General features: G+C 43.5%; 2 protein-coding genes across 2 annotated transcripts in view; one reads left to right on the top strand and one right to left on the bottom strand.

Annotated features, from left to right (window-relative positions):
* The window catches only part of lancl2 (LanC lantibiotic synthetase component C-like 2 (bacterial)), a 40,033-nt gene extending 36,051 nt beyond the window's left edge, over positions 1 to 3,982 (top strand). The window contains exons 9-10 of the mRNA XM_062521546.1: positions 1,745 to 1,817; positions 2,917 to 3,982. Of these exons, the coding sequence (XP_062377530.1) occupies positions 1,745 to 1,817; positions 2,917 to 2,993 (150 nt within the window). The 3' untranslated portion in view covers positions 2,994 to 3,982. The remainder of the gene's footprint in view (positions 1 to 1,744; positions 1,818 to 2,916) is intronic.
* Positions 3,983 to 6,515: 2,533 nt separating this feature from the next.
* vopp1b (VOPP1 WW domain binding protein b) lies at positions 6,516 to 46,802 on the bottom strand. The gene is made up of 5 exons (XM_062521794.1): positions 46,458 to 46,802; positions 34,051 to 34,109; positions 16,112 to 16,189; positions 14,789 to 14,922; positions 6,516 to 9,436 (listed from the first exon to the last, which is right to left on the bottom strand). Exons 1-5 carry the CDS (start codon positions 46,506 to 46,508, stop codon positions 9,252 to 9,254), a joined length of 507 nt encoding a protein of 168 aa, XP_062377778.1. The 5' UTR covers positions 46,509 to 46,802; the 3' UTR covers positions 6,516 to 9,251.
* Positions 46,803 to 66,969: the final 20,167 nt, after the last annotated feature.

The raw sequence follows: 66,969 nt of genomic DNA, 5'->3' as shown, positions 1-66,969 counted from the left end.
ACACACACACACACACACACACACACACACACACACACACACTACTGGTCTAATCCAGACTCCCATATGTCACCACTCACATCAGGCTGTCTGCCTCATGGGCACACACATTCACATAGACATACTCTTCACACACACATTCACACAGAATACACTCTTCACACACACACACATGCACACACACACACACTCTTCTTCACACACATAAACTATTCTTAAATGACTTTATCGCCACACACCAGAGTCAGAGGTTGACGTCCATCACTTCTTCAAAGCCCTGAACTGAGAGTTATGCATGAAGGACACTCTATCTGTGTGTGTGTGTGTGTGTGTGTGTGTGTGTGTGTGTGTGTGTGTGTGTGTGTGTGTGTGTGTGTGAGAGAGAGAGAAAAAGACACACACACACACACACTCTCTCTCTTACACACACAAACTCACTCACCACCCACGCAAACTCACTACAGGCACACACACAGTTTTATTTTATTCCCATCACTTCCCCTGATCTCTGAACCAGTAGCTCCTGTGAATCGGAAACTGCCATCATGTTCATTCACACAGTGCTTGAGTTATGTATGAAGACTGCAAGAGACAGACACGCACAGACACACACAGACACACACAATCACATACACACACATACTAAATCACCTCACCCCATCTCCCTGATTTCCCGTTGAGGGGGAGACACTGCGGCATCTGAATACTCTCCCAGCCGTACCATCAGCAGGCTGAGGCTGTGTGTTGGACGGGTGGGCTTGTCCTTCCTCAGACTACCTCAGATGAGCCGTGTCCACAATAGGTCATTTGAGGTCATTTTGGTTTGTCCTAGTCAGACTGGCATCAGTATGTCCAGAGCCTGGCAGGCAGGAAGAGGGTGGGGGAGCTTCTCTGGCACGCTGGCTCTGGAAATAAAATGTCCTGAAGTGTGATCCAGGTTTGCAGAGTGAGCCCAGTGTGTGTTTAATAAACACTGTTCAGTGAGAGAGGAGCTCATTTCCTAAATTGCGACTACTTGCGCATTTCCTTTTCATTTCATTTGTTTCTTTTCTTTCCATTTTTCCAGCCACAGCCGTCATTTAAAGCAGACATGGAACACAAAATCGTTGTTTTACCTTGGCTTTGTTGAATAAGGAGAGTTTGATGCATAGCCACAAAGCTACTTGAACCGGAAACAACGTTATTTCCTCCTTTTAATCAAATCTCAGACTTTGTGACCGCTAAACAGCCCCTACAAAAGAGCGAGTGTGATACTGAACACAGAGTGTGATGCGGAATATCCCTCTGGTCACCTCCCGCCCTCCATGTTACGTTACCACTTTGAGTCGGAGATTCAGGTAGAAGTTGCTCAGGCCTGTTATAAGCGGCCCCTGGCTGATAAGGTAGCCAATCAGCGCAAAGCTCACTTCATTATTCACATGGGTGCCACATAAGCATGAAGGGCGCTATATATCTGTTCAAATGGACCATTTAATGGTCAGCTTAATTATAAGCTTGTAAAAAAAGCATTTTAGCATGTGTTTTGACAGACCAAAGTTGCATGCCTTCTATGTCAACATCTGAAAACGAAGTAAAATAGTCCGTTGATCCATTTGATGTCATCTTTAATCTGTGATCTGTGCTTTGCCTGACAGGCCCTTAGTCTGAGGTCGCTCTGGATGAAATCTTATAAATGACTAGATGTCAGTTTGAGTGCATGTCCATGAATGCCCCATGAATGTCAATTCCTGTCTGTGTTTTGCAGTTTGCCGAGTGGTGCCTGGACTATGGGACGCATGGGTGCCGCATCCCTGACCGGCCGTATTCGCTGTTTGAAGGTAAACAAGCGTCCAGACTCAGCCCAGATGGCCGTAGCGTTCGCTCGTCTGGCTGCACCCCTGTCTGTCTGATCAATGTAATCGCCTCCCTACAAACGAGGCCCTCACTGTCTGGGGCCTTAAAGCCTGCTGCTCACTAAGGCCAATTACTCAGAGAGACTCCATATGCAACCGCTCACCCCCTCCCACCTCGGCCCGCCTTCTCTCTGGAATAAAGCGATGGGCTCATTTTGTTGGACACACACACACACTGACTCACATCTCAATGATTCCTTTTGAGATATAGGCAATGTAGAGTTCCTGGGTTTATGACAGGAACTGTAATTTTTTTGGGTGTGCCTGAGTGAAAGAAGTAAAGTCAAAAATCCCAAACAGTAGGTTAGTATCACTGGTCTTACACCATAGGAAATATAATGCGGAGTTGGTTTCTCACCTGGTGAGATCTCCCCTGAGCCATCTTACTGTACCTTTTCTTTCTGTCCTGCTGTGCCACGTTCGCCAACCCAAGTTGGCATGGCTCAGGCTCAGCCCTACCTTGCCGTCGTTGCCATAGCAACTTGAAAGCACAGGCCAACTGGTGTTAATATGCGTGATTGTGTGTATTCCCTCCTGTGGTGTCTGCGATGCCCAGTGTGTGGAGGGTATCACGACTCACCTCCCAGCACTGCACCTGTGCCATGTTTTATGGATGAGACCGCGAGAGACAGGTTGCCCGAGGTTACCTGAGTCTACCGACTACCGTAGGACTTGAGAGGAAGAATATGGTTTTACAATGAGGCTGAGGCCAAGGCTGCTCCTTAATTAGATCGTTTTTTACCGACTGCACTTCAAGGTGCAGCTGTTGTGGATCCACTGAACTTCCCATAGATCTTTTGAAATGTTGAGCTGGTCTTATTAATTCTGCAGCGAGATTGACTGTGTGGGGTCCGTGTGTTGCACCTGGTGGTGAATTTCAAACAGGTCTTACTTTCTTCTCTAAACTTTACTGTTTTATTTTTCTTTAACTCTGCATTGTTGTATTATTGTTTTCTCGCCTAAACTCTGTTGTGTTTGTGTGTGTGTGTGTGTGTGTGTGTGTGTGCGTATGTGTGTCTGATAGGTATGGCAGGAGCTATCCACTTCCTCTCTGACATCAGCCAGCCTGAGGCCTCCTGCTTCCCCGCATTTGAACTTTGACCCCTGGGAGGGCGAGAATTTGGAGAGATGCACCTGGAGAAGGACTGACCTGGAGCTCATGAGACCGCGGTGGCGCTCTGGAGCGGGAGGGGGGTCTGGCTCAGGGGGATGGCATGATTCCTCAGGTTTTCCATATGGGGGGGTGGGGGTTCAGGGTGAGTTCTGGGAAGGGGGCTCCTTGTTGCTTCTGACAACCCACCTAGTGTCTTGCCGCAGGCACTGATGCAAAAAATGAAACCTTGAACGAGTCCCAAACCTTCAGCCTTTAATGTCCAACGCCTACAAGTGGCCACCTCCAGTTCTGTATGTGTTGCTTGAAGTCTTTGGCCCTGATGAAGATGTTAACTGTTTGTTCGTTCGAGGAGCAGGTGGTGAATAGTCTTTTGTCGTGTGAGACTGTTGTTGTTGTTGTTTTTTTAATAAGGATAAGACTTTTTCTCTTCCTGTACTTTGCCTATGGATGATATAGTTTCAGTAAATGGCGAACAAAGGGATCCTGTGGCTTCCTTATAATATGGATCTTTGCTTCTGCATGTCCGTACCCTCATAGGCTAACTGTGCCTCTGTCCTTGTTCGTGTTTGTCCCTCGTTATCCGTCTATGTTCTTTGGTCATCTCCATTCTGCCCCCCCCCCCAGCCCAATTCTCAGTCCCGTTGCTGTCATCTGCTGCATGGAACAGCAGCGCGTATTGCCGGAATGTTCTCCCTGCACGGCTCAAAATCAAACTCGTGGTGTCCCTGTAACGGTGGTCATGTATCTTGAGCGTCCTGGTCGTGTCGTGTCTGTCTGTACTGTTATGTCAGTTATGTGTGTCAGTATGTCGTGACCCCAAGTTGGTGAACGTAACTTTCATGAAATAAGTACTGTTGGAGCAGAGCCAAAAGAATGACCTTTTTTTTTTGTTATTGCTTTTCCAGTAAGTATTGTTTCCTCGGGCAAACAGTGTTACTTCTGAATGTTGCAATAAACTGGGCTTCTTTCTTCTTGACTCCTTCTTGACTAATGATTTATTTGTTTATTGTTTGTGTCCCCTCATCTGTACCATCTGTATAGCTAGTCACACATACCTGTCTGAAAATGTCAACAATAGCAATGTTACCTTAGTTACTATAAATACCAGTGCTGATTATCTTTTCTTTGAACACAGTCATATTTGCCTTATTTTACTTTCATTTACAGGGTTCAGAAATTCCTGTTTTATTTTAGAGAATTTCTTTTGTTTTTTCCTTTGCAAATCTTGACCATACATAATTAGTAAGAAACAAAATCCAATGTAATGCAAAAGGAAGGTTAATAATGGCACTGTGAATGAGTCGACTCTGGCTTTGTTCTTTTCCATGAGCCTTCTGGGTTGAGGAGGGGCGGAAAGCAGGACTTCATTTAGCTGCATCATTAACCTCTCAGATCTGCTGCTCCCATCTAATGAAGTGGACCCTGTTGGCTCTGAACACAGCAGGAACCCAGCAAATAAGTCCAACTAAAGGCAATTTCAAAGCCACTGGGAGTCCACTGAGCCAGAACCATGCGGTCTTGAAGGAGGAAATGTGCTTAATAAAGGAAGCATAATGGAGATGTGGTCTCTGCTGGCCCAGTGGACTAGGCCTGTTTCCTTATCAACGTCTCGGAGAATAATTGTGCATTACAAAAAAAAATCTGGCAGTGTTTTTGCCTATTCTGCGTTCTAGTTATATAGACACCAGGATGGCAATATGTGTGTTTCAACAGTTGACACCGTTATTGCTCAGTTGAGAATAACAGGATGTTAAAATCATACTTTCATATTCAAGGTTGCTGATTATGGATCAATAACTGTAGAACTGTAGAAATGTTTAAGTTAAAATGGATGGCAGCAAAATGCTGGTGAATGCTGTCCCACTGGGTTAATTAAAGAACATCAAACCCTACTGCTTAGCATGAGAATTGCACTGATTTAGACCATGACCTGAGGTACCTTTCTCTTGGTGGATTTTTATTTTTATCATAGCAAGTAATGTGGATTGCCAAGTCTTGATTAGCTGCATGCACGTGTCCATCCGCAGTGACTCAATAGAAGACCCATAACATGTTGGAAGCCTGCGTAATTCGATAGACAAAATGACTTGTGCCTCCTGTCATTTTCTACTTAATAGTCTTTTCAGCGCTGATTTTATTCTGTCTTTCCTTGCGTGTCAACCACCCGAAACGTCCATTAGGCTTCCTGTCGCCGGTCTTCCTACGCAAGGACGCTCCATTTGTTTCAGACAAAGCCCTCTTCGAATAAAGATAGCCGTACCACCTCATACCTGCGTCTCCCACCTGACCTTAGACCAAACCTCGGAATTCTTCCGCACGTGGGAGGACGCCAGCACGAGGATTATGTCACTTTCTTTCAGTTTTCAAGAGACGAGACTTTGTGCGACAGCAACCTAATTGCACCCACGCTGAATAGGCGCATTAAAAGTACCAACTATGTGTACAAGTTCTATGTGAAGCGCGTTAACACCCGAGTAATGAGCAGTTATGAGTCATCTCAGGATGTTTAGTCCACGGAGAGCACTGCGCGGAACGAGCGAACTGAGAGCTTTTGTTCCGGTGATTAGTGCTTATCTCACCAGGAAATGAAACGAAATGTCTGCATTATTTGAAGAATTGTAGCAATGTGTTTCTAGGAAGACTCAAAGTTATTCATGCAATTAATGGAATAATCACAGGGTGTGGCTGCTACCTTTAACAGGCATTTGACCTGCATCCCGTTGACCCGTTTGACCTGCATTCATTCAACCAGTGCCCTTTTAAGTGACATTGACAGACAAACACTTTAACACAGACACAGGTAAGCTTTACCTTGATCAGGCGGAAGCGTGCCTTTGTTCCCACATGTTTCCACAGCCTTAGCCTATGTTCCCACGGCCCTCTGTGCCATTATTTCCAAGGGCTTTATCGTCAATTTGCATCAGATTCCTCATTTCTCCCAATTTGGTAGTCATTTACACCCCTAACCCTTAACCTAACCCAAAACCTAATCCTATCTGTGAAATTAGAAAAATCTTGAGAGAACACAGTAGGGCCTACTGTGGGAACATAGTTGTGGGAACATAGGGCCTAATTTTCACAATTTTCAGTAACAAAAAAACAACAAAAAAAATCATACATAGGAAACTTAGGGCTGTGGGAAAATAGGGCTGACACTTATCAGGCAGTTTACATCAATGTTCACACACAAATGAGCACCACAGAGAGAGAGAGAGAGTAACACACTACCTAATAACATGAGTTACTGTAGAATCGACAGCATCTTAGCAATTTTTGGATCATGCACAAAAACACACATCCTGCCACATCCCTGGTCGCATAGCAGGAAATCTGTCACTGACTGGGTGTAAAATAAGAATAAGCTTTGAGTCACCTTTCTGATCGCCAAAATAGGGCGATTTATGTTCCAATAGGCTAGCCTACTTGTATCTGATTCTTTACGGGATAAAGTGTTCTATTCCTTCTGGTAGCAGTTTGGATGAGCCACCTGGCCAAGAGCAAGAGGCATATTTTATGGAGGAAAGCTTTATTGTTTTTGTTACTTAGCAACTGTTTTAAACTGAATTCATTGTAACAGTAGAAACAAATTATGGCTGTGGTAAACATATTAAGCAAACAAGTAGCTATACAAATACGTCTGTCTGTTGCATAGATAAAAAATGACAAAAAAAGAGAGAAACATATTAGCAAAACACAAGCACAACATTACACAGCATAAAACATTTATTTCCTCATAAATTTGACGCCTCAAACTGAATTCTGGCATTTATTGGGTACAATTCTGGCACTGCAGAAAAAAAAAGAACACAAGCTTGCGTTTGACATCCAGTCGTTTGCAATGCTGCATCACATTTGTTTAGCTGTTGCTCTGGAGGTTTCCATATTGGACTCACCTGACCCCTACACACAATGTAGAAACAATTCAGTTGCACAGCTTCCATTAGTCCATAATACAGCAATAATCTCCTCATAGCTGCAATGTCAAAACAGAATCCAATAAGGCTGCTCAACCATCACGCAGTTAGTTTAAAAAAGAAAAACATATACACCAACAATGAGCCAATATCTGAAATTAAATGGGCTTTTCATTCACCAGAGATGGCTGTTTACATTATGCAGGTTTAAAAAGTGCAGATCGTATTACTGTTAACAGGCAAGGGAGAGAAATTATAATGACGATAAGTGTGCTGTATTACACGACGTGACATTATCTTCAGTGTCAGGTAAATAAAACATTTTTCTAGATCAATGCCATCACCAGTCAGTTAGTTCCATGGGTGATGAAGCTACTAACATTGGTTACAACTACTATGTTTAATTCCAGGGTTATTGCACCACCACATCGCATTGTCTTTTTGAAAACATCAGTATCAAGCACCTTCAAAACAGACATTTCACTTGTATTGATCCTTGTTACTGTATGTGTATTTGTGTTTCCAGAGGTGGAGAGTCAGTCACAGTCATCGAATCGACTGTGACCAAAACACAGAGGGTCAGACATGTTGCTGTCCTACGGTCGTGTTTCAAGTTTCAATGTTCCATCTTATCAGCAGTCCATAATATGGCTGGATTAAACAGAATATTTCCGTTTTTATGAATGACAGATGTCTGTTATTGTGATCCACCATTATCTGGGAAAGAATATCACTTGACTTTTACGAGTGCAGTGTCTTAATCTGTCCTCTCCCCTTGGTTGGCATCCGGAGGTCATTGATCGTCACAAACAAGCAAGTCTCTGAAATCTCCCTTCCTCTCTTCTCTTCATGGAAAACATGGCACAGGGACAAACACGATGGCTTAGATAACTCTGCCGTTATTCTCCCGCATATTCCAGCACGAGATAGGAACCAATATCGACTCTGGACCGAATCTGGCGCGTATCTGGCTGTACATCGGCACCACAGCTGGTGCAGAGTCGCGTCCAGAGAGCTCTGATGGGCGCCGTTTGGAGGAGAGTGATTTGGTGCGGGCCACCAGGCACCCTGTGGAGCGTGGCTCCTAATCTCTACAGAACATCTCCATAAAGCGTCATCTGGAACAGCCAGGCCGCCAGCACATCGCTCGACAGCAGCTGATCGCCTGACGCTTCGACGGAAGCAATTAACAGTAGGCTTTGAACTGCGTAAACCGTACAGCTGCTTCTGCACAGCAGGCCTTTCCAAGATTATAGTACTGGGGGCCACTGACTTCTGTTGTTTTGGAGAGGGGGGTCACAAGCCTCTAGCACTTGGAGCTAGGGGCTGAGAACACCGCACTTAGAGGTGTGATACACACACTGAGGGAAGAGCATGTCTTCTCTACACTTAGTGTGGTGTGAAATAAAAGCATGGCCTGAATGCATACATGTAAAAGTACAAGACTGGGCCTCTGCTGGCTGTTCTCAGAGATCTGGTTGCTAGACGTGCCCCAGGAATGATGATGCTGAAGGACTGAACAGCAAACAGATGATGAATCAGTGCCTTGTGTTTCTGAACCAACATGGGGGAATATCCATTTGATAACAGAAGGGATAATAGGCTTGCGTGTTTGCAAATGAAGGCATTGTTTTGTGAGAAATGCACGGCTTAGAGGCCCTGTCATGCCAACTGGCGACGCTCCCATGGCACCTACTCGGTTACCGTGGGAACCCACTCCTTCCCATCTGCCTCAAGGAAGCCTGGCACCCACCTGTGTATCTGGTTAATGATTCCTCAGCAGAACAATGCCTTTCACATGCACGCACGCACGCACACACACACACACTCACACACACACACACACACACACGCAAACACACACACACTCACACACGCACAAGCACAACACAAGCACAGTTTATAAAGGAAGACAGTAAAGATTAAAATGTTCTGTTAATTTGCTACAGAGTTCTCCAACAATTCAGTAAGTGTGTTCCAAGTTCCATGTGTCCTGTTCTGGTCCATCACTAGTTCAGAGCAGGCTGTCATTTGGCCTCAGGAACATCAATAAGTGAAGAAGATCCTGAGGACAGTGCACTGATCACACACAAACACACACACACACACATACAGTAGGATCTGTTTCTGAGCATTTCGCGAGCACACACACACACACACACACACACACACACACACACACACACACACACACACACAAACACACAAATCTGACTTCTCCTCCTCTTAGGTGTGGATCTGTTTGATCAGAGTTTCAGAGGGAGTGCCGCGCCTAGAGCGCCCCCTACATGTTGAGCAAGGAGCTGTGAGTGGCCATCAGTCCCACTTCTTCTACTTCTTCTCTGTGTTGTTGACCACCTGGTCGTAGGAGGGGGGCGGGTGGTTGCAGTAGGATGGAGGAGGCGGGTACGAGCTGAAGATGTGGGGGCCAGGCGTGGCAGAGTAGGCGGGGACTATTGGCGTTGTAGCAGAACCTCCAGGGTCACCAAACATCTGAGCTCCTGGTTGCTGGGATACTGCAAGAAAGAGAAAGAGAAAGAGAACGAGAGTTTTAAAGACCTGAGGAGATATGAGTGGAGTGCAGTGAGATAACGTTAAGCTTAAGCTAATCATCGAGGGTAAAGAAGTGCAGAGAAATAAAAACGATAATATATGAAGAAACAAAAAGCTGGATATACATCGCATTTTAATGATCTGTATGTGTGGGTGTTTGTGTGGGCAAGCAATGCTTTCAATGCCACCTTCACATCAGCACGTGAAATCAGCTCCAATATTCCCAATGCTCCCCCAGTGGACGTCGTACTAGACTGTTGAAAGTGTCGGAAGCATTTCGAGTTCAGGAAGCAAATAGAAATATTTTATTTCTAACTAACTGTCTAGTAGCCCTAATAACGTCAAAAAAACATGTAAGACAATGACATGACAAAGAAACTTACACCAACCATTAATTTTATTTTTCATAATATGATCATGTGCACCACTATGGATCATGTACAGTACGTTCCTTTTTCGATGACTTCTGTTATAAACTTTATAGTTTAAGAGCATGTAATATGCTATAATATAAAGATAATTTTTCAGTTTATTTATCAGCACAATAGCAATGGTCGGATTGAAGGATCTGTCCGATGCCTGTCGTAGTTAAAACGCATCTGGATGTCTCAATTTTTCTGCACCGTGTTCATTTTCAGCGGTCTGTGAGTCTCCATAGAAAATGAATGATTCTGGCCGTTTTGCTGCCGTATCTACAGTGCCAATGTGTGGAGGGCATATGAAGGCATCACACATACACAAATACTGTTGAGCAAAACAATGAATAAGTTGTGTGTATGTGTGTGACTGTGTTCCACTTCTAACTCGGCTTCATACACAAACAATTATTTGAAACAATTCATCCCTTCCTACAGTATATCTACTACAGGATGTCGTCATGGAGATGATTGCTATAGTAATTTCACACTACAGAGGCTCAGGAGCCCCTCTGATTTAGTGTCCAGCTATCTGCGCGTACAACAGGGCTGACATTTCAGAGAAACATGGAGGAAGATATCACTCAAGCAGCAGCAGCAGCAGCAGGGCTTCTCTCCTGTGCGCTCCCATTCCCCTGTGCCTCTCCCCATCTGTGACACACACACCGCAGAGATAGTGAGCGTGAGCAGACCCGATAAAACACACACAGAGAGAGAGAGTGAGTGTGTGTGTTATGGAGTAGAGAGAATCGCTGCAGCATTGTGATACTGATGTGCTTTAGTCCTTATCGAGACTAAACTTTGTTCTGTTGTTTAAATGCCTTTTTGTGCATAAGTTTGCACCTTTCAACAATTTAAACAGGAACATCAACTTCTGAAAAAGAAAATGTGACATTAAATTTGCTAAGAATACAGAGAGATTTAATCACAGATTCAATTCTAAACACTGGCATTCTTTTGGAAAGTCATTTCGAGCCCATTTAGCCAAAGAAAATGGGGAATTTCCTATGTGATGATGAATATGAGAGTTTGACAAATACAAAAAATAAAAAAAACATATTTCTGTTCAGTTCAATTCTCCAGTGTGCAAGACTTAATATGCATGGAACTCAAGGAGCAAAATTAAACGTCAACATATTATTCTGGCCTGGAATTCAATTTTCTGCGCGACTGAGTGAAATAATGACTGATCTATTTTTTTCTCAGAAGAGATGCAGAACTTTGAAAAGCCAAGGAAAATGTTCTGTGGCCTACTTCTGATGATCAGTCTGAACTTTGAACAGGCGGCAGTGAGGGGGTTTAGAATCGAAGCGATTTGTTGGATCTACCATACTCACTACTTAATGTGACAGATGAGACAATACGGTTATCTAATACACTGAGACACAAAAGTCTTTTGGAAATATAATGGAAAAAAACTCCATTATAGACCAAGAGCTGTGAGTAAGCCTGAGATCTAGCCATCTCTCTCTCTCTCTCTCTTTTTTTTTTTTTAATATATATATTTTTTAAATTTCTGATTTAAAATATTTGATAACAGAATAGGGGTACACCCCCACTCCCACACACACAAAAACACACACTCCCTGTATGCATTCACACACACACACACACACACACACACACAGGTATGCATGTATGCACACACTGTACACACACACACACCCTGTATGCACACACACACACACACACACACACACACACACACATACATACATATGCATGCACACACTGTACACACATATGCACACCATATGCATGCATGCACACACTGTACACACACATGCACACCATATGCGCGCACACACACACACACACACACACGCACAGCCCAGAAGACATTCCAGAGCCAGAGAGAGAGAATGTGCCATCCATATTCATGGCCTAATGACAGATCACCCACTCTGGGTCCCGTCACTGACGAATCTGCAGACCAGGGGCTGTTTTATAATGGTGCTCTACAGAGGGAGAAGATGTAGCGCCTTCAGCCCCATCTCTATCTCCACCAAGTCCCTGTGGAACAGAGCTTAGCGAGAGAGCAGCAGCTCCACTCCTCCCCTCCCCTCCCCTCCGCCCTGCTCTCCTCCCCGACTTCGGGCGGCGCTCCTCGGGTCATGAAGGATTCAGAACGCCAGATGCCCACGTTCGCCGGGGTGCAGTCGCCGAGGACCCGCAACACAGGCGGGGCCTCCAACAGGTCTTTTATTTATCTGGCCAGAAAGGCCTCGCGTCAACACGCCGGCTTCATTGTGATGGATAGAGAACACAAGCGAGGGAGGGAACTCAAACCAAACAAAACAGATTATCATTGTAAGATATATGGAAACACACACACACACACACACTGGAGCTGGAGGCACTGTACGAATAGTGTTTGTTTCGCGATAAATGTTTGATGTCAACAAGGTTTTTCATTGTGATGGATACAGAAAAAAGAAAGAGAAGAAAGAGAATATGACGATGTAAGATGTAGGAGCGTTCGTATACACACACAAATGCGCACACACACACACACACACACACACACACACACACAGACAGAGAGCTGCTGGAGGCATTAAATGAATAGTGCTTGTGTGTGGCAAGTCAATTCCTCGTTGGCTACTCCTCCTTAGCCGCTGAGCGGAGAGACATTGCTGTGAATCTCTCACAGCCGTATGGCAGCGTCGCTGCCTCTGTTCCCAGTCAGGCCAACTTCATTCCGGCCTATACTGCTTACGCGGCACCCAGGAAAAGTGCAACCATCACCCGTGGCAAGGCGCCAGTCTTCCGATGAGTGTCTAATAATAGCCGGTTTCCATGCGGTTCCTGGGGACCCATCAGTATTGCTTTGTGCTGGGGCACACCGCTCAGGACACACACAGCGGGGGAGATGCAACGCATGAGGGAGGCACACGCGGACTCGGTGGAGCAGCAGGGCATGGTGTGTTACGCTGGGGTGCCCTCTGCCTGGGCTGGACAACTGGCAGCAGTGGAGAGGAATATGATTGACCGCTTGGTCAGCGTATAAGAGGATGTTATGAATCACCTGCTCTCAGTCGGAGCAGAGCAGGACTTGCTGCTTTAATGAGCAACTAAACCATTGAAGTGCATCCTGGGTGCAGAGTGTCACACATGCATGGGGAGGTCAGGGCAAAACACCCATCCACACTGCTAATGATGACTATACAGATAGTCACTACAGTACATCACTACATCAATGCATGTCCACACTGACCGACAATAAGACAAGAATATTCTATATGTTCATGAACGTAATGTCTAAGATCCCACAGACTCTGATTGGCTGTCAGTGTTTCCATCATTCATAATATCATTCTGAAAGTGATCCATAGTGTTATTGTACTTTCGTTGTTGCCATACAGAGTACCCCTAGGGTCCTCAAGACTGAAAATGAAACCTGGCGTTTTTCTAGGCTGATTTGACATGGAACTACACTCTCATCTGGCGTAATAATCAAGGCAACTTGCAAACATACCATGGCCGCAGTGATATCACGCAACATCTGAAAATAGTCCCCATAGACAACAAGCAGTAGTAGTGCCAGTAGTGTGGGTAAGTTGCCTTGATTATTACGACAGATGACAGTGTAGTTCCATGTCAAATCAGCCTAGAAAAACGCCAGGTTTCATTTTCAGTTGTTCTTATTGCACTTTCTAACTTGAGAAGAGACACGTTTTAAATGGGAAAATTACCGGAAATCTTTTAAACATGATGCTAGCAGGCGAGATGCTACTGGTCTAATCTGTTTCAATGATCTATGCTAGGCTGAAGCTAAAAGTTGTACCGCCAGACTCACAGAATGGCTGGATGAACGGGAAAAAGGTAAATATCAATTGTTTTGCTCGAGGGGAGGTGGAAAATGAGCTTATTTCCAAAAATGGCGGAATATCCCTTTAAGGCATTAATTTGACAACATTAAATGTAAGACTTTTTCAATACTCTGAGGACCCCTCAGGTACCCTGTTCTAGTATGTGGTGCGGACGCTGTCGTATTTATTACTGCTCTTGCCACCATGTGGATAGGCCAATAAGAGCGCTCCTTTTAGACATAAACATACCCCTAATGACCCCCTCAAAGACACCTCATGCCCGTGTGTAAAACACAGCCTTTGACTATAGGAAAGATGGCGTGCCTCTAAGTGCACAGACAGCTGCGAAATCACAAAAGCTGAGAGAATTGGGTGTCTGCAATGACATAAAAGGAGTACCTCTGCTCTTTCTTCACATAATCACTAGTGATTCACAGTGGCTCTGGGGATGGCCATGGATGAGTGGTTGTGGTTGATAAGAGCAGCTAAAAAAAGTCTCTCTTTTTCTCTCTCTGTCTCTTTCTTTCTTTCACTCCAAGCAGGAGAAGAGAAGAGCACAGCACTTCCTTTCTGGAGAGGTGCGGTGAGAAGTCCTCTATAGGAGATTCACTTGATCGGCCAATTACACTTCAAGGAGAATACCTGCAAACACACTGACCCTGAAGGAATGGAGTTCATCAGACTAGTGTCTCACTGGACCAGTTTGCTGCAGTAAGGGACGCCTCTCACTGTTGTGCTGCTTGGAAGGGACACATTCCAAAACATGTGCATGCAAAGGGACAACATCTGTGATGGCATAATGCCACTTCAAGGCAGAATACGAAATTGCTACAACCTGATCTCCCCTATCTTATAAGATACCGTTTCTCTTTTTCATCCGATATGCATCTACAACTGAATAACTAAGGACTGATTAGACACTTCTCCCACTGGTTTCCATTAAGAAGTCCAGGCCCCATGACTAGTATGCTTTTTCACCTGAAGATTTGAGTCTCCCTTTTCAGAAGATCTCTGATACTGTGACTTTGCAAGACTTTACAGTGCTGTGATGCTGTGATTGGTGAAACAACACACTGCTCCCACTCACCTGGAGTGCTGATTGGCTGCCTAGTGAATGATACGTTGAAGGCCGGCTCGTCACTCAGGGGGGAGGGATACATCCGACGGCGAATGAAAAAGCCGGCACCGCAGCAGAAGAGCACGCCCATCATCAGCATCAGCCTATCAGAAGACAGCCGGAGGTGGAGTCATGCGATCAGCACGACGAAACGTTACAGGAATTAAAATGCCTCTGAACAGCTGCTCATGATTCTGAGATAATCAATTTTACAGCCCCAACCTGCCACTCCAGACACACACTGGAGCATGTGCACTAAATACAGCACATATGTGGCTGGAAATGTACTTCAGTTTGATTAACCATAAACTGCTGCTCCATGGCACGGCTATGAATCATAGATGAGGAATCGCTCCATATATCTCCGTACATCCCCTTCACAAGTCGTGCCAGGAAGACTAGTCCTCACCGCAGCTCTGGATATTAGAGCAACACGATGTACAGGAACCATTAGTACTTACCCCATGGAGTCCATTTTCAACATCGTGAATACACTTGTTAGCATATGGTTCTTTTCAAATATAAATGCTATATACATTAAAGGGGTTCCCAGGGTGCCATAAAGGGATGATATTATTAGGGTCATGTTCCTGCTCAGTACAAAGTTACACAGTGCAATACTAGGTTTGAAACATCCCTCCTTCTTCACAGACTGAGCAGGCAATTTTATATGAACTCAGCCTTGACAGTTTGGACGGCATGGTTTTACAGAAAAAGACAAAATTATGTACGCGTAATAAAAGCTACTGAAGTGCCAGTCAATTGGCTAAATGGGGCTGGGCGAGTCTGCTGCTGCTTGGTTCCTTCTCTAAACCAGGTATGGTGACTGGACACACACGCGTCGCCTCGCTTGGTCCATCTCTCAAATGTCTCAATGCCACATCAGCACTGACTAATGCCTCCTCCTCCTCTCCCCCTAAAGTGCTGCATCGAGGACTTTTGGCCTGAATGGCTCGGAAAAGGCTGCGTGACAATGGAGCACTTAGGAATAATCAGGGTGCGGAATGGGGAAGGAGATTAACTCGGAGACTCTCTGGAGTCGGCCGGGCACAGGATGGACGGCCCCTAATGTGCCATATTGATTAGGGAGGGCGACGCATTGACCTCTGCGCAGGTTCCACAGAATATCAATGCATGCTGGGAACAGCGGGACCTAAGGTTAGAAGAGCACCTAGTGCAGGTAGTAGAGGCATAACGTATTTTTCTATTCAGTCAGCGCTGTGTCTTTCAGCATCCTGAGAGAGGAAAGCTTGAAGTGGGGTAAATACAAACACCCGGGGAGGGGTCACTTACCAGAAGTACCACAGCCTCTGGAGGGACAAGGCCCTGATACAGCATCGCGTCCCACAGCAGTCTTCATAGGAGCGACATCTGAAACATACACAAAAGCACAATCATATCACAATGAGATAACAATACAGAGACTTCCAAACTCCTTCACACCAGGATCAGAGCAGTCCACACACACCAACTGTGCAAGATTCTTATCACATACTTTTTGTACATTCAGAAAACTGTTCTTAGCTCATTTGTAGGCAGACAAGCAGTGGCTCTAACTGAGCCATGAACAATCCTAGTTATTCAACATAGGGCTTCCAGAGCAAGCAAAGGAGGGGTGCTATTAGATTGGCTGTTGACCACAAATATCACAAACATGAGCAACCTTTCACAGAACCAAATTACAGACTACATCTTTAACAGGAAGGAAAATCCACATCGGATGTTGCACTCATGTCTGATCAATCTTTTTTTATTGCCTGTCTTCACAACCTCAACGGTCAGCGGTCTGCCGAAAGCCTGTGCGGAATCAGTCATGGAGATCTGGTGTCAGGCACGTGGACACATGTCCATGATGCTGCTCATAAAAGAGGCTTTGACAGCGATAAAGGTCAGGGGTCGAGCATATCCATGGCCATGTGGGCCCATATCCACACGATGAAGAGGGTGCCGGGGTGAAGTGTTTCCATAAGAGGGTGCTCAGGAGACCCCGTGTCCAGCTCAATGGCCAGATTAGCCATGGCCAGTAGGTTAAGGTCCTGAAGGACTGTTTCAAAAGCAGAGCAGGGCTTCGTCAACACCTGCATCCTAGTTTAAAAAACACTGTCAATATCGGCAGCACAATCAATACAGAACGCACCAAGGAACACTTTCATGCTTTGTGCACAAACATCCATTCGATCACAACAGGCAGAGCTTTGCTCAGACACAGAAGTTTTAAGGCTGACTGCAGCTTGCTGAGGCTCGGCCGAACTCTGGCACTCGAGCTGTGATGTAACATCTCAGCTGGCCCTGAGCCCCAGTGCATCAATTATGGATGCAGAGGTGCTCCTGGCACGGAGACTCTAGCAGCTACGTACCTGTTTAGGAGAAGGTGATGAAAGATGCTATTGAAACTGCATAATTCAGTGTTTCAAAATGTTGTCTCCTTTTTCTAATCGAGACACATTGTACACACAAGCTACAGTATGCTTTCATAAAACAGAGAGCATCTCATTTCATATAAGTCTAACACTAATCTAAGACCTCATCTAATTAACATCTAATAATATCATTACAAATAATATTTCATTTACATTGAGCTTGAAGCAGTGACTGGTCATAGTTACTGTAATGCACAGCAGCCAGTGATAAAAGCTATTTTAATATACCACACCACAGCGTATCGCTACACCACTCCCAGGGGCCGTAGTTTAAAGGAACTGTAGAGACAAACAAGTTGCAGAGGACAGTTGATATACAAGACATAAATACTAGAGCTCGACCGATATGGGATTTTAATGACCCATACAGATCTCAATATTTGAGGATTTAAAAAAACGATACACAATAAATCAGTGATGTAAAAATGTAGGTGACAAATGATCAAGGTCACAAATAATTTTTAATTAGACCTAATTATCTGATACTCTACTGAAAGATTTATAGAATATATAGTGAATAATTATTCTGAATAACAGTGTCAGGTTGCCAGGTTAACTTTCATAACTTTATACTTTATGATAGTGTTTTTGAGTGTTTTTAAATACCGTTAACAGCATGCAGTCAGTGTGATACACTGTGTGATTGAAAGGAAACTGCATCATGTAAGATAATGTCCATACTCTCATATGACTTAGAACTTGAACATATTGCCTGCATGGCATATGCCGAATGGCTCCATTGCCTGTTGATTTTCATTTCTGTGGCCATATTAACAGGTTATGGGTTACCAGGTGAAACATAATCTATGTTCAAAAGGGGAAGTGGAGGCCACATGTGTACTATAAAGTAGCAAAACTAAGGTGACCACTTTCTGGTGACTTTCTGTATATAGGCCTATTCCTGTGGGGAGGAGCTGGTGCTTGAAAAACAAGAGCTTTTTACACATCGTTAACAGCGTTTAACAGTGTGATACTTAGTAAGATAGGAAAGGAAAATTGCAAAATTGCATCCGGATGAAATACACCAACTATCCGGCTCCATCATTACTCATCACTATATTACTGTTGGACATGATGTTAAGCTGGAAAGAGATAAAGGATCAGTAGGCTTTCCTTTATTTCATTTAAAAATAATTATCAGTTGTTATAAATGTGATAGCCTACCGATAGATTGACAAATAGCTAATAGCAGCACATCAATTTATTGGTCAGCTCTAACATATACTATATTTATTCCACAATAATTAAAATCTATATTTACAAAAACATGAAAGCTTTAGCATACTGTACTGCTTGGATATTTCTCATACAGTAAAACCTCTTCAGCACAGTGTTTCAGTCTGTGTGCATGATAATGACTCCTATGATGATGATGATATGGTGGTGGTGGCCTGATGACAGTAATGCCAAATGTGATTCATGTTGATCACAAGAATGAGAATAGCCTATTGGTGATATTCAGTGGTGCGGTAATTACTGTCACTGGGGCGTCTTTAGCAGGAAAGCAGATGTGGCATGACACATTGGTTCATTCTGTGTTTCATCATGGAAAAATACCATTCGATTAGAGTCTGCATTAGTGTGCTACAGAGCAACATGTCTCGGTCAAATTTCCTGGAAATGTGGTGATGTTGATGTGAAGGCGTGCATATCAAATATTGTATTCCTAACGTACTGTACGTCCCCTTTAAAGAGCTGTACTTCCTCTGCCTGTGGCACCCCTTGTTTTCTCCTGCTGAACCTGCTGGAACCTGAGTTATGAGAAACAGACCCACAGAAGACGCAAACCTTAGTCACATGCTGACATGGAGGTGGGTGTCCCTGCAAGTAGATGAATTGCGGGATCCATTTGTACATGATGATGGCTTGTGCAATGACGCTACCTTGTTGTTGTAAGAACTCCTTGTCCTTTGACTTGTGCGAGATCACTTATCATCAGATGTGTTTGCATAACTTCTGCTTTTTCGTACTACTACTTGTAAGACAATTAGACAAATGGATCACACCATAAGACCTTTGGATCACTTTCGTGAGTCTTCCATTTGTGTAGCACCTGCTGCAACAATTAGTTTCCACTATAATCACGAACTGGCTACACCAGATGTGATACCGGCACATCCATTCCAAAAAATTAGACCAGTCTTAATCTAAACCATTTTTACGCTCCATGAATGGAGCATTTCATTATTATATTGCGGACCCAGTGTAGCCCAGGCCTAATGTCTACTTGGACCTCCTTACTCATCTGGATACTGTTACACTGACTTCCATTTCTATCTTTGTGATACATTATGATCCATTTACAGATTCAGCAGGGGTTCCAACATCTCTTCAAGACTTATGGCAGGTTTCATTATTCAAAGCAACATCAATCTAGTTTAATACATTTATGTATTCAAATTCTGAAATTACTTTTACAAAGCTCTTGTCAGTTAATTTCTCCAAAGTTTGTCCAAGGTGACTTCTTTCCTGACACTAATCTGCTTCTATATCTGTAATATTATTTGTGACTTAGTAACTAAAATCATCCAATTTATAAATTACTTCAAATAATTATGACTGGTTCTTAATCTTAATGCTAATAACTTGACTAAAAAATAGATCAATCACTAAAATCAGTGATTTCCAAGGCTTTCACAATCACATTGATTTGTTGTCACCTGACCTTTAACAAAACAAAAATCATTAGCCTGCTGAATCTTCTTAGTTCATCAACTAGAACATTTCCATGCCAAACATACTCATCAAGACCAAACAAAATGCCACACACTGGGGTCTGATTATCTATTTCTGAATGCTGCAGATGTTTTGCATTTGGATGAGAGGAGACATAAATGTCAAAATTAGGCCTTATTCAGGGATATATGGGAAATGATTCCAACACAACACAAAAAGTGACTGACTAGAAAGAAGTTCAGAATGAGAGACGTGTGCAACTGCACCTTTGTAGCGCTTGGTATCACTGCATATTTCCTGAAACGGTTTGATTCCAATTCACAAGGCCTCAATTCAATTCAATTTCCATTTCAATTCGAATCAATTCCATTCCCCCCACTGTGTGGGTTATTATTCACTTACCTTCATTGATTGAATGCCCTGTACCATGTACCATTATTTAAATGGAAGTGAACAGGCACTCTGCAGATTTATGCATCCATAACAAAAATGTCTAGACTATGAATTGATATCATAATATAATTTAAATGAATATCGATACAAAATGGACATTTCATTTTTTTTAATATAGCTTGGCACTTTTTTACTCCTCTGAGTACTCAAAGTGCTCCACAGATTCACACACCAATGGCAGTTTTGGGATGCTACTCAAGGATTCAATGACTGGTCAAGAGGAACTTATGGCTGCTGAAGGTCTACTTCTCCATCTCCAGAGTTGCCTTGATCACACTGACAGGCTTATATCATGATAGTTCCTCCCCCTAATAAGAATCTCAACTGCATAATGTCAAAGCACCATACTGAACTGATGGGGGGCGGCGGACCTGAATTAGAGGCAGCACCAGCTCGCTCTCCTCCCCGGCGACCATTTAAAGCCGGCAAAATGTCGAGGAAGCCGCATCAAAGGCTGTTTTGCTCGGGAGTTGTACCTCCACGGCGTCTCTCTAACGATCACTGATCAAAGCCACTGATCAAAGCGCCACATGAGAGACAACCCAACGACGACTAACGCATGGTTGCCAGGGAAACGGCACAAAGTGACATCTCACTGCTCCTCGGCTATTGACAAGTGGAATAATAATGAAAACAAAAAGGAGGACATAAAAAATGCAGATTTCCTCACAAACAAGCGTGCATGTTATTACAAGCCACCGCTTAGAGCGGCCCTTCCAGGACAAGCTGCTGTGTGTGAGAGAGAGAGACACACACACACTGATCTGCGCACCAGAGCAGCACTTCAGGAGGAACAGAAAGACTCTGAGATTCATCGAGTTCTGCGTCTCCAGATTGGCTGGGACGTATGAGGACTGACAGCCCTGACCGCCCTAATGAATGAGCCCCATTAGGACTGCTGGAGGTGAATATTAGCATACTTAATGGGCTGTGTAAAAGGAACTCGGAGGGTGACATTAGCAGTGCGCTAATGGGAGCCTGCTAGCAGGATGCTCCAGCAGCCGAGTGCTAAACGCGTCTGATGGAGAGCCATCACAAACAGCACCACCCGCCACATGCCTCATGACTCTCATGATGGTGGATTATTTCATTTATGGAAAGACATGGCTCTATATATCTGAGGAACAACAGCCTGCTGCCTGGGCCTGGCTTTCCAGTGACAATGTAATATAACACATTTATTGCACAGAATGTGAAATAGACATAACAGTAGAGAGAAATGGCTCCATTTCATCCCCACAAAATAGCCTTCTTCAAATGTAGGGGGACAAACATGGTTCACTTTTATGTAACTTAAAAAAACACTAGGTACGCACTTTCTCTCCTTAAAATGACAGATTCAAATATATTTTGACGGCTTGATGGCTTTTGATGGATATACTGGCTTGTGACTGTGAGAATAGTCGCTCTGTCACTGCCACTGGGTGCCTTGAACATCTGTGCAACTTTGGTGTAAAGTGCAGGAAACATGACGTTCCTTTTCCATGCACTGGGCTTGATTTTCCATCAAATTAAAGACCAATTATTATATTGTGTTGCTTTAATTTTGTACACTGAATGGGAAAGGTATTGTTCTAGCAAAATGGTATTTCTGAGGTAAACCCTGTGCTTGAGCAGAAGGCCTGGGGGCTGAATCCAGGGGAGGGGAAGTGAAGTGGGCAACTTGACCAGAGCCGAAAGGAGCGCGGACGCCTTGGCTAGTTTCACACTCTATTACACACACAGGAGGAGAACACACATGACATCTCTCAGGCAATGGCACTAAGTCATTTTCATCCAGCACAGTCGCTGGACTGATTACTCTGAAAAAAATGACCAAAAAAAAAGAAGAAAATCATATTTGTCCATGTGGCCTTACACCTTAGTCTACAAAGTTAACTCTGGGAAATGGTCTCAACCTCCTAGATGTAATTCTGTTTTGAAAAGGTCTGGATTTAACAGCACAAAGAGAGTGCCAAACACAAGCCTTGACATGAGGAACAGAGATCCATTTCTGTGCTTGAGCTGCAGGGTTTCCCTCGATTCAAAAAAAGGTTAAATGCATTTAAACTGGTTGTGACATCCCTTGATAATTAGACGTCTGACCCGGGTAACTTAATTTTACATCCCTTCAAACTGACCTTCAGAGTTCACATCCTAATGAGGCTGAGAGGCGGAACACAGCCCCGCTGCTCAAACTCGACAGTTCGAGAGCAAGAGACAGAGAGAGAGAGAGAGAGAGAGAGAGAGAGAGAGACAGAGAGAGAGAGAGGGACAGAGTGAGAATGTAAGAGGGAACAAGACCGAGAGAATATGACAGAGCAAAAGAGAGAACGAGAGAGCAAGAGATGGAATGGAAGGAAGAAAGAGAGAAGAGAGAGAGAATGAGAGAGACAAGAGGGAGAGCCTGAAGAAAGGGAGAGAGAGAGAGAATGAGCGAGCTCTGACTGGCGTTGTTTCAGAAGACTAAGGGCTAGACTCCCAGACACGGACGGCTCGCTCGGTAATAACCTCTATTGCAGCCCCACGGGCCTGTGTCCGCCTGTCAAGACTTCTGAGAGCCTCTGAAGGACACAGCAGTGGGCGGACCAGTCTTAACAGGCTTCCCCACCGCCTTCACATCAACACAAGCATCTCACAGAGCCACAGCTCCAAGTGTTACACGCATAATGGTAGAGATGCACCGATTGCAATTTTTTGGCCGATTCCGATTTCCGATTTTTCATAGAATTTGACCTGCCGATACCGATTTTAGCCGATTCCGATTTGCATCTTCTAACCACTTTACAGCACACAAAATTATTTAGAGTTATTTTCTATCCTTTCTTTAATACAACATGTTAATATAGAAATGTAATCAACTTATCAATGGCTGGTAAAAAAAATGTGAATAGACAGATTCTTCTTCAAGTCTTCTTCAGCTGCAGTATTCCCAGTGTGGGACATTCATTTCACACACTACTAATAGAAATGCACTGTAGGACTACTATTTTTTTCTTCTCACATACAATATCCAACTGTAAATATCTTCAGACTACTGATAAGTGTATAACTGGAAAGTTTGGTGTATAGGTGCTACATAGGCTGAGATGTTGGAAAATTACAAAAAACTGATTTTGAGATAACAGCCTTGAAACACAGCCAATGGCATGCATACTCAGTCTACTACACTCTTCTTTGAACTTTCGCGATTGCTTGCGGATACAAAGGAAGTGTCCATATTTGGATGGCATAACGTCATGCAGGATAAACACAGCTTTCCAACGACACCACACATGATATGTTTTGTATCACGGTCGCGGTAGTGTATGACATGTTAGAATGCTTACTTTTGGCGAATTTAGAAGAAACATACAGGCGTGAGTAGACAAAAGGTAATGAAATAAACCTCTAAATGTGTAAATCGGACTTTGTTGTTGTGTTAGTGTGAAAGAATACATGCTAAGGTGGCAAACTGAAGCAAAACGATGTTTATTCCTGCCGTGGCTATGTTGCTGCTCGTTGACAGCGCTTGTGGTTCAGCTGTGAGCACGCAGTTAGCGGCAAAGACGGGCGGTGATGTGCGCTGTTTACGTAACCTAGTGACAGCTTAGTAAATTCCACGCAATATGGCAAAGCACAGCGTTCGCTGCATAGAAAAACTCAGCATTAGCGCTTTATCCAGCCCTGAGTGTTAAGTAGGGTTCAGACCAAAGCGTCCCGACGAGACGAGCCGCGACGTTCTAAAACCTTGCGACTGCGACTCAACATGTTTAATGCTCGGCGACGGCTTGCGACTGCTTGCAACTACGTGCAACTTCTTATTCACACCGCTGCAACTCAGTCTCGTCGCGTCGGGAATCTTTGGTGTGAATTGGACTTTAGCCTTTGCTAGCTTCATCAAACTTTGCTAACTCAGCTGTGTGATGTTGTTACAAGTAGGTGCGAGTGCATTTGACCGGCATAAAATCGGCATGTCTCAGACTGACCGGCCGGTCGCCGGTCGTGGCCGATCACGTGAAAATCGGCCGATTCTGATCGGCGGCCGAGCGATCGGTGCATCTCTACATAATGGCATGTAAGGCAGAGAGAGACGTCTCTTCCATTTGCTTTCTGCTTCTGGTTGTAGAAGGCTAAACTAATGCACCATACTCATGGTGGTGATGGCCAAAATAAGCCATTCCGTTTTTCTGAACATTTTATTTTTTTCCAAGACATTTTAATCTCATTGAACAAACTTCCAAAGCTTGTTATATCCCGTTATAATGGCACTTTTTGTTAATGTAATGCTAAACTTATACTTGTTTAATTTCAAACCAAATGCACAGCCATACTGCCAACTGACACAAGTATAAGCCATTTTTCTGATACTTTTCTAATGTAATACTACTGTATATTCCCCTATAGATTGTATTTTATGGCCCCTAAATATTCCCGATGGCAGCTCACTGCAACGCATCCAGCCATTACATAACACCGACCCTTCCCACATGAGGGCCGCTGATATATAAGACACCAGCTCCTATACCCCCCTGTTTGTTGACTAATTTATATCTCTCCCTCTCTCTCTCTCTCCCTCACTCTCTCCATCTTGTTCTCGCTCTGTCTCTCCAGGAAGTGAGTGGGCGTGAGGTAATTCCTCTGAATTACACCCCGAGTAGCTCGCTTTTGCACAGCAGCGTGTTGAGCGAGCAGCGGGGCGCTTCAGAGAGAAGGACAACGCAACCTGCCCAAGCATCCCTGACAGACGAGCAACAAATCAAACACACACACACACACACACACACACACACACGCTGCTTGGCTCTTAACCTGAGCAGAACTGCCCCAGTGTGAGTCCTCTTGACAACTTGTTCATTTGTGTAGATGCTGTCCCTGCGCCACCGAACCCCCCCCACCCCCCTGGTGCACACACTACGGCTCAGATGAGGAAGAGCCAAGGGCTTCGCCTCTGTCTTCATTAAGCTGTGAGATTCCTGAACCGTTGCCTGGTACCTGACGGCTAGCACTTGAAATGCCACCTGCCTGCCTGCCTCCCTGTCACACAGCCACGGTGCTGCTATCAGCCTCTTAGGAAAGCATAACCTGCCTACTCAAAATGTCAATCTTCAGCAAATGGCACGGGGAACAATAAGAAGCTCCCTCTCTTTCTCTCTCTCTTACACACACATAGACAGACACACACACACACACACACACACACACACACTTCCTTACTCTCTCTCTCACTCGACAAAAATGAGCTAGAATAACAAATGAGTCTTATTGTTAGCCCAACAGCACACCAATATGCACCATGGTGAACAGAGCCTCATAAACAGCTAGCATCACAACAGCACAGATCCCAAGCATCTACAGCAACTCCAGTGCATCACCCAGCATCTGTGTAGTCTGTAGCCTGCTGTTTTAAACATTGGTGAAATACAGACTACACCCTGTGAATAACATACCTAGTGAGTCATACCCTTGACCAGCATGTTGAGGTCATTGTTATCTAATAATTGCTTCTGGGGGGCTGATAAGTCTTTAATATATTGGCTCTTTGTCCAACAGGCTCGAGTCTGCAGACGGTCCACATCTCATGCAGCATCTCTAAAGATGAAGGTACACGGGAGCTTTTTGAGCAAGGTTACCAGGCAATGCTGTTTGGGCTGATATTGGGCTACACATTTCAGTCTGGAGAACTTCGATCATATGCGACAAGTTGCTGTAATTGCTTAATCAGAACACTTGGAATTGATCACATGATTGCACCATCATCACCTCCAACAGTCTCCATATCTGATTGAAAACACTGAAAACAGACAAGAAGCCATTATCAAACACTGTCTTCTACAGCCGTAAATACATTTTTTTTTTTTTAATATGCCAGCAAAGTGGCATACACAGAAAATGTTACTGCGGAGGATAGTGAAGTGTGTAATTACCTATTAATGATGACCTTTCAACAGAAGACTTGCAATTAAGGGTTTTTTTCCCCCCTGTGTCTGCGTCGCTGCAGAGACAATGGCAGATTTTGGTTTTAAAGGTGAAATTAGTCTGTATTGGATTCTTTATTTCCCCCCCTTGCAAATGGCATTTCTCTCTGGGGAATTGGCTCTCTACACCGTGTCTGCCTCACTGTGGACAGGGTCACACTTGGTGCTCCACAGCAGCATGGATCTATAGGGTCCACTAAGAAGACATTAACAGGTGATTTTCACCAGGTGCATCTAGAGATAATAACCGGTTGAGTGATTTCTCTGATGGGAGCTACACAGCAGGTCCAATGAAGACTGTGTAAACAATTACGAGCTAAAATACTAGGTAACCATTAGCTGTCTAATTAGCCTACAAGTGCAGCAACATCAGTAAGCAAACAGCAGACTCAAAGAAAGTTGGATAATTAGTTGTTTATCATTACAGAGTGAACCTAGTCATTTATCTACATACTGTACCATGTATATAAAATACCATCACAGTGAAATAGGATTAATTGCTTAAAAGACTGCAATTAGCTTGTCAATCATCTGATACTGCCAGTCAGCGTTTGATAGGATTATGTGTATTTACACTGAAAAGAAAACAGGCTTAAATAATGAGGCTTTATTAAATTGTTGATTTCTGATCAAAGTTTAGTCCATCAACAGTATTTGACACGTTAATATTTCATTCTGAAATAAGCCCTGTGTAGTTCGTAGTTCTAAGACACAGAGAGGGTCATCATTCGGGCGCACTGCATTGGTACACTCTCCCTTTAATTTGTGCCAGTATTGTGTTTTGCTCCAAAGAAATGGCAGCAGATGCCAAAATATCCTAGCAGGCAACTATCTAACAGGCACACACACACACACACACAAACACACACACACACACACACACACACACAAATCACCCTCGGCTCTATTCCCCCAAAATAGCTGTGTGATTGTGTGTGTGTGTATGTGTGTGTGTGTGTGTGTGTGTGTGTGTGTGTGTGTGTGTGTGTGTGTGTGTGTGTGCGTGTGTATGTGCAATGCTTCATCATGGCTGAAACCAGTGGGAAGGACAAACTGGTTGATGAAACGAAACATGCCCCATCTTAGCCTCCCAGCCCCTTCTCCCCCCGGGCCTCTGATGATACGATAGGGTGGCGGGGCGGGCAGGGCAGGGCAGGGCGGGCACTGGGATGGAACTAGTGGTCCTCCACTCCAGAGATTCCCACCACCGCCAACAAGTGCACGCTCTGGGCTAATATGGCCGCCAGGACAGACTGCTTAGCCATAGCTATTAAGATAAGCTTAAAAGGTCAATTGTTTCCACAGCGAGGGAAGCCAAGCACAAAGGCCCATTAGAGAGGAGTGCAATTAGCATGGTGGACGGGTGGGGCGTGGAGAGAGGAGAGAGAAGAGGAGAGGAGAGGAGAGAATAGCAGGGGGTTTCTCTGTGGTGTGTGAATCCGCTTCAGAAGTGAGAGCTAATCTCCTTCAGCTGCTTCAGACAGGATGAGAGGCTGGTGACAAGTGGTCTCGTCGCTGGCCCTGCCGCTGTGAAACACGCTGCCCCTTGCCTCGCCTGGGTGGTCAGAGCATCCATTATTCCTGAACTCCATCAATAACAGAGCGCAACAGTGTGCGTTTCTCAGCTGGCCTACCTCCATATTGTTTTGATCCATAATTAACAAAGTGCCATAGCCTTCTAGATTTGCAGCAGGCGGTCATGAATTATACACACAACACAGAATCCATGCAAAGCTTTAGACAAGCGTGATTATCCCACGTGTGCAGCCTCCTGCAGGGAGAGCTGTTTATGCAGAGATGTACTCTGCATCTATGCATGCATACAGTATGTAGTAGGCATGTCTATATATGGTCATACTTAGAGGAAATATTGCACACTGGACTGGACAAATGTAAAGGTTTGGTCAACAATGCTGGAGACAGACTCAAAAGTGATTGCATTTGAGATTGCTGCCCCTACCTTTAATGCATCTGATGCTGATACACACAGAATCCACACCCTGAGCCATGAGACTGTGAAGCGGCAATTCCAGCACTCACACTATTCTACATAATCATGGAGAAAAGTACCATTCGATTTATTTTCCAGCCTTTCAGATCAATTCACGACGACTTACGTTTGAGTGTGTGTGTGTGTGTATCGGTGTGTAAGTGCATCGTTTCATTTCTTTTAAGAGGTAAACCTGCTGTTCAAACAAAAAAAAGTTTACTTTCTGGCCTACTCTGCTTTTTCATAAAATTATGTAGAACCTATTCATCGATATACTCTTTCCTTAAACACACACACACACACTCACACACACAAACACACACACACAAACACACAAACACACAAACACACAAACACACACACACACACACACACACACACACACACACACACACACACCTGCTGGAGAGTTGCATAATGAAGTGACTTTGTGATGGAGCAGGAGTTGGGTATCTGTGGGGTGGTCTGAGACAGGTAAGACACACCTAGTCTGGTGATGAATGGGCCGATGAAGTGCTACTGTTGCCGCCCGGCAGCCCCTCCGCGTCTCGCAGGACAGAGCCAATCTGTAATCCACTCACTCCGCTTGGCAGCCGTCGCATTTGAATAACGGGACGAGCGGCGTCGGAGGTGATTTACGAGCGCGGCGGCATGCGGAGCGGGTCAGGTCCAATCATCCCGAGATGAATCGGAGGTGTTCCTCACCCGTAATGTTTCCATTTTCACTCACTCAACGCCCGACGGCGAGAGAGGCGTCGAGAGCGGCGTGCGCGAGCGAAGAAGATGCTAATTTGCGCCGCGTCAGCTAGAAAAACAAAAATGCTCAGATCTGCTTGCTCTCGTAAAGTAGCCGCGCTCTGACACTCTTGCTATTTCCATTCTCAGCACACAAATCACTTCTCAACCTTTGAGCTGCTGTATACTGTACAGCATAGAGGATACAGGGATACCATCTTACAGATCTTCCCACAGATAGAGAAGCTAACAGTCAAAAGAGGCACTGATCTTACAGAATGAAGGCAGCCTTCCTACTCATTATTCACTAAAGTGACTAATGTATCTCCTCAGCTGTTCATATGTGTAGGCCTACTGAGGGGGCCATGGGTTGTGAACTTATCTGGCAGTGGTGTGGTAAGGGAATCTGTCAGATGAAAACAGTAGCTTCTTATAATTGATGAATTCATTCTACAATGTTATGAGCACTAAAGGACTGTTTTGGTGACTTTTGACGATTTAATGACCCAATTTGACTTGTGCATGTCTGCATGTCTGAAATCAACAGACACTATTTGACACTTACTGGAGCTCTTATATAACAACGGAAAGTTGGCACACACAAGCACTTCACACTGCTGCTCAGTAAAACCACTCCATGCTATTACGGCCCACTGGGTTGGACAGGCATTTTTTCGGAGATTCTGTTAAATGTTCAATGAATGATCCTGTCTATACTGTATATATAGTCTAATCCCTTACTGTACTGCATCTATTCCACATCACACACTCCCCACAACACCAGAAGAGGAGAACACTTATAACATTAAACACTTACTAAAAGATTATCAAATGCATATTCACAGTACTGACCAATAACTGCTAAGCAGTCATTTTAAAAGTACTTCACAATGAATTGCTACTGACACCATATAAATCCACAACAGAAATAGTCTGAATAGAATAGCCTTCTAACACAGAGTAACTTTACAGTCCCTCCTTCTAATGCCTTGTACATTTCTCACTGCAATGCGTTTTGAATTGATCGAGACATCTAATGGGTATTTCAGTTCCCTGTGGGGTGTTGGTATTGGAGTGCATCTGCAGCTCAACCCTGTCCGTCAATAAAAACTGACAACATGCGACTTGGAACATAACATCATCAAAGCCTGAAAACATGTGCTTTCAGGTTGTGAAGAGAACAACATGACTTTCCCCTTTTCTGTCACAATCCCTCTGAGACGGATTCCGCTTCCTCCAACGGCGCGAGCAAAATGCCCCAATCATCACTTTCATCCACTGTCACAGTCATATAGTGTTTGTGTGTGTGTGTGTGTGTGTGTGTGTGTGTGCGTGCGTGTCTGTGTGTGTGTGTGTGTGTGTGTATGTGTGTGTGTGTATGCTGTGTGCATATGTGTGTCTCAGCCAGGATGAGGGACAAACCACTCGAGACAGTGGAAAGGAGAAACAGTAATAAACTGGCTCCTCTCCAAACTGAAGTTCTTCCCCCACTGCCCACTGTGTGTGCATATACACCCATCCCCCACCTTCCACACTCCTCCCTCTCCTTCCTCCTCTCTACTAGAACTTTCTACGATTCACAATGACATCTTCAAGTCAAAGACAAGGCAGACACAATGACAAGTCTAAATGTCCTATTCACCACTGAAAGCACAGTACTTGAATCCACTCTAAATATGAATGGACCGTTTGATGTCATGTCTAGTGGTAGCTGTGGCATGCATTTGTGTGCTGGACGATGAGCTGGTATATTTCTCACCCTCTGAGATGTGAGGTCTTCTGGCAACACTAGAAACTCTTCCCTCTTCATCTCTTTCTCTCTTTCACTCACTTTCTGAGACATGGACTCAAAAGCTCTTGTCCTTGCTCTGTCAAAAACACTCTCTCTCTCTCTCTCACCCACATACATACACACACAAGCGCTCACTTACACACACGTTCTCAAATTCTAAAGCTCCTCAAGCCCTCCAAGGCTCTTTGCCCTCCTCACTCTTGTCCTTCTCCCAGTCCTTATTTTTCTCTTTTGAAAAAACAGAGACTCGTGCTCCATGTATTCAAAACCTCTAGACTTGTCCTGCCAAAGTTGCAAACACTCTTTCTCCCACTCTCCTGTTTCTTAGCCTCTCAACCATCATGCTCCCTTTCCCGACCAATCTCTCTCAATCTCTCCAGACATCCGTGATTGGGTTAAGAGGGTCTGAGGGCTGAAGCCCTCTTCTGTCTAATAGCTACTAATGTGTATCATCTCATCTCTTGTGGCTGAGCGCATTCCTGGATCCCTCCCAACCCCCTCATCTCCTCTCATCTCCTCTCATCTCCTCCTCTCATCTCCTCCTCTCATCTCCTCCTCTCATCTCCTCCTCTGATCTCCTCTCCACACTCCTCGTGTCCTCTACTCTCCTCCTCACCCCGTTTGTCGTATCCGCCCTGGGCTCTCCTTCACCAGGGGGACGGTTCAGGGCTACAGTGCAACATTAACAGCAACTAAAACTCCACTCAACTTCTCCATCTTCACCAGCTCATTTGACAGATGGAGCTTCATGGGGGTTTGGTTACAGCCGGAGAACATCCTAACTGTGATGAAAATGTTTGCCTCAGTTACAAAGCAGCTGTCACTTCTTTGGAGACTCTTTTGGAGAGAGAGCTAAATAACATTATTCACTGCCTTTCTGACTGGAATCAGTGACTAAAATAGGCTGCAGGATGTGTGAATCCCACTGTAAGACAGAAATGACTACGTGAGCCATAAGCTCTGTATCATTGGTCTGTGGCTTTTCCAAAACAGAGCCAACCCCATGCTGGGAAAAAAAATAATCAAAGAAGTGAGCTTAGATTTAGATAATCATACCTTGCTAAAGTCAGAACGAGTGAAGCAGGGGATTATCTCGAGGTGATTCAGTCAGACAAAACAGATCTCTGCGAGTCAGAAGGCAGAATTTCGAATGTACCACAGGTAAGTTGATAAGGAGAGAGACAGTGGAGAGAGATGTGGGGATAGGGATGACATTAACAAACACTGCTATCTCTCGGCACAGTGTAGAGTAAGGACCTTATCAAACATTATAAGACTGTACAAATAATTTATTCATTTAGCAGATACCTTTATCTAAAGCTACGTATGCTAATTACACATTGTTCATTTGAGGAGCAGATACACTTATCTCTAAAAAAAAATTAGAGCAGTGTTTAAAACTGAGAACATCATAGTGTTCAATGCCTGCTTATTAAACACCAGAAAACAAAGAGCACATGCAGAATGGATTCTGAGTAGTAAGCAAAGAAACCATTACAGAAAGACTCTGTCAACAGAAAACAATGATATAATAGAACAGAAATAAAATGCAACTGATACTCAGCCAAAAACACAAATGAGAGAACATTACAATTAGTGAGCAAATGAAAACAACACAAAGGCTTCTACTGGTCTTCATGCTAAGAAGAGTTGCGCAACGTTCCCTCTTCCCTGTCCTCCTCTGTCTTCTTCCCTCCACCAGACTCCTCCTCACGGCCTGTCTGTCTAATCTGGGCTCTGAACGTGAGGAGTTGTGTGAGTAAATGAACGAATAAAAGGAAGAAAAACCGTTGGATGACTCTGATCTGGCAGGAAAATGAAGAGTGCGCACTCTCTTCTCCTCTCCTCCCCTCTCCTCCCCTATCTCCGCTCCTCTTTCCTCCCCTATCTCCGCTCCTCTTTCCTCTCCTCTCTCCGCTCCTCTTTCCTCCCCTCTCTCCTCTCCTCTCCTCTCTACTCCACTCGGCCTCCCTCTTCCCTTCCCATGTCTGAGGTCTCTCCACGGGGAGGTGGGGGAGTTAATGGCACGGAAAATAACGAGAGCAGAAAATCCTGCAAATGCTGGGATTTGGCTTCCAAAGATTAATGCGGCTGCTACATGTTTCATTACAGCCGCGTGAAAAAAAAAAAGTCAAAAGCGCTTCTGTCTGGCTGCAGCTACTCAAGTTTATGGCGAGGCGAGGCGATGCAGTCGTTGTTCTATCCCTCAACAGCACTGCAGTGCGTGAAGAGAGAGGGCTGAGTCACTGAGCTAAATCTCAGCGCGAACGCAAAGTTTATGAAGAGGTGAAACGGTTATTGCACCAAATCTCAACAAACTCTAAGATTTGTGTAGGGAAGCGCGACTTAGTGTACAGTGTTTGTAAACACTGAGGGTTAGATACAGACATTCTGCACTAAAACCCTCACCATTATCTCTTCAATGAAAATCAGAGAATGACAGTACCTAGTTACCTTGACTGCCCCATATTTCTGGACATCTCCGCCTTCTTCCCCTTCCTCCTCAATGTCAAACTTTCAGCTACATGGCCTTCCACTCTAACAATAGCTACAAAGCAATTCCATTTGGCTGGCAGCCAGTCGCTGGTGCTGCTGTTTCTGGGAGGCAGCACTCTCTCATTACAAGGGCCGTCTCTCCTTGCCACCTTGGGCACCTCATGCCAACTGCACCAGTCAACTGCAAGGGCACTCGCCGGCTGGAGAGGCGGCACAAAAGGGCCCTGTAGGCATCAGAAGAAGCGTGTGATGGACTTAAAGGTGCAGTCTCCAATGATGTCAAGAGGTTGTTGATAGTTGAGGTTGACAGCCAATCAAATTACACTGCTCCTTTTTCGCACTCCTGCAGAAACATGCTGATTGGCTACGAGCTTGATCCAAGTCACTTGCTTCCCATTTACCGAGTCAGGTCTGTGCACTCTGTATGCACGTGTTTTTAAAATGGGCAGCTAGAGGACTGTGACGAGCAATTAACTGAATTTGACCAAATTCAGTGTACTGGATCATAGACCTTACCATTAGGGGTTCCCCTCTCACAGATTGAGCCATTATGATCCAAGGCCACAGACACACAAGACAACACATCTAGTCTTCCTCAAGGGGAAGAGCCACTTATGTTAGCGATAGCGGCTGAGGCGAGAGATTATTATTATTCATGGACTGGGAGATAATTATACCCTCAACAATACAGAACCAAACAGCGCAGCATTTGGCTGTGCAGACTCTTTACTCACATGAAGTAGATGGGGTATCCGCCTTCAAAATACCAGCAGTATTTCTTGGCCTCGATACACTGTAATGTAGGATAGAGAAAAGAGAAAGTTAGCTTTCCATTATTTAATTTGAGTTCATTTCTACTACTTTGTGGACTAAAAATGTGGGTACTGTTACAAAGACAACAGAATAATTAGTCATTGTAGGAAAATAAGGGAACTAGAATGAACAGGCTTTATGAAAGAGGGTACAAGACTAAAGCACATCCCAGTATAGAGTAACTACAATGTATTTGAATGCAAGGGCAAGCTATTTAAACTTTGTTTTAGCATTTTATCATATCATTTCTATTTCATTATGATCTTTATCTATATTTTTATTTGCTTAAATATAACCCATACATATAACCCATAGGAAAGCAAAAATCTAATTGAGATGCTGAGATGCTTAAGCTCATCTGTTTCTCCTAAAGGCCCCTTAAGTGAAATAAGAAGACAGTTCAAGTCAAGGTCAGTTTAAGTACAATTCCAAGTTCAAGTTCTCAATCTATTCTTATCTCTCCTTATTTCTCCTATAGGGGGCCTATAGGAGAAACATGGTTGCAAGATGTATTTCTTGTGAGACAAAGAAAATAATTTTTTGAGACAAAACATTTTCCTTTGGGAACTGATGATACTATCATTCACATTCAAACTGTCATTATACACTGCATTTATTATACATTCTTGGAAAAACTCAAACATCATTGTCCATGGTCTGAATAATCAATTCTATTGTGCTCTGCTAAGAATAATTTATCTAACAGACATTTGCAAAAGAGCTTTTTGTATGTGACCTTTAGCACAGACTAGACTGTCTGTGGACATCTCTTCCTCCCTTTAAAAAGGAAATAGAGAAAATCTCTTTCAGTCTGTGGATTGTTGAGGATGACTTGAACCATACACAGCTCTGGCCTGTTTTGACATGAACCCAGTTTGACCATCCGTAGTGCTGTCCATCTCTCTCTTTCTCACTTTATTTCTCTCTCCCTCCCTCTTTCTTTCTCTTCCTCTTGCTCCCTCCCTCTCTCTCTCTCTCTCTCTCTCTCTCTCTCTCTCTCTCTCTCTCTCTCCTGCTCTCTGAGTAAAAGTACCTGTCAAGGTGCATCATTCTCTGGATGGGTAAGGGAGGATCTCTCCCCTGCTCTTGAAAATCAATGCCCAGCAAAAAGGACCTGTTAATGGCTCTCAAACAATCATTTCACAAGACAACAAACTTCCGGAAACGTGTCAAAAGCTGACAGTACTGGGCCCCACTAACAACACAAGCCCTCCAGCACCCGCTAACTCAGAGCAGCAGGAAGACTGTGTTTGATCATTTAGGGGGCTAACACCAAACACTTCCCTCTGCATGCTACCGCAAGGAAAACACATCCAGAGAAAATGAGAAACGAGGCAAGCGGAGGTGAAAAATATCTTCTCGGGGAAAAAAAAGATGCTTATTTTTATCTACCTTGAGCACATAGTGCAGCTCTATAGAAACCATTATACCTTTTTTCCCTCCTAAAACATGCTCCTGTGCACTGAAGTCTGTCAGTATAGAGGTGGGTGGAGAAGGGAATGAGAGAGAGAGAGAAACCGAGAGGGAGAGAGAGAGGGAGAGAGAGAAACATTCCATCCTAAATAGGCAGGCATAGTTTCCATGCTCTGAGGTCTGTTGACAAGGATGGAGCATAACTGTCAGTGCAAACTTCAGCTACCACACACCTCCTCCAGGACCCAGCCTGGATTTACCCAGCCCAACAGCCTATCATCTCCTCCAACTATCCAATATACTCAATCTTTTTACTTCAGACTTAAACCAACTACTGCTATTCACTTTTGAGCCCTCACACATCTCAAGGTATATGTATTTAAAAGGCACAGATTTGAGGTGGATGAAAAGAGTAGTGCAGCAAATGCAATTGTTAAAACTGATGATGAATCAAAGTTTTAAAGAGACCCTATGCAACTTTTTCATAGTCATAAAATCGCTTAGAAATCGTTGTTTTGCTTGACTGACCAGTTTTATCGAAAGCAGTAATATTTCCTCCCGCCCCCGGTGTCCCTATCCGCTATTGCAGCCTTGCAGTTTGTTCAGGAGGCGATCGCTCCTTGTTTACATCTGGAAGTCTGAGACGCGTAAGGAACAAGAAGAACCACGCTTGCAATTTATATATACTGTATATAGCCTATATATGTATAAATATACACGCTAAAGCTGTAGGGGAAGCTCTGCAGAGAAATATGCAAGCATAAAACGAGCGAAAACGAAAAGCGAAACCGAAACCGGAGATGAAATTGCCAATCCTGCATAGTTTCTCTTTAACAATCAACATTAAGAGGGAAATATCCGATATCTCAGCTACCCAAGTCTTTAACATACTCTACATCGAGGACACCTATCAGGCAAGATCATTACTCTGAGGTCTGAACTGAAGCCATCATTTTGATCTCAGTGGGCCTTATTTGGCATTATCTCGTATCCATTTTTTTAATTATTCATTACTTGCAGTAAACACATGAGAAACAGAGTGTTCTGAGTGTTCTGCCAGTGCAACTTGGACTTTGAACTGCGCTATTCAGATTAGTTCTCCTCTGCTAATGGACATTAATCTATTTGCTGCTGTGTGTAAGTCTAACCAACAGACTTCCTCAGTGATGAAGCCATTTCCTGTAGCTTGCATAATAATACTAATAATAACAGCATCAGGGGCCAAGTGGAGAATGCAGGTTCTGTGTGGAAGGGACTTATTAACCACTTTCACTCTCTTACGTAAAGTCTGTTTCTTAAGTCCCATCATTCATGCTGACAGTGTTTTGGTGGGCCTGTCAGCTCAATCAGACCAGGAGCTGCACAACATGCTCCATGCGGCCTCTGCAGCACATATGCTGCCATGATGCCGAGACTCTTGCCGGCGTGTTACAGTGTCTGATGGGCCGTCAGGGAGACGAGAGCTCTCAAGCTTTCACAGCGAATCCTAAACGTACAAATATGCCAACAGAAAGACACAGACAGGGTGCCAGCAGACAGGACGGGACAGGACTCCGTAGGAGATATGAAGGACAGGTATGGATAATGGATGACATTGCATCACATTTGGGTAGCTGAAAACAGTCTATGCCGAGATGGCAATGCAGCCATGACACAAAGCTGAGTGGCTGGAACCTCGAAGTTTATTTCTATTTCTATTTATTATTTCTATTTATTCATATATAAATGTTGATATGTTAAATACCTTCAATGTGGTGAAGTCTATTATCCCAATTACACCACAGTTGCCACACAGCAATTAAATTAACACATGAGTTATATTTACATTTTGTCTGATGTTGGGAGTTACATGAGTTACAGGAACAGCACATGAGTTCAATCAAGCATTAGGCCTATGCATACTCACAGGATACGACTGACTTCTATAGCAGATACTATGAGATGTGGGCTTGAAAAACAAACACATGCTAAATATTGAATATCAAACAGGAAAGCGCACTATATATAACCCATCTAAATGAGTCAAGAGTTGGTATAGTTGACTGGACCTTTGCCAACATTCAGTTCACAACAAGATGAATGAGACTAGTGCAAAAGCAACAACGAATTAAGAAAAAGCATTGCACCCACATCAAATATTCAGAGAGAGTTTAAAAGTCTGAAATTGGCAGCAACATCTGAACTGATTCTAAAAATCCAGTTTGAAAAAGGAAACAGACGTCAAAGTACTTCAAAGCAGGGATACAAATCAAATATGGCAATTCCCATCGGATATCCAGAGCAGTTCCAATCCTTGCTCATTCAGAAGTCCTCCACGGATCAAAGTGGCCAACGTCACCAGTGAAACATCAGCAACCCGACGGCATTACAAGAATTTATCGAGACGTCCGCTGGGGGTTGGGTTTGGGGGTGGGGAGCGGGAGTCGGGCGCAGGTGTGTATTACAATCAGCCAAGAGGTGATTTATGTGACAACAACCTGGATCCCCGCCGCTGGATCTGGTGTCACCCTCAATTATGCCCGACTCTACTCGCCGCCCCCCTCCCCCCCGACACCCCATCCATTCACTGTGCCCAAACAAGACAGGCTCATTGATGCCCTTGAATATAAATGCCCCTGATTTAAATAACTCTGCATGCCCCGCGTCTCCCTCTCGCTGGCGCGTCCCCCTCGGGCCTACGAGGCTGCGGGGGAGGGCAGGGACGTACAGAGAGCGCGGCCTATATGGACAATGTTTGCGTTCAGAGACGTCCGTGTTGTGTGGGCCGCACGCTCTATGCCTGCCGGGGCCCCCCCTGACCAGCTCGCTCAATGTTCTCTCTTTTCATTTCAATGGACACAGTGTGTCTGATTCCCTGAATATATCACCATGACATGCACAAGAGGAGACGGAGAGGGGTTATGAGGATGAGAGGCAGTGTTAGAGACTCATCTAGCGCGCAATCTGTTTCTGGTTTATTATTCTCTGGTTCTGGTTATTTTCTCTTGCGCGTCTCAGACGTGCTGCTGTCACGTCTGAATATGTTTCCCGCAGCCGTGGCCTTTTCATGCCTAAAACCCTACTTCACCTTTCACTTGAATTTCTTAATTATTGTATTTCTGCGAATGCAAAGCTGCTGCGAGACTGCTGTGTTTTTCCGAACGTGCGGAGGAGAAGCCTGTGCGAGCGCTCAGTGTTTCTGTGGGCAGCATCAGGCGTTCGCGGAGATGGTCCTCCCACTCTGTGCAGGGGCAGACGCGAGTGGACAGGATGGGAAAGGTCAGCGATGTTCAATTAACACAGAGTGTCAGGCGCGATCTTTTAGCCCCGACTGCTCCTTTAGCACTCACACAGACAAATACCTCCTGACACGCAGAAATCTCTACCTAACAACATACACGTGTGGGACGCACAGCAAGACAAAGGGAATAGAGATAGAAAGAGACAGAAAGACAGAGAGAGAGAGAAAGAGAGAGAGAAAGAGAGAGAATGAAAGAGCAATAGAGGAAACAAGAATGAGCAAGGGAGTGATAGATAGACAGATAGATAGACATAAAGACTGAATTAAGGAGAGGGGAGGTGAAACAGCACTAGGAAATAGAAAGAGAGCGAGAAAGAGAGAGAGAGAGGAAATGAAAGACCATAGGGAGACGGAGGGAGAGAATGGAAGAGCGACAGAGCATGACACTACATCACTGGCATGAGCAGAACAAAATAGGCTGTTTTTTCCCCCCCAATTTGTTCCAGATATTTCTCCTGTGAAAACTGGAACAGAATAGGGCCTGTCCATACTAAGCACCAGCACCCCCTAAGGTGCCCACGAGCAGGGACTCCAGCTCTGGGGCAAACAAACAGGGGCACAAAGCAGGGGGCACAATGGGCTGTTTGTCATCGAGGTGGGCAACAGGAGAATGGGCTACAGACTGGGCAACCAAACGGGCAGCAGAGTGCACACTAACAGCCAGCCATGGCAGAAGACTGCTGGCAGACACTGGCAAGGCGGGTACCAGCGATACACCCACTGTGTGCTCAAATTCTCCTGCGCTGATGCCAACTTCCTGGTCTAAAAGCACATTTCCTGAGCCAGGCACCAAGAGACCATCCTTATTCCAGCAACACAGAAGAGAGACAAACACACACACATACACAGTTACACACACATACCCACAGTCTAGCTCTCTCTCTCACACACACGCACACACACAAACAGATCCCGCTCTTTATCCAACGAGCTAAAGCGACTGTGGAAGGAGATAATGTGGTACATGCAAGGAATTGCAAATAGGTTTAAATGCCCTTTGCTTTCACTCAGAAACCACACAGCTTGTGGCTATACATGCAGCATTATGTTGCCTTGCAGTGATGGAAAAAAACCCAATGTAAATTACATTATAAATGTCCCTACAAGGCATTCAAACCAAAATTGAATCCACACAAACCGCTCAAATGTTATTTCGTGACACCAATGTTTCAATGTGACATTTCAAATAGGTTAATATTCTTATTTAGGAAATGCCGGATTTTCTGACTTCTGCAATCAAAGAATGTGTAGGTATTTTCCTTAAAAGATGAAAAAACCTTTTAAGTATATCATAGTTGGTGATTAATTTAACAGTTGACAACTAATCAATTCACCAAAGAATTGTTGCAGCCCACATATCAACCTAACTTAAATGTCTTGAGATGTCATGCCAACTTAATCTCTCTGAACTGTTACAAAGCCAGGATACTGTGCAAATAGACAAGTCACTTCCTGAACCTGACCTACAATGGCAAAACAGGGCAGTAAATCCTCATTAAACACAACTAGACTAGCTAGCTTTCGGCACACTTCCCACCAGCTCAACACTGTCGGGAGCCAGAGAGGCAGCAGTGTATCTTTGGAAAATCTTTGGCCATTAAAAATCCTTCATTAGTCTGCCCAGGATGGATGGGGGTAATTGTTGGAGCCTGCTGTAACAAACTGACAGATATTACAGCTGGGAAGAAATCTGATCACTGGCAAATTCTCCCAATTCTATTTTCTTCCCCCTGGCTGCGGAAGCTTCTGGCGATAACATTGTTTAGCCACTGCTTCACTCGGGGAGAAAAATTCTTATTACAATCGAGGTGAGAGACACAGAGAATATAACACTGCAGAGCTCCCGAAAACAGATTTATCTCTTTGTGGTTGTGCGTGTGTGTGTGTGTGTGTGTGTGTGTGTGAGCGTGTGGGTGTGTTTGGTCTTGCAAACTCTTGCTGTCCACCTCCTTGTCCACCAATGTAACATGGATCATTTCCGTGCGTTTAGGTGTCAGCGGCGCTGCCGGCAAACACAAACAAGCCCTTGAGGATCGTTTTGCAGTGTTTTATGTTGCCACTTATTGGTGGGCTGGCCAGTAATCCCTGAAAAGAATCTCGCCGATGGATTAGCGCTGTCTCCCCCTCCTCTCCTCACGGCCTCGTGTTTAACTTTGAGCTTTGCCTCCTTCAGCTTCAGACACACACACATACACACATACACACACACACCCACAAGTCTACGTTAGCGTCTCTAGCAAACAGACAAATGTGTTTCCTTTCTTCAATAACTTGCAAATAAAAGCCACCCGGCACTTATCAGGCCATAAGGCACTTATTAACCGTTAATGTCTTGCTGCTTACGCATGTTTTAGTCATGGTTGCATTTTAAATTCAGTTCACCAGGTCAAGGTGCTATCAAAATTACAGGTTTGATACCCATGGGTGGTGCATATGGTGAAGATACACATCTAATCTATTCTGTTAGATCAAGGAGTAGCAAGAAGTGCATTCGGAGAGTGCAGACCTTCACCAAGGCCAAACGCTGTATCTCACAATATTAGAGAAAGACTCCTTGTGTGTCAGAGCTGATCCATAATTTAATCAAATCCATCCTGTACCTATCCACCAACTTTCAAATGTGAAAACATAGCCTTGACGAAGGTAATACAAATATATCACATACATTTTGAAAAGGCTTTCACTTTCTTATATAGCATCTACTATCTTTGGGGAACAGATTGGGCCCAGCAGTGCCAAACACACTTCTACCCAGCAAGATGTGCAATATCAATGTTCACACAGTGGAGAAAAGGTGCTACACACGCTACGTTGGTGTCACATTTGCACTTCATGGGAGAAGTGTTGTACTGAACGAGACTGCTATTGCTATTCAAGATGGAGACTGTATTCAGCGAGTATACTGTGTTCAGCGAGTCAAAACTCACACTGGACACCCTGCAGTGAGGCACGTAAAATATCTTCAGAACTAGAGGTTTTTTATCTGTTAGATTGAGCAAGATGTTAAACATTTCAATCTGCTGGGATGTAAAATGATGCTTGGGTGATCTCTGTACAGCCAAGGCTACCTCATATTCCAAAACTCAACTTCAAAAAAAAACATCACTGATCATTTGAGCCGCATTCACAAGGTGTCTTTATTTCAGTCCATATCTCCACTGCCAGTCAAAAGTCTCTTCTTACAGAGTGACTGAGTGCAGCGCTTCATTGCTTGCCTGGATCGAAAGGTCACTAAAGACAAACAGTGTGAGAACAATACAATTACACACTGATACAGAAATAACCGGCAAGCTCTATAGTCATTCCAAATTCTATTATCAGCTCAGTCATCCACTTATTTTCCAATTTTGAAAAATGAATTATAAATCAAAATGATAAAAAAAAAGGTAATTGTTTGTCTTACCCATGTCACTTCACGGTTGACATAATTAAAAGCGGATTGCATTAGGACTGGTTCATACTACCAGCCATTTGATTGAATTCCTATTTACTGGCTGACTACGCAAGTGTGACGAAGGCTTAAAGATACCATAGAGGTCCACATACACTGCATGTACTGCAAGATCTGTCTTTGCTTTGCATATCAACAACAAGCAAACACACACAACCTCAATCAATAAACACACCAATGCCACCTATATAGGTTATTTTCTGGCCAAGCTATAAATATTGCTCAGTGTAATTCTTCGAGAGACAAACGTTGTTGTCATTCCGAAGGAACAATAATATAATAATAATATTCTGTGAAACCTCTTTGAATTTTTGTGAATCCATTTTAGGGCCATGGAAATGTAAAAAAACAAATTGCACCCAGTGTCATTTTGTCATGCCGTCAAAATTTCTACTCAACTTTCAACAAACTGTTAACTATCCATCACAACTTCAGCTAGACCTCAAATAGGGTGGCCTTGTTTTTGTTGTCCCAGTGAAGGCCAAGTCTCATCAACCACTCACCCACCCACACACACACACACACACACAGCGGAGAGAGAGCATTCAACATGGCTGTCACGTCTGCTGCTTCAGAAGTGCCCTTGTAAGAGGCTGAACCCTGTTCAAAGAGAGGAGAGCCAGGGAGGTGTAAGAGTGGCACTGGCACCGAGCTGGGAGTTAACTAAGCACTGACCTCCAGCATTAGCCTCATACATCTGTTGCTGATATGAGAGAGGGCAAATGTGAAAGTGTACGCTTGCCAGAGAGAGGAGAGAGAGAGAGAGAGAGAGAGAGAGGAACTTGTCCAAGAGAGACTATGAAGTAATCCCAAAACTAATGCTACAAGGCACACCCAATCCTCAGCTGAAAGCTTGCCTTGTTTCTTTGTTTCCCCTTGGAAATGTTTTAATAAAGACTTTTCCCAGATAACTTCTTTGTCATGAAAATCTTGCTGCTGGGAGTATAATACAGAGGGACCATTCACCAGAGAATGAATCTGATTTAGTCAGCTATAATACAACAGCACAAGATCCTTGAGTGGAAATATGGTTTCACGGTGCAATGATATCGGTGATTCATTCCTCTTACGTAAGTTAAATGACCCCTTAATTAGCTACTTTTAATCACACCTGAATAGACAACTAATGCCTCAAACTTCACATTTTCATGGTTAATAGAGTGACAACGAAGGGGACGGCTCAGACATTATACACTTCAAGGACAATTTAGAGGAATGTGCTGAGCTGAGAGTTATGGTGCCCTAAAAGTAATCCAGCCCAGCCTAAAGGCTCCAGCGTGATTTCAAACTAAGCTGAATAGAAGTGCCTGCGGTCATGGGTTAAGCACAAGCTGGGCCAGATCCAGGCCAAAGTCACATGCTCTCTGGGTCCTAGCTAGTGAACCAAAACCACAAACAAACAGGGACAACCACCTCCTGTTATAGGTCATTTCACAGCACTTTTGACACCTCAGCTTTCCTTTTAATTGGGTCATTTCCAGTTTACACATACTCTTTTTGGTTTTTGACCAAACACCCCACACACACACACACACACAAAATCCTCTTGTCTCATTAGTGCTTCACCGTTCAGAATTGTGCCACTTTGATTAGGACTGCATAGCACAGGCATTTGTTCTCACTTTGATTGGTCAACTCTCCCTTTCTGACATTTATGAACCACACAGAAATACTGCCTCCGACTGCATGGAGGCCAGGCCATCAGGAGCATGTCGCTACACTGGGTATGAACACGACACCTCCTGTTGAACTGAAAAAACAAAGTGGGATTTTTTGTCGGCTGTGTTTTTAGGAAGACTATTTTGGAAACACCACACTTGAACATACTTTTGAGCTGGACTGATACCTTGTCTCTGTCTCTATGTCCCTGAATGAGATGGAGCATCTTAACACATGCCAAGAAAACGAATACTGGGCCTTAATACCTTGACCCTTGTTTTAATGAATATATCATTAGCTCATCCCCCTAAGCAGCTTCCCTCAAGGATTACATGTCTTTTTTACACTACACATCTCTTTTTCAATTGATGAAAATATCAGATTATTGAATATCAGAATTGAATATCAGAATATCAGAATTATTGATGTAAATAACAGCACCTCAAGCAGCTACCTGATTGTACAGCATATTTTCCACTGCTCATTTCTGACTGTCTCTCTCATTCTATAAATGATACAGTATTAAATATCATATCAAAAATAAGCGTTCTTGCCATCCATGTTATTACTGAGAGACCTCTGCTAAGCAGCTGCTGGTAAGGACTGTACATTCTTTCCTACATTCCTCATCATTGCTTTCTGTCTGCTGCAGAGGCTCTCCTGTGTGGTGTCTCTGGATGTGGAAGAAACATCACGACACAGAGGCCTAGAGAGAGCCCAGAGCTCAGGCCCTGGCCTGAGAGAGAGAGAGAGAGAGAGAGATGGAGAGAGGAAGATAGAGTGATGGAGAGAGAGAGAGAGAGAGAGAGAGAGAGAGAGAGAGAGAGAGAGAGAGAGAGAGAGAGATGGAGAGCTCTGTGGGCGGGCTTGTTTATTTATTTATGGCCTCCAATGTTTTATTTAATGCCTAAAAGTCACTTAATTTCTTCACTGCACTCTTGTCGTCGAACACACACACACACACACACACACACACACACACACACACACACACACACACACGTCAGATTAGTTTAACGTTTGCTGTTCTGCCATTGCATGCAGACACGAGAGATGTAAACAGGTGAGCACATTCATGGTGCACTGCCAATTTACAAGAGTGGAAAGGCAGAAGTTACATTCTTTTGGTCTGATTAAATAAACCCCTGTAATCTTTAACAGTCACTCATACCAGCACATTAGAGGAAAAGAACTGGAGAAGAGAGGAGGAGAAAGCATAAGAATAAGGGAATGAAAGGTAGAGAGCTTCACTAAAGGAGCCAGAGCTAAATTAAGCAATGGCAACAACTATCCCTTTTCAATTAGTTTAATGCCTAATTGCCAGCAGGCCTACATTACACCGTATTCTATAATTAGCTAAAAGAGTGAATCAAGTTTGCTTCTGTCACAAAACAAGCACTGGCTAACAGCTTCCCGGGCACTGCATAACTCACAGGCTTGTGAGCCTACAAGCAGACAATGTCCTTGCATTATTCAATGGGTGTGGAGGAGCTGCAGGAAGAAGAGGCCTGAAACTCCTCAGCACACTGGGGCCAGATAAATCAGAGGAAAGAGGCAGAGTCCTGTCCTGAAACACGCAAACCGCTGTACAGGCCACTACTTTAGGAGTGTGTGGGGCAATTGCCACCAATCAGAGTCAGGTTACAACACTCTAATAGCGGTGTGAAAACAATATAAGCTTTTTAGCCTTGGCTTGCAAACACAGCACTGGAATCGCACATCCAGTGGACCACATTGCATTGGCATTGCATTATCAGCTCTATCCTACATTAGTGCCCTGCAGCCATCTGAAATAATCATTACCATTAGGTCCACAGATAGGCTGTTTCAGTTATGAGACTATCTGGGCAGATGGTGATGTTTATTATGCTTGTTGGATTGCACTGCTGGAATAAACAGTCTTAGCAAGAGATCAGTTATATTGTGCAAAACAGCCATTATAAGCTTCAGCTGGATTTTTTGTCCAAGTATTATTGCATATACTATGCTCATAAAAACTCATTCACATGCTAATTGAACTGTCTCGTCCTTTTCATTTCCGGTATGATAGAAATCGTCTAAAATTAAGGTAACGCACGTTCTTCCAAACAAAGAGTTCCCAGGATGTACTGAACCGTCAAGTTTTTTTTGTTGTGATTCTTCTCATTCTTTCCCTATCAACGTAAACTATAGCCTACCATGCCTGATCGCATAGACAGGGCTACATTAAGCAAAATGTATCATTCGCAGTTTACAGTAAAATTGCCTGAGTTATACTTTGATTAATAGTAAGGAGACAAAGGATAATTGCACAAGGGGATAGCTACTGTACGCCTGCCTTCGCTTACAAGGATGTGATGATGAGCAGCACCATTAGCAATAGAAATCTAGAGATACCACTCAAAGTGAGTAGGCTACTGTCTTTTTTAACTACAGTTCATCTTCAGACCAAAATTGTATTCTCTGACATCCTATTGTTCTAGTTGTCCAGGACACCTACAAAGATCCCGCTGGGTGCAGGTTGCTGAAAACAACAAACGGCTCACCTCTAAAACAAACCCCAACGTCAGGACAATTCCAAGTAGTTGGTTTCCCATCTTTCCTTGTATTAGCGACTGAGCACAAATGCAGTTTCTCAATCACGATATCAGATTCATGCCACGGTAGGTTTATGAACACAGTCAGCGGGACAAGCAGCTCTCCTCATAATTCGTTGTTAATAGCCGCCACAAACATCCAGCAGTGCGAGTGCTTGCCTAGTCCGCTTTCGATGCGGGATAGCACCCTTCTCTGACGGACGTGGACCGCGTCTTTGTTAAAGTCCTTAGTAGATTGGAATCGCCGCCAAAAAGGATGTTCGTAACGAGATGGACATGATCTTTTTCCAGACACAAAGCCTCATGAAGTCAAAAGCTTGCCGACAGGACACAGAGAGAAGACGGTACAGGAGATGTAATCCACGCCCCTTTTTCAGTTAGCTCGCTAAGATGACAGTCTAGGAAAGTAGCTGTATATCAGGTCAAGTCAGGTTGGAAGGCTGAACGGCCCATCTTAACACAGTTAGCACAGCACTACAGTAGGCTACAACACTGGACTTTATTTGTAAGTCTAGATGTTATAACCACATATTGTTCCACAAAGTAGCCTATTAAATTGAAATGTCAATAGTAGACAGTAAAATTAGACCATTATCTAACGGAAAGTGTGAAGAAAATCACTCAAGTCAGCCAAGATACTGACATTATCTGTGGAATATAGCCTACTGTAATAGGCTGGCTTAGCACAGCTCCTTCAGAGGAATTAGTAGCATTTGTGCACCAGAATGTGTGTTTGCTTTAGATAGCCTAGGCCTGTTATTTGTCAAAAAGGATTAAATTGCATTGTCTTGATGTTTTTATTCACTTGTGTGAATCTATTATAATAAATAATAGTTCACATTGATAGGCCAAATAATGTTTCATACACTAGCTTTACTGAGCAGAAATTATAAACAGAGTAGGCTACCAGAGGGGGGTGGGGTGCACATCCCCCAACCTGGCCTGTAAACTGTATGTTTCCATAGCAGCAGCAGCAGCAGCAGCAGCATATCATCAGCAGCATAGAGGGAGAAAGTGATGGAGATGGGAAAGCAGAAAAGAGAAAGACAAGAGAAATAGAGAAAATAAAAGAGAGATGAGTCTGGAAGAGGAGTCCAAGCACAATGGACAGAGAGACAAAAACAAAAGGAAAAACACGGGGAGAACTAAAGAGGAACTGTTCTGTGTCTTGGTGCCGTGCTCTCATTAATTGGCCCGCTGCTACAATGACAGGCCACTAACGAGATGCAATAATTTGCACTGATGAATGAGTAGCCCAGCTTTTCTGTCACCTGACTGCACTTCACTCGTCTCGAGCCGAGGCAGGCCGAAAGGGAGAGCAAGCACCAAGGCAACAATGGCGGGGCCCAATTAGTTTTCCCTGATCTGAGGGGCTCGTCCTAAATATCTTCAACATTTGTGACAGCCCAGGCAGCCAGAGAGGGCTTGCACGAACAGGAGCGCAAGGGTCCGCAGCAGACAACTTAGAACAATGCCACCGGGAGGGTAGATGCCAGCATGTCTCATGCCCACGCACCAAACGGGCTTGGCAATGGATGCTATTTAACCTGGCAAGGGCATGTCGGCCTCGATGACATGGTGGCTGTGGCAGTGAGATGCGGAGGCAGAGAGACAGACACGCCCCTTGTCAGGCCTCTGTTATGAGTGTAAACTGAGATTGAGAGTCATTACTGCAGAGAACATATGGGAACCAAAAAGCAGGTCCCCACAAACACACTGCAACATTTGACCATCTGGGCTGCATGAAGACAAACACCATGCCTTTTTGGCAAAGTTTTAGTTTCTGTTTTTTTGTTTGTTTGTTTGTTTTATTTTGGTTTGGTTTGGTTGTTGTTGTAGTTGCTGGAAGGTCATGTTGGGACGTATATTGATACAATATTCATCCTGAATGCATCATGCGGCTCACACCAAGACATCCATCCCGACAAATCTAACAGCACAAGGGGGAAATCACAGGCGTCTCGCAAATGGAGCTGAATTAAAATGAGAATCCATGAGCAGACTGCCTCACTATTGCAAAAGGCTTTTTTTTTATCGCATCCATGTGTATCTGCCCCATCCATAACCATGTGTCCTCTTTGCCATGTGGGTAATTGTTACTTATTGGTCTCCTCTGTCTGATATTATACTGCTCTAAAGACGTCTAATGGATCTAGTGGAAGCTAATGTGTCATTTAAGAGCCCATGCCCAATAAAAGCTGTCAACCATCTCGGAAAGGACACATCATTTCACACTTGTTTAGCATTTATATGTAAACTGGTGTATCCTTGGAGGTCTTTAAATGGTTCTGATCAATATTTATTCAGGAAATGAATATATTTATAAAGATGCTCAAGGGCGGCAGAGATATTCACAACTTTTGATGAATGGGTGCCTATGTTAAAAGTGTGTCTCATAAATAGTGACTTGCTGCATATGAGGTAGTTTAACCTTGTCAGTGTCAGAACTTAAAACCAGCCATTATCAACATTGCCCTTGTCTCTAGCTAATCCTGAGAAGCATCTGAGCCTGATCAGAGTTTGCCACAGGTCAGGCCTTTAGTGCCTGGAATTCTAGAGGTCAAGCAAACTGCATACAGCACCTAGTCACGGGTTGGCCCACGTCATGATAAAGGTAGTCTGAAATGTAATGCTAAATACCACAACATCCATCAGCAGCCCATGACAGAAATTTCTCTAGTTCTCTAGTTTTTCATTTCAATTCCAGTTCCAGATACACCAATATTTTACCATTAATAGGTTATTTTGGATAACATAACACCCCCACCCCACCATTCAGGCTTAAAGAGAACAATAGAACAGTATTACTGTGAATAATCATAATCTTTACTATTAATCTCAATTAAATTAAATTAGAACATTCCAAACTCTCAAATGATGTTTGGCATGAGTATTTGTCCAAGATTTGATGTTACAGGTGCCTGTAACGTACAGTAGGACCCATATAGAACCAAATGAAAAATACCTGATGATGAAAAAACACTCAGCGTTGCTCATTTGTTAGAGTCTTTGTTACTCTTTCATTTTCTTAATATGGACGAGATAACTTATAAGAGCTTTTACCATGACAACCATTTGGAGGGGGTCCAAGTGGTTTGCAATGAGAGCCTTTTCATTTGAAGCCCAGGGCTATTTACTACCCCTAATTTGGATATGATCATTATCTTGTCAGCATGCTGGTCCACTATTAATCATCTGCGCAGTTATGTTGGTCTGTTTAAATTGTCATATTTATAAAGTTCTAATTTATATGATAATGTCCTAAGGCAATTTGGAGATATCTACTCAGAAATATACCATACTGGGGGCGCTGTGGCGCAACAGGCTACAGCGTTCCTACCATGAACGGGTCCTAGAGCCCACAGGGACTCAGGTTCAAGTTCGACCTGCGGTCATTTCCCGGTCCCACCCTATCTCTCTCTCTCCCACTCGCTTCCTGTCTGTCTTCACTGTCCTATCCAAATAAAGGCAAAAAACGGCCAAAAAATATACTTTGAAAAAAAAAAAGAAATATACCATACTTGGCCTATTCCTTTGGTGTTCTCCCTATACTTGCGTGTCTGCTTATATTACTTAGGGTGGGAGTTTGGAGGAGGGGGTCACGCAAACCAAATATGAATGAATAATGAATTAATGAATATCATGATAATCAAAGCTGCATGTGTGTCCAGTTTCACACTTCTCAAAACCAGATTAGCTTTGGAATCGTATTACTCTCTTAGCCTGATGATAATTATATTTCTCAGTAAAGGCAAAATAAACACTAAACACAATTATGCATTTTATAGATGTAAAATGAGTGGAATGCAATTGAACATAAATCTATCAATACACAATCCAGAAATGTTGTTGCCCTAATCAACAGCATGAGCTGTATGCAAAGCTGTGGAACTTAAAAACACAAAATTCCCATCTCACTGATTAATGTTGTTTTTGTCTGCATGCTCTGAGCAACAGAACCATATGGGATCAGTGTTTCACTACAAAGCTCAGTGAAACCGAATGGTGCAAAGAGCAAAACACCTCCGAACACTCAAACCACAATACACAAGACTAGCATGTCCAAAGCGGGTTGATAGATAGATAGATAGATAGATAGATAGATACTTTATTGATCCCCAAGGGGAAATTCAAGGTTTAGCAAGGTTGCTAATCTGTGAAGTTGTGCATGTACACAAAGACCTAGAAAGAGTAGAATCTATGCCACTGTGTCATTTTGTCATTAGGTTTTATTCTATTAATGTTCTGTATGGCCGTAAATATGAATTCTGAAAGGTTTAGGATTAGACCCTCTAGTGCGATGAGGACTAAGAGGCCCTAAGTGCACTGCATCAGTCCTTAGTCATTCAGGAGAACCCTGAACCTTGATGTCCCCTGAATTATTCTAGCAAACACAGCTGTCACTCCCAATGAGTTCCACCATGCTTGTCGACCAGATTCTAGACTATTTTTTTTAAACTATCTCCTTGTGTGCATGATGACTATTTTCAGCTTGTGCCATGATATAGCACTTTCTGCCCACACAGGAAACAGCTGGAATATGCTGACACGGCAGTTTCACAGCCACCACCAATGCCCCAAATCTGGCATCACAGCCGAGGCTTACATATAAACCAATGATCTATTCATAATTACAGGAACATTGATTTTATAATCCTGCATTGACATCTGCAGTTAGGTGAGGTTTGCTGAAGTGTGCAGAGAGGTGTAAAACTGTTTAATTTTGTGGTTAGCCTGTTAGAATTGATAATGTTAGTTTGGCTACTTAATGACAATATTATATCACTAGTATACTGTACAAATGTAAAAGGTTTTTTTCATTACAAATATTTTACAGAATTGGCCACGATACCACAACTCATGCTCAATAAAAAAAAAAAGTTACTGCACTACCCAAACGTAAAACATGGAACGAGTGAGAGGGGGATAGGTATACCGGTTGTGGTTCAGCCGAAGGCAAGTGACCGTAAACCGAGTGCCATAGAAACCCGCTCATTTAAGCTCATTTAAGCTGGACTTTAAAACTATTTTGTGGTGACACCAATCAGAACTTGCTATTCTTTTTAGAAATCATAGACTGCATTATCTGGGCTTAAGAGAGGCTGGAGAGGGACCCTCAACTTGTCATTATTACCCACATTTCAAAAGGGGAGCATGAGTGCCCATCTGAGAAAGGCACAATGAATGCTGAATAATACAGGTTTCAAGCCACATGTACTGTATGCTGCCGTCCGTCCACACATCTTTTTCAGGGAAGGCCTTGAATATTTCTGCACATTACAACAGTATGGCTCCATATAGAAGAGTCCAGGCACTAATATGACGTGCAGTCCAGACCTTTCACATCGGATGCATCAGGGAACGAAACACACGATTAAGAATACCCCAGACTGTTGAGCATCTGGAATATCTGGCAAGAATGGACATTTGATTCATAAAACTAAAGCAACAGATCTCCTCAGTTCTCAAACCTGTTAAAAGAAGGGGTGAAGCAACACAGTGGTAAACATGTCCATGTCCCAACTTATATCCAAAGGGAACATAATTCCATGAAAAATATTTCAACAATTGTTGTTCTAGCACTATCCTCAAATAGATTTATTTGCCAGTCATTCTGTTTTTGCTTATAGTTCATGTCACAGCTTATTTTGTACAATTGCAATTTGCTTACTGTAAAGACAAATGTCCTCATACAAAGCGAAAGTGAGAAACTAATATGCATTTCTATGTCATAAATAGAATAGAACTGAATAAAAAGAATCTGGAGATAATCAAAACAATGCTAGAATGAGAAGTGGAGTGAGATGCTAGCCTGATAAACCAGCCTAAATGGATTGGATGTCTAATTTAGTCTGGCCTCGATCAATGGATACAACGGAACATTGATGATGAGCACAACCCGTTGTCTTTCAAACCGTGTCTGTGCCTATAGGCCAACGCTCCCTCAAAACCCCGCCCCAGAGCCCTCTGCCCCGCCCGCGTTGATTCAAAACACATCTCTGCGTTGTGATTGGTTTAGTTGCCATCTGCCAGATTCAGGGCAGTGTTTTCAAAATGTTCAATGGTCCGAGGCCAGACCCAAATGCAGGCAAAACATTTTGCCGTCCAGCAGTTGGCGCTGGTTTTCCAGGCTAGTGAGATGCCTGTTTTTTACCTCGCTCCTGTGGTCAATGGACCAAATGTGAATCACAAACTTCAATACTCCACTGAGGTCTGTTGACTTAGACTGTGGAACAGGATCATAATTGATCCGTTACTGTTTATGGCTGTTTGAGCATTGACCTCATGTTGTAAATGAGGAACAAGGTCCTATCACCCACAGACAAAAGCAATTCAGAAAACAAGAAAATCAATTTTGCCCATTGGCATTGATTGAGGTGGATTCAATGCATATGTTTGGAGGTTTATTCATTCTAAATTTGCTGCATTTTATACGTGAAAATAGTTTACACCTTTGTGTGGAACCATATTTTATTTATAGTGTAAATTATTATTTTACATCTATTTTCAAGACATTTCCCTCTACTCTCTGAAAACAGATAGCACAATCTACTGAACAAAATGATCAACCATCAGGGTTCGTATGGAGCCCCCTGTGTTTGGGGAAATGTGGAAAAGCAATCCAGTGGAATAAATTAGATGACCAGCCATTTGAATCTCATCAGTGTGTGAGACTTGGCCTTTTCTCTCTTGCCATATTCTGACTGTGATGAAAGTGGTTGGGGCATATAGCCCATTAGCACGTTGATAAGTGTCTGACCATGTAAACACACACACACACACACACACACACACACACACACACTCATACATTCAAACATGCAATTACACACACACACACACACACACACACACACACACACACACACACACACACACACACACACACACACACACACACACACACACACACACACACACACAAACGGCTCCTTAAAGGCTTAATTCCACAGAGCCTGTCGGATCTGATCAGTGGATTGGAGCCTCTGGTCGCTGCGGGGGTCCAGGTGTGGAACGACAGCGCTGCGGGATTGCCTGGCAACCGGAGAGACGGAGACGGAGCCTGGGGTCTGTGCTGAAGGTGATGCGCACCCACTCTCTCACCACAGCATCCATCAGAGCCATTCAGAGCACAGGCTGCAGAGTGGGTTCTAAATGTGTGGTGTGTGTGTGTGTGTGTGTGTGTGTGTGTGTGTGTGTGTGAAAGAGAGAGAGAAAGAGAAAGAGAAGCATGAATGTGTGTATGCATACACCCCTATGAGAAGAGTATATGTGCACATGCCTGTCAACCCTCCCAATTTTCAGGGAATCTCTCGTATTTTGGCTTTTTTTCTGCAGTCACCCTATTTTAATATTTTGCGATAAATATCATGTTCTGATAGCCTACTTTTATAACATTCGTTACCTTTGCGCATATAGAGGAGGTGGGTCATCAAATTGAAAAGGTATTGTTTGGGAAATAAAAAACGGCGAGTCGTCATTGCTAACATTAGCAATGCATTATCAGAAGCTGTTTCTCTGTCATTATGCTGAGGCGCTGAGGAAAACAACATTATACTTGCCACTGGAAGCTCCTTAGCAGCCTGGCAACTTCAAGTCAGGGTGGAGGGGGAGGGGATAGGCCTACACTGCTCTACCGTAATTTGAAAGTGATTGCAGTAGGCTACCAACTTTGGCCAAAATCCTACATACGGTTCCTTTACAGATGGCATAGAATGAATGAAGCATTTTACCTTGCTCTTTGATGTTAACATGGAAAGTATGCAACTTTGGTCTGTCAAAAACATGTGCAGCTATTATTTTATAAATCCATTTACAGCACTGTAGGTACATAGCGCAATCTATCACCCCCAATCTGGCACCCATATAAAGAATTAAGCGAACCTTACACTGACTCTTCTTATTCAACAAATCCAAGGTGAGAAAGTTTTCTGTTTTAATATAAAACGTATGTATATATAATAATGTTGCTCTAATGTTGCTCTAAAATCGAATAATGAACCTGTAAGCAAGCAAAACAATGTTTTTCTGCTTTGACAACATCTGTTTCACTGGAAGTGCAGCAACAGGACACTATGGTCCAGTGGTAGGGCCAACGTCACTTTGCATGAACATGCACAACTTTGTTCGTCGGTCATGAATATTTGAAATGTCCATTTGCATTAAGTAGGCTAAGTAAGTTAGCCAAACATACATACATTTTACCAGGAGAAAATTAACCATGTTGGCATGATCTGTCTTAAATCTTTTCTCTGTTTTCAGCCGTGTCCATCTCCTACACAATTCCTTGTTTTATTTCGGACTTTGTCACAATGTAATTTCGGATTCAAAACGAGGACTTTAGGTTGCCTTATGTCAGAAATGTTTAATCCAACATGTTTGTAGATGCAGCTATGGTAACTAGCAAAGCTGGCAACCCGGATGCTGACTTCATGAGGTGAAGGGTGGCGCATCAGGCCAAAACACACCATCAACATCAACACATCAACATCAGTTGAGGGCTGCAACTTCACTTTTTTAAAATGACAATATGTTAAGGACAGTAGACCAAGACCCAAATGCAGACCAAATGCTACAAGTTTTATTGAGGGTTCTCACAAAGTTAGTAACAGAGACCTCAGGTGAACAAAAAATCCAAAAAGGAGAAAGCACAAAAGATCCAATCAAAAAAAATAAAAGTCTAATAAAGGTAACTCACAGAAAATCCAGGGGGGGAAAACCTTCAAAAAACAGATGGCAAAGTCACTGCAACACAGACTGGCTAGGTACAAAACTGAACATCAGGCTTCTGGTTTACGTTCTGACACAGATCACAAAACAGACTGAGCTTGAATAGCAGGAAGCTGGTCTAATTGAATGAAGAGCAAACTAGGAACAGGGAAAATCAACTGCAATATTGAGCAAAGCAAGAGAGACTCAAATTAGGGCCCAGAGTTCAAACTCAAAACAAAGGCACACAGAGTCAAAAACAAAGAAATAACATGCAATGCCACAAGGGTCCAGCAGGACAACCAGAGTCCATAGGCATGAGTGTCGAATACTAACACAATATCCTGGTCGGACTACTGTTGTCAATGAAGCATTTGAATAAGAATCCTAAGAAATTAGAGTTCCAGTTATTTTCAAAACTCAATGTTTTGATGTCTGTATGTGTTGGGGAAATACTGTAACATGTGTGTTCATTCATTATCTGCGTCTGATGAGATTGAAACTACACAGTCTAAATGTCATGCATAAAACCATACTGTGCTGAGGTCAGAAATGAGCAGTTAGAATTGACCGTCAACAACTGGAACAACCTCAACCCTAACCCTAACCATTCAGCTGACAATCTCTCAGCTTCATCTGTTTGTCAGTGAGTGGTCAGGGAGTGAAATGTGTGTGTGTGTGTGTGTGTGTGTGTGTGTGTGTGTGTGTGTGTGTGTGTGTGTGTGTGTGTGTGTGTGTGTGTGTGTGTGTGTGGCTGTGTGTTCAGCTGCATTGATTGGGTACAAAAGGTACTGTCTCTCTATCAGATCATTAGAGAGCTGCTACAACAAGCCTGCATGTTTCATGAATTACTCACACTGCAGGCCACTTACACTGCAGTATTCCAGAGAGAGATAGAGTGTGCTGCATGTTTATGAGAGAGAGAGAGAGAGAGAGAGAGAGAGTGTGTGTGTGTGTGTGTGTGTGTGTGTGTGTGCTTTCTGAGAATAACTACACTCACCACAGGGCATATTCTGCTGCAGTGTGTGTGTGTGTGTGTGTGTGTGTGTGTGTGTGTGTGTGTGTGTGTGTGTGTGTGTGTGTGTCTGTGTGTGTGTGTGTGTGTGTGTGTGTGTGTGTGTGTGTGTGTGTGTGTGTGTGTGTGTGTGTGTGTGTGTGTGTGTGTGTGTGTGTGTGTGTGTGTGTGTGTGTGTGTGTGTGGTGTATTATGTACAGTGTGTGTGTGTGTGTGTGACTTTAAGGCCACTGCAATATTCTCATTCACTCTAATTTGAAACAGATGCTTTGCTTGTGTATATCAAAAGAATGTTCATGATAAAGAGTGTGATTGCATTCACCATCGCATATGTGTGTGTGTGTGTGTGTGTGTGTGTGTGTGTGTGTGTGTGTGTGTGTGTGTGTAATGTTTGCTTGCAATAGTGGTTAGTGCCCTTGGACATGCAGGTCCCTTTGTGTGTGTGTGTGTGTGTGTGTGTGTGTGTGTGTGTGTGTGTGTGTGTGTGTGTGTGTGTGCGCGCGTGCACGTGTGTATGCGTGTGTGTGTGTGCATGTGTTGGTGTGTGTGTATTTGAGGTCATTCATAAAATCTGTGCTGATGCAGCAGGAATAGTACCCACCCCTGGAGCAGGCAGGATATTGCAGGGGTGCTAACATTGATGCACAATGTCTCTGTGTGTGAATGTGTGTGAGCGTGTGTGTGTGTGTGTGTGTGTGTGTGTGTGTGTGTGTGTGTGTGTGTGTGTGTGTGTGTGTGTGTGTGTGTGTGTGTGTGTGTGTGTGTGTGTGTGTGTGTGTGTGTGTGTGTGCGCGCGCTTCCATGAGTGCCCTGCTCACAAGGGGAGATGTTGACAGTGGTTTCCTAAATGACCTAATAGCCTCATATGTGCAGAATCCTAAAAAGGATCCTTAACATGCATTTTCCAGTCCGTTACAATTGTCAGTGAAGTTGAAACTGAGGCTTGTGTACAACGGAAATAAATGTCCCCTACAAAGAACTTTAATGCTTTGATTGATCAGGTTTCCAGAAATATCTCTAGGATACGTTAGACTCATATTGATGAGCCTTGAGTGTTATGCTCTGAAGTTGAACCAAGTTGAATGCTAAGCTCCCATGCTGCTGGCGTTCTGCTAGTGGGGCCTTTGATGCCGCAAATCTTCCACTGGTCCAGTCAATGGCCAGATCTCTACGTTCTTGATCAAAACCAGGCAAGGACTGAAAAGCACATCGTTCATCAACATGTTTCAGTTCTCTGCGATGCATTTGAAGCAAGTCATTCACAGACTCAGGTGTGATAGTCAAAAGGTGTGTTGTGGATTGAGTGGCATCTAGCTGTGGGATTGCAGATTGCAAGTAACTAAACGCCTCTTTCCATTCGGCCCCCTCCATTCAAATAATCTACTGTGGTTCTCAGGAGCTGCGAGACATGATAGGCCTTCCCTTTAGCCAGTGTTATGGTCTGCCTGCTCTAGAGACCTGTGTATACATGGCAGCACAATGCAGCAGGCTCTGTGGAAACAGAACCACCCTTTAAGTAGATGTGAAGGGCTCGCTTTAAGATGACGGAAACCCAATGATCTGTAGTAAAGATGATTACACACTAATGAAAAAATAATGATGTATATCATATTAAATTTCTTCTAATCACTCCCCTAGATCCTACACAATAGTGTCTTAAAGCAACACTAAAGCATTTTTCCTCTGTCGCACACACGCTATTTGTTTATCCAGCAAATAAAAATGTCCCCAGACAAGGTAGAGAATGTTGCATGATTTTATTAAAGTTTGATGTATTGCGACATGGAAGCAAGTCAGATTTGTAGTTTCTTATGTCTCATTTCATCGAGCTACAGATACGTTACCCGATCTGGTAAAGTTACATAGTGCGGTTATGACCGATAGAGGGCCGCGAAGTGAAAGCAGAAGTGCCGTTCACCCTGTTACGAGTTGATGAACCGCTGAAATGATTTTAGAAACATTATTTTAAAGCTTTAGTGTTGCTTTAAGATAAAATCTCCAACACCAATGGCTGACATCATCCCTCAGTACCATGGACAGCAACCACTGATATCAGTCCTGAGAGAGATTTCAGTTTCTCCTGAGCACTGCATCAGAGCCAGCATCACTAGTTCAGTTAGAGGGGATTCATCAGGCTTAAATTAAACACGAGTCAATGACTGAACACCTCATTTCAGCACCAAGAACAGCTGCTGGCTCCAGGAGTGTACCTCAGGCTGACGGAGATTTGGCAGAGAAAGAAAAAGGGCAAGGAAAATAAAAACATTATATATAATAAATAATAGAATTCAGCACTGGGAGCCAGCAAAATATGTCATGTTTGTCATTCATCTTTACCATCAATTACAGAATAAGTCATTTTAATTGTTTCTTTAGAGAAGCGGTAAAGATTTGTGGAGAAAAGAAACACAAAAAAACACATCTGTTGATGTACGAGAATTTGAGTAGTTTTCCATTTGTCCCTGCCCGAATTACTGTTTCAGCTATATTGGTGCCTTAGCAGAGCTTCCCTCTGATATTGAGCAGTCTGGAGCCGCATGCTGTCCCTGGCTGCGCTATGCTGCGTCCTCGGCTGGAAGTCACACCCGATGCGGTAGCACTGACTGCCGTGTGATCAAAAGCTGTGATTACCACCCCATGGTGATGCCAATGAAGTCCTTCTGTCTTTATCAGAGGCAGCTCGGGGAACAGTATGCTTTAACTCAGTTGGGAAGCTCTCATGTCCTCCATTAGAACAAAAACTGAATTTACACGGCAAGAGCGGTGAGAGGAAGGGAAAAAATTGGAAGAGAAAGTCAGACAAAAGAGAGGGAAAGTGACAGAGCAAGAAATAATTGAATTGAAATAGAGGAGAGAGAGGAAGAGAGGGGAGAGAGATATAAAGACAGACAGAGAGGTAAAGGATGAGATCTTGAGGGTGTGAGTTAAGGACAAAAGAGGCCAAGGAGAGAGAGAGTGTGAGAGTGAGAGAGAGAGAGAGAGAGAGAGAGTGTGTGTGTGTGTGTGTGTGTGCGTGCAAGTGAAAGGGAAAGTGAATGAGAATATGTGTAAAGCTGAGAGAAAGACAGATAAAGCTGGTGGATTATACTGACTGCAAACAAACCTGTAGGAAATGGATTGTGAGCTTCCACAGGTTTTTCAGCAACAGAAGACCTCAACAACCCAAATCCCGCTCACTAGAATTCACTTGTTGTCATGACAATAGCTAAAAATGTCGGGAAAGATGAGAACATGCACAGGCCAACACATAATTCTGCTCTATAATTCTGGGTAATTGAACCAACAGTGGAATCTATCTAGTGTATACATGGTGGCCTATCAAGATGCAACTAGCAGAGAGTCTCTGAACAAACAGAGGTAGTCCAGTTTTCAAATCTGGACACTTCACTTCAAACCTAAAATCAAGTCAGTGTATTCTTTCCTTCACACCACTTAAAATGCCGACGGGATACTTGTGGGCTGCAAATCGACGCTTGTTATGCAAATGTCACTATCCATTCAAAGAACCATTCGTCTTTGGCCACTGTGGACAAAAAAGCAGACGCAGTCAGATCATTAGTATTCCAGCTGGTGGGATTACACCAGTGAATAACAACAACAGGCCCGAAAATGTACCATGATATAGTGGTACACAACAGAAGCTATTTCACAGAGGGAACTCTGAAATTAGGGCTCCTTTTATCAGACTGAACTGAATAAGGGGCTGCCTGAAACGCATGGACTGGGTGACTTGTGTCTATATGCTTTTTCTATGAACAAGCCACCCACTTGTATCTCAGAAGGGTGTTGTGTGTGGCAAAGGGAACAACAGCATAGCCTTGACTGAATAACGTGGCAAGGCGAATTAAACTCTCCAATCACTGGCTATCGACACAGGGCTTAGTCATCTGTGAATTACATTCATTCCCCAGCCCCAACATACACACACACACACACACACACACACACACACACACACACACACACACACACACACACACACACACACACACACACACACACACACACACACACACACACACACACACACACACACCATCAGATTAGGTGTTAGGATTGTTGAGGGGGAAAATGCTAATCAGCTAAAAGACAAAACTCAATCTTTGCTTCTTAGTCGGTTCCTCTTACAAAGACTGAAAGAGACCCAGCTTCCAATGTAATTAAAGAAAAGCAATACATTTCACTAACAAGTTTTTTCTACATTGTGTGGAACACGTGTGCCCCCTGCCATACAAGAAGGAGAAGAACAAGTAGGCCGACTGAAAGTTAGGCAGTCAGTTATCAGTTACTGGAGAACAAACATAAGGGGTTAAGTTGGGGAAAGTTCGGGAGGTTATATTTTTTGTGTATTGCTTACGCATTTCTTTTTTTGTTGCCAATTTTGGCTCATTATGTCAAAACTCACAACACACAAACTATGTACCGCAAAGCAGTAGAAAATAGGACCGCAGCTCGTCCTGCACATTCTCTCCGAAAACAAGGCACCTTGAGACCAGTTCTCGAGATATTCACAGAAAACTGTGTCTGCCCTACCCTCCTCTTGGGGGGGGGGTACCGTGTGACAGGTGGGCGACAGATCAAAGCAAAAATCAATGGCTCTGTATCATCCTTGTTCTGTGTCATCTTTGTGCCCAGTCTTTCAGTGTCACGAGAATTGTTGACACAAAATTGCTGAAGGAAAAAACTCTTGCACGAGACATAACACTTGTATTGGAGATAAGCATCTCAAATCTACTGTAATGAAACACTGCAATCAAAACATAACAATCTTTTCTAAAAATGTAACAAAACCATACACACATGCGCCATTTGAATTACTCTTTCAGATCAACAGCAACACACTGAGGGCCTTTATATAAAACACTGCAGTCTATTCTATTTTTTGCCTATTGTCCTGCCTTCTGTTCAGATCTGGCTACAAGTTCTCTTTGACATTGTCCATGTCCTCTCGGGCCAGGCAAAAGAAAAGAAAATATCACCTTGTGTGCCATATCCACCTTTGGACTGACCCCACCTCAATGTCTCTGCATGCCCCGCCCATTGCTTTGAGGCTTTTGTCTAAGCATTTGTTTTAGTGTGTAGGCAATGGGCTAAAACTGTGATATTCAGCAACACATTCCTAGAGCGAGAGCTGCTCGTTTTTGGTGTCATAGTGCCCTCTAGTGGCCAATTTCCGATACATTCCAAATCTGCTCCTGATTGGACAACAGATGTATGTCTTGTATTTGTATGTTATTCTAAAAAGAGGTCAAGATGACATTGCATGACTTGCTAATAACATAGCCTCCTACACAGCCATTGAAGCTAATGTGCAAAGTAGCTTGCTTTCTTGTTCTCTTTGCTTCTGCGGTCAGTGGGTGGGCAAAACTCAGATCATGATTTACGTGTCCACTCCTGTCCAGGGAGGTGCATAGGCGTGCGGCGCTACTGTTGGAACGGTCACAAACAATTCATCTTCAGGCAGCATATGACCGGATAATTGCTGCTATACCTCATTTGTGTCAGCACTGGCCCAGGTCCATATTGCTATGCATTTACCATAGTGGGGTGTGCGGACCATTGTAATAAATGGGGAAAGCCGTATGCTCATCTGTAACCAGCAGCAGGCTAGCATATGGTGTTGGTAAGAGACATCTCTCGTGTGTCATTTCTCTCCGTAATTTTTGTGCCACTGAATAGGGAAAGAATCCATCACCTGGTGGTGCTGTTGAGTCATCTGCTTCCTGTGCAATTTAGACACCTCTTGATTAAAGGTAACATATATCTAAAAGTCCTGCTGTCAATCCACAACAATGCCTCTACACAAATGATTCTTTCTGAATGTATGATGATAGTATACTACACTGTGTAGTGACTTACTATAGTATTTACTACAGTACACTACAATGTCTGGAAAATTACTATAGTAAATCCCACACTATATTGGTTATGGTTATGGTTATGGTTATGGTTATGGTTATTTAGCAGACGCCTTTGTCCAAAGCGACATACAAATAAACAACAATACAAACTAAATAACAGTGAACAATTACAAAATAGGGAGAATAGCAGTATTACAATCATTTAAGCACTAACCTAATGAGAAATACAACAATTAAATGAGAATAGCAATCAAAGTCACTCAGTTAATTATATAATAGCAATAACTATAGCATGGTAAGGCTAAATTTAAGGACAATAGCAGAATAAATGTCAAATTCTAACAATGGACAAATTGTAACAAAACAATACTATTATACAAACCATAACACATAACAAACGCTCAAAAGACTAAGTGCATATTAAACAAATATGCCTTAAGACCCCTCTTAAAAGATCCAAAACTGTTGCTGGAGCGGAGAGCACTGGGCAACTCATTCCACCAACACGGAACCACTGAAGAATAGGATCTACAATTTGACCTAGCATGTATGGTTTGTCGACATAACAGACGCTCCTCAGAAGATCGCAAATGGGCGGTTGGGAATGTACATCTTGATCAAAGAACTGAAGTAGCTAGGAGCATATCCAGTCAGTGTCCTATAGGCCAGAGTGAGAGATTTAAATTTAATTCTGGCTACTATAGGGAGCCAGTGGAGAGTAACTAGGAGAGGGGTTACATGTGTCCTCTTTGGCTGATTGAAGACCAGTCGTGCTGCAGCACTCTGAATCAACTGTAGTGGTCTTAATACACAAGCAGGTAGGCCAGCTAACAGGGAATTACAGTAGTCCAGCTTGGAGATAACCATTGCCTGTACAAGAAGCTGAGTGGAATCTTGTGTCAGATAAGGTCTGATCTTCCTAATGTTGTACAGGGTATACGGACATGACTTTGCAATTGAGGCAACATGCTCAGAGAAAGTAAGTTGGTCATCAATTATGACACCCAAGTTACGTGCCGATCTAGTTGGAGTCAATGAGGATGAATCAAGCTGGATGTTGATCTGTTGGGGAATGGCTGTTTTTGCTGGAAACACCAAGAGCTCAGTTTTTGAAAGATTAACCTGAAGGTGCTGATCCTTCATCCAGATTGAAATATCCTTCAGGCATGCAGAGATCCGTATGGTATATTGTAGTATATTATAGTAATGTATAGTATACTACACTGTATAGTGACTTACTATAGTAATTTTCCAAACATTGTAGTGTACTATGGTAAATACTATAATAAATCCCACACTATATTGTAGTATATTTAGTAATGTATAGTATACTACACTGTGTAGTGACTTACTATAGTAATTTTCCAAACCTTGTAGTGTACTATGGTAAATACTATAACAAATCCCACAGTATATCGTAGTATATTATAGTAATGTATGGTATACTACAGTGTGTAGTGACTTACTATAGTCATTCATTTTCCAAACATTGTAGTGTACTATGGTAAATACTATAGTAAATCCCACACTATATTGTAGTATATTATAGTAATGTATAGTATAGTACACTGTGTAGTGACTTACTATAGTATTTACTACAGTACACTACAATGTCTGGAAAATTACTACAGTAAATCCCACACTATATTGTAGTATATTATAGTAATGTATAGTATACTACACTGTGTAGTGACTTACTATAGTAATTTTCCAAACATTGTAGTGTACTAGCCTGATTGCCATCGACTTAAAAGGCTCCGCGAGACTTTACTCTGACCAAGAGTCTGTGCTAACACGGTTTCTCCAAGCGCTGGTTGACCCGCCTCCTTTAAGTGCCTCGATTTGCTACTGGTCGATGTCAGAAAGCGGTTTGCCGAGTTTAAACCAATAACAACACTCTTTCCTCTGCCTTGAACACGCCTCTACCCAGAGCCGTTGGAGCTTCTCAAAGTTGATTGGTTCTCGACCAAAGGGGGCAGTTCCGCAGATTTGGGGAATTCAGAAATCCTTCCCGATTAGCAGTTGACCAGACCAGCGATAGCAACGCCGAAGGTGTTACGTCACTGGGAGGGCGTGCCAGGCTAGTAGTGTACTATGGTAAATACTGTGATATCCTGTTAAATGTTACCTTTTACCTGGAGTTGAGTTCACAAAATGGTTGTGTCCCTTTAAGGGGAACTGGGGGGGGGGGTGGAGTTACGTGTGTGTGTGTGGTGTGTAGTTGGGAGAGTGAAGTTGGACAGAGTGACGAGAGGTTCGGTGTTCGTGAATAGCACCATTATTAGCGTGAGTTGTGGCTAACAGCAACTCGTTTGTTATTTGATTGATCAATAAAGAGCTGAAGTTTCAACCAGTGTCTGGGGTCTTACATATAGTAAATTCCACACTATATTGTAGTATATTATAGTAATGTATAGTATACTACACTGTGTAGTGACTTACTATAGTATTTACTACAGTACACTACAATGTCTGGAAAATTACTATAGTAAATCCCACACTATATTGTAGTATATTATAGTAATGTGTAGTATACTACACTGTGTAGTGACTTACTATAGTAATTTTCCAAACATTGTAGTGTACTAGCCTGATTGCCATCGATTTAAATGGCTCCGCGAGACTTTAGTCTGACCAAGAGTCTGTGCTAACACGGTTTCTCCAAGCGCTGGTTGACCCGCCTCCTTTAAAGGGATATTCCGCCATTTTTGGAAATACGCTCATTTTCCACCTCCCCTCGAGCAAAACAATCGATATTTACCTTGTTCCCGTTCATCCAGCCATTCTGTGAGTCTGGCGATACAACTTTTAGCTTCAGCCTAGCATAGATCACTGAATCGGATTAGACCATTAGCTTCTCGCCTGCTAGCTTCATGTTTAAAAGTGACTAAGATTTCTGATCATTTTCCCATTTAAAACGTGTCTCCTCTCAAGTTAGAAAGTGCAATAAGACCAACTGAAAATGAAACCTGCCGTTTTTCTAGGCTGATTTGACATGGAACTACACTCTCATCTGGCGTAATAATCAAGGCAACTTGCAAACGTACCATAGGCGCAGTGATATCGTACGCAGCATCTGAAAATAGTCCCCATAGACATCAAGCAGTAGTAGTGCCAGTAGCTGCAAGTTGCCTTGATTATTACGCCAGATGAGAATGTAGTTCCATGTCAAACCAGCCTAGAAAAACGGCAGGGTTCATTTTCAGTTGGTCTTATTGCACTTTCTAACTTGAGAGGACACACGTTTTAAATGGGAAAATTACCAGAAATATTAGTCACTTTTAAACATGAAGCTAGCAGGCGAGAAGCTAATGGTCTAATCCGATTTAATGATCTATGCTAGGCTGAAGCTAAAAGTTGTATCGCCAGACTCACAGAATGGCTGGATGAACGGGAACAAGGTAAATATCGATTGTTTTGCTCGAGGGAAGGTGGAAAATGAGCGTATTTCCACAAATGGCGGAATATCCCTTTAAGTGCCTCGATTTGCTACTGGTCGATGTCAGAAAGCGGTTTGCCGAGTTTAAACCAATAACAACACTCTTTCCTCTGCCTTGAACACGCCTCTACCCAGAGCCGTTGGAGCTGCTCAAAGTTGATTGTTTCTCGACCAAAGGGGGCAGTTCCGCAGATTTGGGGAATTCAGAAATTCTTCCCGATTAGCAGTTGACCAGACCAGCGATAGCAACGCCGAAGGTGTTACGTCACTGGGAGGGCGTGCCAGGCTAGTAGTGTACTATGGTAAATACTATAATATATTCCTCACTATATTGACGGCTGGCATTCCAGACTTTACCATCAGAGAGGAGGAAGGTTGCAGGACCTTTCTGCGCAACAATCTGGAATGGCTTTGTAAACTTGTGCACACCTTTCTTGACCTTAAAAGGCTTCCTAATGCGCACAAAGCCACCAACCTGAAAAGTTGGAGTCTGCGCACTGCGACGCTTGTCTGTGTATTCCTTTGACTTGTTTTGTTTCTTATGTCTCTCAGAGCTGCATGGTCCAGTTGTGTAGTGCGTGTAGGAAGGCCTTTGATGTTCAGTTTTGTGTTCAGAGGACGACCATGCAGAAGTTCAGCAGGTGAGACTTGTGTGATGGCATGGGGAGTAGCGCGATAGGAGAACAGGAAATCAGTGACAAACTGCTTCCAAGGTCTGCCTTCAATGTCTGCTGTCTGGAGGCAGTCTTTGAGTACTCTGTTCCACCTTTCAACCTCTCCATTGCATTGTGGATAGTAGACTGCACTGCGGCAGTGTTTGATGTCTCGGCTGGCAAGGAATGCATCAAATTCAGCTGAGACAAAAGCTGACCCATTGTCTGTCACCAACTCCAGCGGGTTCCCTTCACGGCTGAAGACAGTAGACAGGAACTTAATGACTGTAGCAGAGGTCACCTCAAAAGTGAATGCAACCTCTGGCCACTTGCTATAGTAATCAACTAAGGTTATGGCGTAACGACAATCAGGAGGAGCACGGAGGTAAGGACCAACAATGTCTATTGCAAGCTTTTCCCATGCTGAATCAGGGAGTCTTACCGGGTTCAGTGGAGATGCTCTGACAACGGCAGTCTTGTCATGCTGAGCACATGTGACGCAGGACTTGATGGCAGCTTGTACGTCAGCGTCCATGCCTGGCCACCAGTAGAGCTCCCTCAGCCTATGTTTCGTACGTCAGGGATGCAAACACACATGTGGTCAAAAAAGAGAGAGCCTCGGAGCGGGGGGGGGGGTTAGGTGCGCTTAGGTGCGCAGTGTGGCGCCGGTGGCCGTGGGGTGGTGCATTATGGGTATCGAGCATCTTGGAGGAAGGCCTATATATGGTCACTACGGTGAATGTAGGGGGGTCATGATGTTCAGTACATTTACTCTGAGTCAAAG

The sequence above is a fragment of the Sardina pilchardus genome, chromosome 19 (assembly GCF_963854185.1).
Source record: "Sardina pilchardus chromosome 19, fSarPil1.1, whole genome shotgun sequence".
NCBI lineage: Eukaryota > Metazoa > Chordata > Actinopteri > Clupeiformes > Clupeidae > Sardina > Sardina pilchardus.
Note: the sequence above shows the minus strand (reverse complement) of the source record. Positions and strands in the feature narration are given on the sequence as shown.

Excerpts from the sequence above, each read along its gene's own strand:
- vopp1b (XM_062521794.1), bottom strand. The coding sequence starts at position 46,508 with ATGGGAAACCAACTACTTGGAATTGTCCTGACGTTGGGGTTTGTTTTA. Across the intron at positions 34,110-46,457 it reads CGTTGGGGTTTGTTTTAGAG|TGTATCGAGGCCAAGAAATA; the intron begins GTGAGCCGTTTG and ends CCTACATTACAG. Across the intron at positions 16,190-34,050 it reads GGATACCCCATCTACTTCAT|ATGTCGCTCCTATGAAGACT; the intron begins GTGAGTAAAGAG and ends TGTATGTTTCAG.